General features: G+C 39.8%; 3 protein-coding genes and 1 pseudogene across 5 annotated transcripts; 2 read left to right on the top strand and 2 right to left on the bottom strand.

The window, feature by feature from the left end:
- Positions 1 to 19466: 19466 nt before the first annotated feature.
- LOC148353716 (alpha-2A adrenergic receptor-like) lies at positions 19467 to 21065 on the bottom strand. The gene has a single exon (XM_088351139.1). It carries the CDS (start codon positions 20894 to 20896, stop codon positions 19760 to 19762), a length of 1137 nt encoding a protein of 378 aa, XP_088207265.1. The 5' UTR covers positions 20897 to 21065; the 3' UTR covers positions 19467 to 19759.
- Positions 21066 to 27375: 6310 nt separating this feature from the next.
- Positions 27376 to 35182, top strand: smndc1 (survival motor neuron domain containing 1). 3 transcript variants are annotated; one of them, XM_088350698.1, is made up of 7 exons: positions 27608 to 27933; positions 28297 to 28416; positions 29347 to 29489; positions 30134 to 30298; positions 30384 to 30537; positions 32731 to 32882; positions 33028 to 35182. In XM_088350698.1, exons 2-6 carry the CDS (start codon positions 28297 to 28299, stop codon positions 32866 to 32868), a joined length of 720 nt encoding a protein of 239 aa, XP_088206824.1. In that variant the 5' UTR covers positions 27608 to 27933; the 3' UTR covers positions 32869 to 32882; positions 33028 to 35182. The 3 variants fall into 3 exon arrangements, with proteins under 3 accessions (XP_088206825.1, XP_088206824.1, XP_088206823.1); XM_088350699.1 differs by lacking the exon at positions 27608 to 27933 and adding an exon at positions 27376 to 27450 and having other exon boundaries at positions 32731 to 35182; XM_088350697.1 differs by having other exon boundaries at positions 27611 to 27933; positions 32731 to 35182.
- Positions 34059 to 49269, bottom strand: LOC148353714 (max-interacting protein 1-like). The gene is made up of 6 exons (XM_088350696.1): positions 48713 to 49269; positions 45978 to 46083; positions 44947 to 44976; positions 42797 to 42911; positions 38048 to 38210; positions 34059 to 36962 (listed from the first exon to the last, which is right to left on the bottom strand). The coding sequence occupies exons 1-6, from the start codon at positions 49254 to 49256 to the stop codon at positions 36799 to 36801; spliced, it is 1122 nt and encodes a 373-aa protein (XP_088206822.1). The 5' UTR covers positions 49257 to 49269; the 3' UTR covers positions 34059 to 36798.
- Positions 49270 to 53794: 4525 nt separating this feature from the next.
- Positions 53795 to 53916, top strand: LOC148353713 (U2 spliceosomal RNA; annotated as a pseudogene).
- The last annotated feature ends 257 nt before the right edge of the window (positions 53917 to 54173 follow it).

Raw genomic sequence — 54173 nt, 5'->3', positions numbered from 1 at the left:
GTAAATTGAATTACTTATGATGGGATGGGTCTGGCCTTGATGCGGCGAGGGGGCTTGCGTGTTCCAGTGACCCTGGAGAGCGATACCGTCGGGAGCTTGCTCCTGGTAGGGTCACCCATGGCGGGCCGGTCTCCGGGGTAGGTTCCAGACAAACAAAGACCCCAGCGTGTCGGTACGCTGTGAGGTGGCAGCCCCACCAACCGACTATCCTGCGGAGGGCTAACAACTCACCCAGGAGAAACACACTTTGTTACGAAACTGACCAGAGAAAGAAGCCGGACTGACCAACACGGTAACGGACCCCAGCCTGCCCCCGACCAACGAGTACGGATCGATCTTCGTCATAAGACCCGTGTCGCCACCTGGAATGTCCAGACACTCCTTCGCCCCGGAGCTGCCACCCTGCTGTCCCGAGAGCTCTGTCGCTATAACATCACCATGGCAGGGCTCTGTGAAGTACGATGGCAAGGCAATGGTGAAACAACAGCTGGCAACCATTGCTACATCTGGAGTGGCCCCGAGAGTCGGACCGGCCTTTACGGTGTGGCTCTTGCCATTCCAAAAGCCCTCTGGAGGTCCCGCATCAGCTGGACACCAATAAGTGACAGACTACTGTCTGCTCGATTCCTCCACCATCACGGCAAGATGACAGTGATCGTCGCCTACGCCCCCACCGATGTCGCTGATTAGGATGCGAAGGACGCGTTCTTTGACCAACTCCACCAGGCTGTCAACCAAGCCCCACCACACGACGTCACCATCATCCTCACTGATGCCAACGCCACTCTATCCAGCAATGATCGGTCCCCCGGCTCACCTGTCGGCACCACCTTCGTTGACAGCACAACAAACGACAATGGCAACCGCCTCCTCCTCCTCTGCCACCAAAACAACCTTTGTGTTGCTGACACCTGGTTTCCCCGGAAATGCATCCATCACTGGACGTGGTACAGCCCAGATGGCAGAACCAGGAAGGGATTGGACCACATCCTGATATCACGACGCTGGAAGTCGTTTGTAACCAACTGCCGGGTGTTCAGAGGAGCACAGCTTGGTAACACAGACCATCGTCTGCTGGTGGCCCAGCTCAAGCTAAAGCTCCGAGCCAACCAACACAAGACTCTGCCTCGCCCCGACTCCTCCCGACTCAGCGACCCCAACATCGCCAGAGACTTCAGTTGCTCCATCCGCCGCTCTCTTGATATCCTGGCTCCTGACAAGCTGACAGACTGGGCGGCCTTCAAGGAAAGTGTCCTCCAGTCTGCTCACAATGTCCTCGGACGCCCGCGATCCTCCCCGAGAAAGCCCTGGATATCAGAGAGGACACTAAACATCATAGACCAGCGGCGTGAGGCCCGACTCCGAGGCGACCTCACAGAGTATCGGAGACTGAATCGCCTGCGCAATGTGGCCATTGCTGAAGATAGGGAGAGGTTTTGGCAGGCAGAAGCCCAACAGCTTGAGTCCGCGGCCAACAACAACAACATGAGCCGCGTATTCAGTCTACTACGCCAAGCCCGTAGCGGCCCACACATAAAGACAGCCCTGGTAAAGGACTCAGACGGCAACCTCATCATGACAGAAGCCAACTGCCTCGAGCGCTGGAAGGAGCACTTTAGCCTCCTCTTGCAGCACAGCACCATCCCGGCTGATCCCACCCTCCTACGGGCTGCGAGCACAGCACCTCCTAACAACACCTGCTGCACAGACCCTGTAACACCCGAGGAAGTGAGAGCTGCTCTGAAGAAGCTGAACACCAAGAAAGCCCCCGGCATCTGTGCCATTACCGGCGAGATGCTCAAGGCCGGCGGTGATGGCATGGTGGAGTGGCTAACCCGCCTATTCAACCAGGTGTGGGAATCGGAGCAGCTGCCCACCGACTGGACCAGAGGAGTCATCTTGCCCTTCTGGAAATGCAAGGGCGACAGGCTTGTCTGTGGAAACCACAGAGGCATAACCTTACTCTCCATCCCGGGCAAGGTCTTTACCAGGATCTTGCTCAGCCGTGCCCTTCCAGCAATCAGAAGCTGCCGCCGTCCCCAGCAGGCTGGCTTTATGCCCAACCGCTCCACAACGGACCACATCTCTGCCGTCCGTTTGTTGATAGAAAAGACCCGTGAATTCCGTAAAGATCGCCATCTATATATCGGATTCATTGATCTGAAGGCCGCCTTTGACACCGTCTGCCACTCTTCACTGTGGAACATCCTCCAAGCTCTCAGAGCACCACCCAAGATCATAGCCCTGTTCAAGCTGCTCTACAGCAACACAGAGAGCTGTGTCCGTATCAACGGCATTGACTCCGACTGGTTTGCTATCTCCAGCGGCGTTCGCCAAGGCTGTGTGGCTGCTCCCGACCTTTTTAATTGCATCATCGACCATCTGATGTTCAGGGTTAGTGAGCGCATCCCCGGAGTGTCTTTCGGCAACTACCACCTGACTGACCTGGAGTATGCTGACGACACCATCATTCTCAGCACTTCCTACAGCCAGCTGAGAGACGCTCTGGGCATTTACAGCGAAGAGGCAGCGCGGCTTGGCCTGCAAGTGAGTTGGACGAAAACCAAGTTCATGTATGTCGGTGATGGACCAGATCCACCTCCCATCCAAATTGGTAGCGACATCGTAGAGCCTGTCAAGAGCTTTGTATATCTGGGGTCCATGGTGACAGACAATGGGGACCTAAAACCAGAGATTCTCCGCAGAAGAGCCCTGGCAGCATCTGCTCTGCAGTCTCTCTGGAAACCACTCTGGCGGCACCAGACCATCGCACGCAAGACGAAGCTCCGCATTTACAACCTCGCCGTACTCCCTATCCTGCTTTATGGCTCAGAAACATGGCCCCTGAACGACACCCTGGCCACAAGAATCGATGGTTTTGATAGCAGGGCTCTCAGACCCATCGAGAACATCAGGTGGCCCCAGCGAGTCTCCAATAAAGAGCTCAGAGCCCGCACGTGCCAGCCCCAAGCATCTTCCTTGGTCGCACAACGCCGCACCCGCTGGTTTGGCCATGTCCTTCGTCTACCACCAGACCATCCAACACGAGCCATTCTCCAGTTTGACCCAAAGGCCGCAGGCTGGAGACGACCACGAGGGAAACCCCGCGCTCGATGGCTCGACGTCGTTGCGGGCGACCTCCAACAACACGGAGTTGCCGTAGAGGATGCAGAACAGCTGGCACAAGACCGCCAGCATTGGAAAAACCTGGTTCATCTGGTCGGCTCAACGCACAGGGACGGGACCCCCCGACCTTCGCTGGAGCAATAAGTAAGTAAGTAAGTATGATGTAGAAATAAATTTTAAAAAGGTTATGGGACATGTGTACTTCATGTACATCTGTCGACACCATTCAAGTATGGCTAGGTTAAATACTGTAGGTGTTGCTTCTTGAGTAACATTTCCATACTTTGGTAATTTTGAAAATCCTTCAGTTCACAAAAGGGACTTGGGTGGAAAATAAGATAGTTAACAAGTTCGATGTAAGTCACACACGGCAATAAATCGGGATCAGACTTCCAGTCCTTGTTTTTAATTTTGTAGGGATCCAATTTTCCAATAAAATGCAACTTCGCAGCGTACCGCTCGCGTGCTTGCTTGTCTAAACTCTCCATGTAGTTTTCCATAGTGTTGATGGACAAAATCCGTACACAAACGAAGCTAGTTGAGTAAATAAATAGACAAACTGAGTAAATATTTGCTCCTCTCGCTATCACTGCTTGTAATCGACAGACTTCCAAGATGGCGGCACAAAGCCGTCTTACTATTTTTAGCACAAAGCGCGGAGCCCTCTATTCGGTCATAGGTAAGAACAAATAGTTTGGGGTACCGGTAAGGGCACATGTCGCTATATATATATATATATATATATATATATATATATATATATATATATATATATATATATATATATACAGTGGAACCTCAGTTCTCGACCATAATCTGTTCCAGAACCCTGTTCAAAAACTGATTTGTTCGAAAACTGATTTGTTCGATCACCGAAAATCGTTTTTCCCATTAAAAGTAATGTAAAATCGTTTTAATCCGTTCCAACACCCTGAATGTTTACCATGAACGTAAACATGGAGCTAACCCAGGCTAATCATACATTCGCGTGAGCGTAATCTTCCGTACAAAAGATTACGCAAACATGAACTTGTAAAAATAAAAAAATCAGGTCGCTTACACATAATTTAGCACCCGGGTCTCCACAAAAAGAGGTGAGCGGTTAAAGGATAAAGAAAAGAATTATGAATTGGATTTCTTACCTTTGTGGTGCTCAGCAGAAGCCATGCTGTATGTATAGCAAGATCGGAAACTCGCACACCTTCTTCATATTTTGCTATTATTTCTTTCTTAAATGCAATAGTTGTACACACTACTCTTCTTTTTTGACCTGTAGCAACTTTGCTGCTTGCACCGACCTTCTTCGGAGGCATAATTAGGGGCTAAAACACTCCGTTCACCGATATTAAAAGCAAAAGTGAAAAGAAGTGCGCACGCACGTGATAACAGTTCTTCACGAGGGGTGAGAGCAATCTACACGATCTACACCCGTACGCCGCTCAGCATCGCACCCTAGCGTACCAGCGTTCGAACTCCGATTTTTTAAACGAAAAGCGAAGCAAGAATTTCTCGATATTTTTGGTCGAGAACTGATTTGTTCTAACTGAGAGGCTTTCGAAATCCGAGGTTCCACTGTGTATATATATATATATATATATATATATATATATATATATATATATATATATATATATATATATATATATATATATATATATATATATATATATATATATATATATATATATATATATATATATATACTGGTATATATATATACTGGTATATATATATATATATATATATATATATATATATACCGTATATATATATATATATATATATATATATATACATATATATATATATATATATATATATATATCCATCCAGCCATCCATCCATTATCTGCTGCACCGCTTATCCTCACTAGGGTCGTGGGGGTGCTGGAGCCCATCTCAACTATCTCCTGGCAGTGGGAAGGGGACACCCTGAACTGGTTGCCAGCCTGTCGCAGGGCACACAGAGACAGACAACTCACTCGCTCATTCACACCCAGGGACAATTTGGACTGGCCAATTAACCTGACATGCATGTTTTTGGAATGTGGGAGGAAACCGGAGTGCCCGGAGGAAACCCACGCAAGCACGGGGAGAACATGCAAGCTCCACACAGGAAGTTTGATCTCACGACTTCAGAACTGAGCCGCAATATATGATACATAAAATATTTCGTTTTCTAGAAGTCTTCCTATTCCTTTTAATATTTCCAGCATGTATTTTGGAAAATCTTTCTTTGTTTTCTCCATCCTTTCTTACATTATATTTATAACTTGAGATTTTGATAAAATGGAGAATTATGTTACATTTGCTAACAGGAACTGGATATTTGGAACAAAAATATAGTTCCATAGAATCACATACTTCTGCAAAGTAATATGTAATGAATATTTGTTAAGTTGATGTTCAAAATGTAACATTCAAACATTTTTCAGATTTATGATTGCCATATTTCTTCATATATTATCGTCTCTAATTTGCCCTCATGTATACAGTTAACCCAAAATATCCCCCTTACTAGATAAACAGCCGGTGTATTATCATAAAGCCATTAACATGAGTGTTATCTCTCTAAGGCGACTCCAAAAATTGAAGCGGGCAAAGAAATTACATTTTCTTTGCGTGCTGATTAGCACGGACGATTACCCCTGGGAAACTCAATTATTTCTCCAATTTGGGGAAGCTATTATTTCGAAATGTGTCGTTCTACCTGACAGACATGAGCTAAGTTAATCACAAATACACACTTAGATACCAAAAATGTTGGACCTTTTTTTAGATCTTTAACAACAGCCTTTTGTCTGATTTAGGCAAGGAATATCGAAGCCATGTGATAAGTATACGAAAAGAAAATTAACATAAAAGCGCTGAAGAAGTCTAGTTGAAAATGTAATAAAAGAATGAATCATATATCACAAAAATTTATCGACTGCTTATGAAATGTTGATAGTGTCGATTCGATAAGCAACGCATACATTCGCTAAAACTTTGGTGAAGCTGTAATCTCAATGAAAGTAATCTCATATTTTGTTAGCGTAAATGGTTTAGATTTTCATAAGTTGCTTTTAATATGTGTTGCCGGTGACAATAATTGCAATAACTGTCATAGATATCTTGCTCATCTCAACAACCTGCCAATGTACGGCACTCAAAGCACAACCGGTGTCCTGTATTAAAGTGATATAAGCGACGCGAAACCTGAATGAAGCCAACAGACACAATTGTGTATGAAATGCTGATTAGGTGCAGCCTATAAATAGGTTTGGAGGAACTGGAGATGCGAAAGAGGGAAGACAGGAAGTTGTAGTGAGGCAGGAAAGCGTGCAGCATCTGTTCGAATCGTGATTAGTGGAGACAATTAACCTTAATGGGCCACATCCTGCTTTCGATCCGCCTTGCAAATTAATAATTGGAGAGATATGTTTGACAGGTTATCTAAATACCAAATAAACAGGGAATTTTTACTCTCAAATCTCTTCGAGTATAGCTTATGGCTACTAGCATTCAACTAGCATTAAATCCTGCCTGCAGTAAATCGAATTTTCATGACGGAACACAACACAACGGTATATTTTTTTTACCTACGGAGAGTGCTCAGGAAAAGTAATCCAGAACAGAAGCTGCGGAAAAGAGCATTCTGGCATAAGGCATCATGGAATGGTATGCCTGGATCACGTCAATAGATAGAGGAACCTTACAGAAAGTCACCAACAAAGCCCAGAATATCATTGGCGGTGCTCTCCTCAGTCTGAAGAACATTGTTGGATTGCAATGCCACAGGAGAGTCAATATTATGAATAAGTCCTCTTCCCCTGGCCACCACCTCTTTGACCTGTTGCCCTCTTGCAGACATTACATAGCCTTCAAAACAAGGACCAACAGCCTCAGGGACAGTGCATTCCCCAGGGTTCAGTGCTTGGCCCCCTTCTTTTCAGCATTTACATGCTTCCATTAGGTGATATTATTCGCAAGTACAATATCAGCTTCCACTGCTAAACAGACGACACTCAACTATATCTTCCGTTGGAGGAATCTCCCACACTAAACTGTGGAAATTTGGAGGCCTGCCTCATTGAGATAAAAGAGTGGATGTCACTCAATTTCTTGCGTCTTAACTCTGAAAAGACCCAAATGTTAGTCATTGGTCCATCTAAATGCCGTGACTTATTCTCAAAAACTGCTGTGAACATTGACAAATGTCACATCACACAGAGTGACTCTGTTAAAAATTTGGGTGTCATATTTGACCCTGATCTATCCTTTGAAATGCATGTAAAGAAAATTACTAGAACCGCTTTCTTCCATCTTCGTAACATTGCTAAAATCCGTTCAATACTGTCTCAGTCGGATGCGGAAATTATAATTCATGCGTTTGTTACCTCCCGTCTCGATTACTGTAATGCACTACTCTCTGGTCTCCCGAAGTCTAGAATCAAGTCTCTTCAGCTGGTACAAAATGCCGCAGCGAGGCTTTTAACTAGGACAAAAAAGTACGATCACATAACACCGATTTTGGCTAACCTGCTTTGGCTCCCAGTTAGCCTGAGATGTGGTTTCAAGGTTCTCTTAGTATTATACAAAATCATACATGGACTTGCTCCCTCTTATCTTTCAGATCTGATTTGCCCCTATGTCCCGGTCCGAAGCCTACAATCTGAGAGTGCCGGTCTTCTGGTGATCCCAAGAGCAAAGAATAAACTGCTGGTTCGAGAGCGTTCTCCATCCGGGCACCGGTGCTGTGGAATGCTCTTCCCCCTGAAGATCCGATCTGCAACCTCAGTGGAAATGTTTAAATTCAAGCTTAAAACTCACTTCTACTCCATAGCATATGAATAACCTACTCTTCTCGTCGGCTGAAAACAAGTCTGTGTAATATAGTGTAATAATCTGTGAAACCCTTTGAGACTCTTCGTGATTTAGGGCTATACAAATAAAAATGACTTGGCTTGACTTGACTTGACTATCACAACCCTAAGTAAGCACACAATACTGTAAAAAAATGTATATATTTATCCTAATCATGGAAAAGGTTTGTAAATATTTATTTGTTTATTCTCATTTATGCTCAATACTGCATCTAATGTGACGTTTCTATTTTCTTCGCACTGTCTTTTGAAGCGCTTACTACTGAAGCCAGTATGCACCCCCTACCGTGTCACTTTTTGCCTATTTATCATTACTTCTTTTTAAATTCCATTTCCAATATTTCAACATTTTGAGTTGCCAAACCCTGGACTATACTCTGCATGTAAATGTTGCCTGTGACACCCCAACAAAACCCCAGTAAACCTAGAAAACCAAAACAAATGAAAAACACATAACATTCTCTACTCTCGTAATAAGAGAAAAATCTCTATATAAATGTGCATGGCGTGACACGTGGTGTAAAAATTAGATTGGTTCCTCTAACGAGTAAGGACGGATACATCTTTATTTAAAATATTCGTTTTTTATCTTTTAATCAGGGCCAGCACAGCGGCGCAGTGGTTAGCCCGTGTGCAGCACAGTTCTGAGGTCATGAGATCAAACCTCCTGTGCGGAGTTTGCATGTTCTCCCCGTACTTGCGTGGGTTTCCTCCGGCGCTCCGGTTTCCTCCCACATTCCAAAAACATGCATGTCAGGTTAATTGGCCAGTCTGAGTTGTCCCTAGGTGTGAATGAGCGAGCGAATTATCTGTCCCTGTGTGCCCTGCAACTTCCTGGCAACCAGTTCAGGGTGTCCCCTGCCCACTGCCTGAAGATAGCTGGAATGGGCTCCAAAACCCCCGTGACCCTACTGAGGATAAGTGGTGCAGATAATGGCTGGCTGGATGGAGATTTTAATCAATGTACGAATACTGTGAATAGCTTTTATCATTAAAAGTAGTGGTCTTCCACCTACCACTCTTTGTTACACCCGCCTACATGCATCCTGCCCTTCCAAAAATACACACATTAGTTATGGATAATCATTAGGAACCGTCAAAGCTATATTTAATATTCATAAGCCATTAGGGGCCACTACAAGCCTTAAGTAGGAATTGCCTCATAAAGATTTCATTTTAATTTTGTAATATTTTTAAACATAACAAAGCTTGAGGTAAGATACAATAAATTACATTCATCTCATTCCCCTTGTGTTAATTCATTTTAATTGTTGTTTTTTATTTGAAGTCGGACCTTCTTTAAAAATGAACTAGCTTTGCCAAAAGGATTCTGCGATGAATAATTAAACAGCAACCTCTCTTTGCACATAAAGAAGGGATCTACTGTAATTAACAGAGGGAGTCAAAGAGAATGGACCAAGTGTCCCTTGAGGATTACCGGTACTTTTTTTAAACAGATATACAAACGCAAGAGTTATATTTGGTCAGTTCCACTTCTTGCGTGTGGCTGTTAATTCCACATGGGGATTCTCACTCCCTTGAGTCCTTAAGGGTTAGGTTTGTTTTGCAATAGATTGCTTTGTTCACACAAAAACCATCACCACCATTGGTCTTTTATGAGAAAGTGCAGCTGTTTACAAGCTAAAGTAGCATTTCAGAATTGGATCATGACACTTTTACAAAATTCAGCAACAATGTATAAATGTTGAATGATGTTTATTTACTCTTTCACAAAGAATATTTACTTAACTCTTGGCAGAAGACTGTTCATTTCTAGTATTCTATTTCTATAGACCAGTTTCTTGCTGGCAACCAATAGTGGTTTCATGGTATGGGTACCCAATGGTGAGACATAGAACCTCTAAACCCGTGCCTCACCTGCCATCATGGAAATATAAATTAAGAATTTATTCAATGGTTGTATTTATTTTGTGTTAAAATTGTTTCTCATTTGATTTTACTATTTTTCATTTTCTTGTTCAAAAACTTTGAATATTATTGACACAATTAATATGCATGCATTACTGTGCGGAGCATTAACAGATGCGGAGTGACAGATGAAATTATTTTGCTTAGTTGCTGAGGGCGATAGTGAGACCTAAGCTTCTGATTTAACACACCTCTCTACCCTAAAAAATAGAAGTAGTGGTACTATTGACAACAAATTAAGTCATCAAGTAATTTTGTTCGCATAGCATATACAATTATCTATCTGTTAATGTTTTTATTCAAAAGGAGTGTTATCTAACAAATTACTGTGCCGAACATCTTCAGATGCATAGTGGGGCATGCAATTTTCTTGCCTCATGGCAGAGGGCAATACTAAGACCAAGGATACTGATTTGGCGCACATTTCAGCCCCAAACCATACAAATAGCATTAGCAAGTTAACAGCAAGTCAAGCCATCTGCTTATTCAATATTCATTTGAAAAAGATAAGACAATTTCACTTAAATTTTCCTGTTTTACTGCAAAAATAAGTGAAAGATAGATGGGATCAATACCGGACAGGATACCCAAACAGGATACCGGACAGAGTCAAACCAGTTCAGGGTATCCCCTGCCCACGACCTGAAAATGACTGGGATGGGCTCCAGCACCCCCACGACCCTACTGAGGGTAAGCGGTGCAGATAATGGATGGGTGGATGGATGAATAATCCATAACCTGGTGCTGTAAGCGTTAAAAGTGCATCAAAAGTGGTGAAAATGATTTCAAAATGTCATGCCACATATATATTTAATCGATAAAACTTCCTTTAAATGAATGTTTGTTTTTGTCAAGTCAAGTCAATTCATTTTTATTTGTATAGCCCTAAATCACGAAGAGTCTCAAAGGGTTTCACAGATTATTACACTATATTATATCTCCCACCCTAACACTGAACACTGGCTCCCCCCAAGGTTGTGCACTGAGCCCCCTGCTTTTCACCCTCTACAGCTCCGACTGCTCACCGACCCACCCCACAAACACTATCATTAAGTTCACTGACGATACCACCTTGATCGGCCTCATCTCTGAAGGGGACGAGGCGGCATACAGGGATGAGGTTGAGTCACTTTCAACGTGGTGTTCGGAAAACCACCTCATATTGAACACCACAAAAACAAAAGAACTGATTCTGGATTTCAGAAGGAATGGCAGGAATCCAGCACCACTCATCATAAAAGGAGACTGTGTAGAGAGAGTCCACTCGTTCAAATTCCTGGGCGTGCACATCTCCGACCACCTCTCCTGGTCTGCAAACACCAGAGCGGTGGTAGGGAAGGCCCAGCAGCGACTGCACTTCCTGAGATTGCTCAGGAAAAATAACCTAAAACAGCAGCTGCAGGTGTCCTTCTACAAAGCCACAGTGGAGAGCATCCTAACATACTGCATCACGGTGTGGTATGCTGGGTGCACAGCAGCAGACAGGAAAAAGCTCCAGAGGATCATCAAAACAGCCCAGAGAATCGTCGGCTGCTCTCTGCCCAGTCTGGAGGACATTGCCTGCTCTCGCTACCTCAGCAGAGCAGAAAACATCATCAAGGACTTTTCTCACCCCGGCCACCATCTCTTCGACCTGCTGCCTTCCGGCAAGCGCTACAGGTAACACAAAGCAAAAACGAACAGACTCAGAGACAGTTTCTTCCCCACAGCCATTACCACCCTAAACAGACACCGCACAAAAAACTGAAAACTGTTGCAAAAAAACTACCTCACACGTATGTAAAATGGTACTCACGTACATGCTGTCTGCACTATGTTTGTTCACTGCTCAAACAGACACCGCACAAAAAAAAAAAAAAAACTTAAAACTCGTGCCAACACTACCTCATACGAATATGTTACTCATGTCTTGTTCTTGCACATGTCGACTGCACTACGTTTAATGCTCAAATTGCACAATGTCTGACCATTTCCTGTTTCATGCTGACTATTTTTGCACTATGATGACTTTGCACCAAATGCAATATTGCACAACCGTTACGATACCAACGTTATCACGACAACCCTGTATGTAACATCCCACATGCCGACATTTCTTGTGTAAATACCATGTAAATTATAACTATAGCCTTATCCCCCTTGTCTTATAACATTATCTTCTCTGTTCCTTTATCTTCTTGCTCATACCTCACTATGAATGTGTAAAACTGGAGTGTCATGCCCAATTTCGTTGTCACAATATGTTAGCCCATTTGTAACAATGACAATAAAGGTATATTCTATTCTATTCTACTATTTTTCAGCCTACGAGAAGAGTAGGTTATTCATATGCTATGGAGTAGAAGTGAGTTTTAAGCTTGAATTTAAACATTTCCACTGAGGTTGCAGATCGGATCTCAGGGGGAAGAGCATTCCACAGCACCGGTGCCCGGATGGAGAACGCTCTCGAACCAGCAGAACACTTCTTTGCTCTTGGGATCACCAGAAGACCGGCACTCTCAGATCGTAGGCTTCGGACCGGGACATATGGGGAAATCAGATCTGAAAGATAAGAGGGAGCAAGTCCATGTATGATTTTGTATAATACTAAGAGAACCTTGAAATCACATCTAAGGCTAACTAGGAGCCAATGCAGGCTAGCCAAAATCGGTGTTATGTGATCGTACTTTTTTGTCCTAGTTAAAAGCCTCGCTGCGGCATTTTGTACCAGCTGAAGAGACTTGATGGATGGATTTTCATTACCAGTATTTGTGATAAATATACTAAGTAGAATCAATAATATTAATGTATTTTCTTACATTTTATTGAAAATCCCCAAATATTTTATAAGGTAAAAATATAGAGCAATATTTTCCTTATCAAAAACACAGATTGTTTAAAACTCATTTTTATCTTGTTCCATCATTCTTATTACACCTTTTGATGGTAACTGATTATGATTTGTTTGTAAAGCTGAAATTTCTTGCACACTGAATTTGCCACGGAAGAACTCTCATTAAAATACCCTAACTTTAAAAAAACAAGTGATTCAAGTGCGTAAACAAGCAATCAGTGGTGAAAGAAAACACCAAAAGTGGAATCATCAAGAAAATAAAAAAAGCCGACCAAAAGAAAAAAGCCAAATCAGAGTCTTGCCCTGTGCTTGCATCCCGTAAAATGTAAGTTGATTATCCTGCAGCTTTATCAATCCTAGCAGGAGGAAATATCATGTAATCCAGTGCTCCATCTATAATGAATGAAGCAACATTCAATTAAAAGCCGACTATTCATCTCCAGCTATGATGTAAACTTATTAGCATGGTCTTGAGACCTCAGTCTGACACAGGGAGGCAGCTTTAATCATCCTGCATGTCTGGGATGCAGTCTAAAATCGGCGCTCTTTAATTGCTTCAAAGTTCAGCCGCCCTTTTCAGAGACATGATCAGAAAATTTAAAGAGAAGCGAGCAACGGGCAGAATGTAGAGACGGTTGATCGTGGGAACTAGCGCTAGGAGCAACTTTTTAAAGCCTCGTTTTCCTTATCAACTTTATACGAAGGCCTTAAACACTCTGAATAAATCATGCTGTCTCTGCGTACAGTGAAAAAAGACATGTGTGAATTTATGATGCAGGGACAATCAGCCCGTTTAGTTGGAGCATAAACTAGAAATACAAAAGTTTCGAGGGCATTTGCCGAAACCTCAATGATGAATTCTACCGCTAAATTGATTGGGTAATTACGAACAGTGCAACACATCCGAAGGATGATATTTTTTTTTTGTATTTTTACATGCATTCTTCTAAATCATTAACTTCCACATTATTTACAGGGAAACTATGTAATATTTTAGCACTAGATGTGACTGAATTGGGTTGTGCAACAGAAAACAAGGGCAGCAAAGCACCTGGAAGAATACAAACTACGGAATATCAAAGTGACCAAACTACACCATTTTTTTCTCTTTTTTTTTGCACAGCCTTTTGCAGGCTTTTGTTTTTTGGGTACCCTTAGCAGAAAGATGGTTTCTCACACAAGATTTTATTTTACGGGAAATGGGGCAGTCATGCATGTTAACCCAAACGCCAGTGAGTCATCATTGGGCGGAAGACGTAAGGAAGCAGTCTGGCGTGGAATGACAGAAAGCCAGAGGCTGACGAGATCGATACCAATTGGGCGAGCAGATATCGGACAAATGGGGTCGATACCGGACAGGACGGGACGGACAGGATTGATATCAAAACTGGATATCGAAATTAAACAGGACCAATTAGACGGGAACAAAACTGGAGATCGATATTAAACAGGACAAAATAGACGGGAACAATACCGGATAGAAAACACAAGCAGGAAATCGGACAGTCTAAACCCACGTATTGTGGGTGCAGAGGCTCGTTGACAGACTGACAAGGGGTAAGTGAGAGCACAGAGCTTAAATAGAAGGGAAGCCAATCCGTCAATGAGCCACGGCTGGCGCCACGCGGGCGGGGCCAATTGGGTGCCATGGCAACCGTGACACTAAGATCATTTATATATATATACAGTGGTTCTTATACAGTTCTTTATTTTCTGTAATGCAATTAAAAAAACAAAAATGTCATACATTCTGGATTCATTACACATCAACTGAACTATTTCAAGCCTTTTATTATTTGAATATTGCTGATTTTGGCTTACAGCTGAAAAAAACTCAAAAATCCTATCTCAAAATATTAGAATACTTCCTCAGACCAAGTAAAAAAAATAATTTTATAACAGCAAAACTAAATCAAACATTTGAAAATGTCCATTGATGCACTCAGTACTTGGTTGGGAATCCTTTTGCACGGATTACTGCATCAATCCGGCGTGGCATGGAAGCAATCAGCCTGTGGCATTGCTGAGGTGTTATTGATGCCCAGGATGCTTCGATAGCGGCCTTCAACTCATTTGCATTTGTAGGTCTGGTGTCTTTCATCTTCTTTTTAACTATACCCCACAAATTCTCGATGGGGTTCAGGTCAGGGGAATTAGCAGGCCAATCAAGGACAGTGATGCCATGGTCAGTGCACCAGTTACTGGTGGTTTTGGCACTGTGGGCAGGTGCCAGATCATGCTGGAAAATGAAATACTCATCTCCATAGAGTTTTTCAGCAGATGGAAGCATGTAGTGCTCTAAAATCTCTTGGTACACAGTTGCATTTACTCTGGACTTGATGAAACACAGTGGACCAACACCAGCAGCTGACATGGCTCCCCAAACCATTGCTGACTGTGGAAACTTCACACTGGATTTCAAGCAACTTGGATTTTGCTCTTCTCCAGCCTTTCTCCAGACTCTGGCGCCTTGACTTCCAAATGAAATGCAAAACTTGCTTTCGTCTGAAAAGAGGACTTTGGACCACTCTGCAACTGTCCAGTGCTTCTTCTCCATAGCCCAAGTCAGACGCTTCTTCCGTTGTCTTGAGTTCAGAAGTGGCTTGACCATGGGAATACGGCTATTGTAGCCCATTTCCCGGACACGTCTGTGAACTGTGGCTTTTGATACCTGGACTCCAGCTTCAGCCCACTGTCTTTGAAGCTCCCTCAAATTCTGGAAGCGGCTCTTCTTCACAATTTTGTTAAGGCTGCGGTCATCTCTCTTGGTTGTGCAGCGTTTCCGGCCACATTTTTCCCTTCCAACAGACTTTTTGTGGATATGCTTTGAAACTGCACTCTGTGAACAGCCTGCTCTTTGAGAAATTTATTTTTGTGTCTTACCCTCCTGATGGAGGGTATCAATGATGGTCCTCTGGACAGCAGTCAGATCATCAGTCTTCCCCATACTTGTGATTTAGTTTACTGAACCAAGCTGAGTGTTTTTAAGGCTCAGGAAACCCTCGCAAGGTGTTTCGAGTTAATTAGATGATTCAGGTGATTAGTTGAATAGCCTACTTGTATACTTTTTCATGATATTCTAATATTTTGAGATAGGATTTTTGAGTTTTCTTAAGCTGTAAGCCAAATTCAGCAATATTAAAATAATAAAAGGCTTGAAATAGTTCAGTTGATGTGTAATGAATCCAGAATGTATGACATTTTTGTTTTTTTAATTGCATTACAGAAAATAAAGAACTTTATCACAATATTCTAATTTTCTGAGACAGTCCAGTATATATATATTTATATATATATATATCTATATATATATATATATATATATATATATATATATATATATATATATATATATATATATATATATATATATATATATATATATATATATATGTATGTATGTATGATGTTTGTTATACATGAGATCAAACATGCACACCTGCAAAGCGCACTTACTTTGGGGAGTAAGTGTTGGCCCAAAGCTCAATTTATGTTTTATATCGAGCCGACAAATAAAAACCTGAAAAGTTTTATGCAAAATAGATACTAATTTCTTGACCAAACAAGATTTTTTTTTAAATGCGCGTTTATATTATAGTACATGAAATGAAATTAAATTATCTGCATTTATATAAGCGCTTTTCAAGTCAATGACTTCCCAAAGCGCTTTACAATGTGCTCCACATTTCCCAATAGCGGCCCTGCAGGCATGCAAGGCGCTAACCTGCTTATTGGGTTTATTAGGGGTTCAGTTTCTTACCCAAGGACACTTCGACATGTAACACGGACGAGCCAGGATTCGAACTGGGATCCCTTGATCACAAGACGAGCGCTCTACCTCCTGAGCTACTGCCGTCCATTTACATTTGCTTACGATTGTTATTCAAACCAATATTTAGTTTTTTCATGGTACGCCTGCAATCATGACTTAAAACTAGAAGATGGCAGCAGGGTAACACATGTTTTGCGTTTAGTTCTTAGACATGCTCGTATAAACTTCATTTTTTTATCTTTTTGAAGGTTTGTTCCGCCCCGAACAGGTCTGATAAATGTAAAATAAAAGCATATATGCACAATGGAAAATAAAGAATTAGGTATCTTTGAACTCAGTTGGGCATCCCTAACACATCCTTAATGGAGAAAATATTCAACCTTCAACTTTTTAAGGACACCCAGAACTTCACAACCCACCTTCAATTAACAAAGTTTATTTTGCCACTAAAATGATACATAAATAATACGCAATGCCCTTTAAATGGCTTTACTTCCTATGTATTGATGTAAGACATATAAAAGAGTTGAAATGCTTGATAGAAGAAGTAGGCAAAGTTGTAAGGATGAGCCTCATAGAAGGATACATTTTTTTCCCTCCGCATGTTTGTTTAACAACCGGGTTATGAAACAAGAATGGTGAAACTCATGCCGTAATTGATTAGTTCCGTTGAAGTTTTTATTACAATGACAATATCAATAAACAGAACATATTCTGTGCATGTGAGTGACAAACAAGGTTGTCTGGTTTTGCAAAAGCACAATCAAGAGGGCCAACATTAACTTTTATACCAAGAGGGCAGTCTATGGCTTGATGAAAGAATTGTAGAAAAACCCAACCAAACACCAGTACTTTGCATGTTGGTTGCAACATTCCAGAAAAAAATAACATGTGGAAAATACAAAAAAATACAAGATAGGTGTATAAGTTATACTTAATATGAATGGCGGAACACCATTTGAATATTTCCCATGATGCATGAGCCTCCTTCAGATACCATTATGAAGTACAAAACAACATATTTGACACAATCTTTCTCATGCGGTATTGTTCATGGGAACTACAGCATGAAGGCATTTATTTTGCACAGATGACCAATTGCGGTGACTGATAGCGGTCATATTTTAAACTTCGCAGATTGAGTTCAAACATGCGCACCACAGGAATCTCAAACAACATATTTCCACGCCGCAAGTCATGGGAATCGTCCAGTCTTTTCTGAGTGGTTTCCTTCAGATTCATGGGATTGAAAATGTCAATATGTTTCAATGTGTGATACACCCCAAAACAGTAAAAGATAATGTTAAGAACAAACTGATAAGCATTTGCATGGGTGCATATGAATGTAAATGTGTCATAGGCAGCAGCCACTCACATTTCCTTTGCTTTGTTGGCGTGCTGTTTGACTCCATGGGAGCATTTAATGACATCCTGATATGAAGGGCAATCCTTCATGATAAGCTGCCTTCAAATGATGCAGAGTCGCCCACACACTACCTAGCTTTAATTTTCCCTTCATATAAGTGTCTCCTGTTGGCGAAGCGACTATGGCATAATTGGAATTCAATTTGATTTCCAAGACATCAGCAGTTTTGCTTTTGTGTTGATTTGGTTGAATTGTCTGTCTTCGGATAGGAGTCACCAAGTTGAAACAAACCCCCTGACAAATCAGTGGCATGAAATTGTCAATGTTGTTTTATGCTAAACACCATTTCAGTTTTATGCAATGAATCTAAACATATACAAAATGCTTGAACTAATGCTTGCAAGGAAATGTGGAGAGAGACAACTGTATGTTAACGACTAAAACTGTGTCTAATTTTACCAGCTTTGATGAGACGAGGAAGTAGGAGTGAATTTAACCAGTTCGATACTAACCCCTCTAAAAACTTTATCAGATTGTATGATTTTATCCCAAATTTCCAATGTGTCTCAATGTTGGTACTTATACAAAAGCAGTCAATTCCAGATACCCTGTTTGCTCTTGTACCTAGCAGCATCTATTCTAGATCACAGGTCATCAACATTTTTTAACTTAAGAGCTACTTTTTCGTTAATACTTATCTCGAAGCGCTACCAATTTGAAATACATTTTTAGAATAGTATCCTATGTTACGCCCATGTTATGATTATTTTATTACCAGGTTACAATTTTTACAATTAAGCTTAAAATAAGCACAGTCAACAACTAAAACTCACTGATCACGTCAATGAGTTCTCATGCCACTTGGAAATCAAATTTCCAAGAAAAATATTTTTGACTCATCCCTGGTGATCTACTTTCAGAGCCAGTCCACGAGCTACTCAGGTGCTCTTAGGGGGCTGCCTGTTGTCTGCGAGCAACACTTTGGAGACCCCTGGTCTAGCAGTAGTACACAAAGACCACGTGATCATGATTAAAATTAAAGTTTTTACTATAGATAATTCAACCTGAAAAATATTTCAGTTTTCCAAAGTTGAAACTATGTTGTGCCCAATTTGGACCGAAAACAACACTACAAGTGCATGGATAATTGATGATAGCTAAGTGAAAAGGTAAAAAGTCACAACGTTTTGGGATTATTATTATTTGTTTTTTACATTTCAATAAATGAAGTTCTGGATTAGTTATGGCTCAACATAATTATAGTAAGGATATTGACTTGAAGGAATAGTATGTATTATTTGGTGCCTCCTTGTGGTAAATAAAGACTTGGTTTATTAGGAAAAAAAAATTGGGGGACTTAAAAAAGTAAGCAGAAAAACATCAACTCTCATATTCATGTGTATTTTTAAAAAATACTCTTGAGTCGAGAATTTTTCATTAGCACTAGTTTTCGGTTGCACTACACAATACAGTGCCATCTGGTAGTCAAATAATACCCTTGGTTCTTTAAGACCCAGAACACAACAAACAAATATTGAAAAAGAGCAATTAATTGGTGAAGATATCCTTTCTTTGTTTGCTTGGACATTTCACAACAGCGTGGTCAATGACTGTGGGTTTAAAGAAGCATGTTATGTATGCCTACTTAGTGTACTGTACATAATATACTGAATTATGATGAATATAATACAGATTTCAAAACTTTTTAAAATATTTTATCTTTCGTAATGTTTATCCTATGAAGAGACGGATACAAGAGCTACAGAACTAAATCTACACCAAACTGACGCATAAAACATTCAGTAAATACTGCTGATTTTAAAGTTCAATATACATTGCAAAAGTGGTGTTGAGTCGTAAAGTTTCCTTTTATAAAGTTATGCGAGTTTTCCTGCAGAGGATTTTTTTAAAGGACCTCCTAAAGTCGTTATTGAATATGGTGTATATGACCGGATTTAGGGAGCTGTTGCAATATCCCAACCAGAAGAACATCTTAAAGAGAGTCTCTGGCACGCAGCACGCACACACGGCCATAAGTGTGTAAGTGAAGAAGAATGGGAGCCAGCACAGGACAAAAACTCCCACTACCACAGCCAGGACCAATGTAAAACGTCGCTCTCGCCGCTGTCTCCCTTTCCAGTGCCCGGCGTTTTCTTGTGATTTTGGGGCAGCTTCGCTGGGCTTCTCATGGTTCCATTTAGCAAGCCGGGCAGCTCGCCTCCTTTTCAAGGAGCACAAAGTTATTTCGTGACCGTCAGATGACGATTCATCAGCTAAGTCCCCGTTGACCTGTCCCTCTTCACGGTCCAATCCGCAATTTCCGCCGCCCGGGGGTCCATTTTCTCGTGACCTTTCACCAGTGGTGCCTCTTGTCCTCTGCTTGGCCACTTGGTAGATCCTCACATAGACCAGGACCATGATTGCGCAGGGTGCAAAGAATGAAGCAGCGCTCGAGAAGAAAATGTACCACTTTTTGTCGTTGATTTTACACTCTGGTCTGTCCTCTTGACCCTCGTCCTTTTTCATGGTGATCAGTGGTGGGAAGGAGATAACGGCTGCCAATATCCAGACAATGAAGATGGTGCATTTGATTCGGTGCGGCGTCCTTCTTAGGTTGTACTCAATAGCTCGTGTGATGGACCAGTATCGGTCCAAGCTTATGGCGCACAGGTGAACGATGGATGAAGTGCAGAAAAACACATCTAACGCCAAGTAGATTTCACACCACACCTTGCCAAAGTACCAGTAACCCATCAGTTCATTGGCCAGAGAAAAGGGCATCACTGAGGTGGCAACAAGGATGTCAGCACACGCCAAAGAGAGCAGGAATAAGTTTTGGGGGGCTTTGAGGACACGGCTGGTCGTCACGGCAATGACCACCATCACATTTCCAAAGACGGTTAGTAGGATGAGGACTCCCACCAGGAGGGTCAGAGGAGCAGAGGTTTCAGCTGTATACGGGTGCCGTGCAGCTGCAGTCTCATCGGTCAAGTTCCGGCAGTCCATTGACGTTTTTATTGGATTGAAGTCAATTACCTGAGCTTGAAAGAGGAAGCAGTCTTCATTTTGTTGAAGTTCTTCCAGGGGGAACAAAAAAAAAGAGAATATACTGTGTTCAAAAGAGGAAGTGTTCCCATCCCTCTGTATCCATGCAGTTTAAAAATAGACTCTTGAAATAAATCATTCATACACCAACCTTTTAAAAGAATGCTCAGAGATAGAGATCAAGCAGATGTTTTAAGCAGGTGTGGTAGACTGGAGGGCTCTTTTATACGAGATGGATATGACGCTAGCGAGGGTGGGAGGGCTCCTCCAGCTTCTGAAGGCTGCTACCAGACTCTGTGCTTAGTAATGACATTGACAGTCATTTTGATATATCAGATTAATAAGCATACAGTATGTAGTCACTAGAATGAGATTTTTAAGAGCACCAATTCTTTGATAAAAAAATGCAGTAAAAATGTAAAACAGCATTGTGAGACAAGTACTCGTTTCACAGTTATTCTAAATTTTCCGAGAATTTATCCAGAGCTCCATCCCTTGATATTAATTCAACAATGTGCTTACTACTGTGAAGTAGAGAACCATTGTATAATACATAGTGCAGTTTTTATTATTTTAGTTATTATGCCGTGGTGACATCGTGGTAACATCAATCTCACAGTCCAGAAAACACCATCAGGGATTGGCCCAGCTTGTAAACGTCACTTGATCGAACCCAGAAAACAGGTGATGTGAGGATGGTTACCCAGGCCCTCAGGGCACAGTGAGTCATTCCCGGTGAACAGCAAATACAAGTTGCAGGGAAGAAGATCATGTTATGGCGTGCCTCAAGACTGGGAGGCCATGGGTTAAATCATTTGCTGAGGGAGACCTAAGACTTACAGTACTGGTACTGTTTGCCTTCTGTTCTGCACTCAGCATTCAGGGCTTATATTTCGGGTGTTTGGTCAGCTAATGGTCACGGTTCACAGTTCACAGCTTGAATCGTCAAGGCACCACTTCCTGTGTTGTCTCTTGGACAAGTGCAGCCCGGCGGCACCCATCCCTCTACAGGCCTTTTTTTTTGGGGGGGGGGGGGGGGGTGTTTGTTGGGGGGCAGGGGTTTGCTCCCCACTTGTAACCATGGAAAAAAGTACTATCTGTTTCCAGTAGCAAGAGAAGCTTCTTGAACTGACACAGATACAGCACATATTTTTGTATCTATTTATTCAAATTATTTATGTATTTAGATTAACAACTATCTAGATAGATTAAAAAATGATAGATTAAAGAACAATTTGTAAAATGGTTCAATTAAAATTGTCATAATTGCCCTTTTTGGAACACCTGTGGCAGCTTGATTGATTGGCGCACAGGTGAACGATGGATGAAGTGCAGAAAAACACATCTAACGCCAAGTAGATTTCACACCACACCTTGCCAAAGTACCAGTAACCCATCAGTTCATTGGCCAGAGAGAAGGGCATCACTGAGGTGGCAACAAGGATGTCAGCACACGCCAAAGAGAGCTGATTGGTGGCCACACCGTTCTTATGTCCCCGACTTCAGTTCGAACTTTGTCAGATCGTTGCGAGCTGGTGTGTTTCACACAGTGAGCGTTCTCGTCCGACTTTGTCCCTGTTAAAACCTGGTTCCTGCCTGATCCCCGTTTTTTGACCTGTTTCCGAACCTGACTACGTCTGTTTTGCCTGCTGCCTGCCTACGACCACTATTACAAACTTTACATCGTCTCTGATCTCCAGCCCTGGTCAAACGACTTGCCATTCCCGCCTGTCTTCTTCCGACACGGAAGTGTCACTCCCGCCTTGCTCATTCCCGCTCTCCGCCAGTCCTCGAATCAAGCACTCAAGCAAGCCTTACTCTCACTCTCTTTCAATAAAATCTGAGAAACGAATGCAATTGAGTCCTGTGTTCGTTCTGGTCTGTGACAGAAAAACAGAAATAAGCATTTCAATAAAATGGTTCAGTTGAAAATACGTGTAAAAAATATATATGAATATTGGAATAAATAGGTGTACAGTAAGACCTCGGTTATCGCGGTTAATGGGGACCAAAACCACCTGCGATAAGTGAAAATCCGCGAAGTAGCGGCGCACCTTCAAAAAAAAAGGAATTTTTTTTTTTTTTTTTTTTTTTTTATCATTATTTTTTAGATCCGGTTAATGGGGACCAAAACCACCCGCAAAAAGTGAAAATCTGCGAAGTAGCGACGCCCTTTCAAAAAAAAAAAAAAATCTCATCTCATCTCATTATCTGCACCGCTTATCCTAATTAGGGTCGCAAGCGAGCCCCTAACCCGCGGAGCGGGTACTTTCGGGCGCGATACGCACGACACCACGACAAGCCGAGCGGGTCGGGTGCTCGGCGCGGAGGCCGGCCTGTCGGAAGCACAGCAGAATGCGCGTTCACACGAGGGGGGGAGGATTTTGTACGGGAGTCGGATTTGGGCACAACACCGGCGCCCGGCGTCTCCCGCTTGGGCCGCGATGGCTCTACATGGCGCTACACGGCCCTCGATGGCTCCGGCCGACGGACGGGCGGCCGCGGGGGAAAGAGGTAGGGGGGACCTGTGGGGTTAGGGGGGCGGTGAAGCGGAAGCCGCACCAAAACCGCGCGCCGGGAAACGAGAACGGCGCGCCGTGCTAGGGTCGTCGGCCGAGGGGGATTCACGCAAAAAGTGAAAATCTGCAAAGTAGCGACGGCCCTTCAAAAGAAAGAAAAATCTCATCTCATCTCATTATCTGCACCGCTTATCCTAATTAACCAATACAGACCGCGAAGCTCTGAAGCCGCGAACGTCGAACCGCGAAATAGCGAGGTCCCACTGTAAAATGAAGGAGAGCGACTAGAGCCAAATTGCCTCCTGTGAGGATTGAGCTTGATGAAACTGTTAGCTCAACCTTTAACGAAAATACCATTCAGAATATGTTTTTCTATATGTATATATTCCACACTGGGCAGAGAGCAGCCCATGATTTCCTAGCCAGTGTTGATCAATCTTTGTAAGTATTGTGCTACAAATAACGTATAAAATGACTTGTTAAAAACTAAAAAAAAACTACCAGGGAGAACAATTTGTCCCCTTAGTTAGATAGAAAAAAATGCATAATTGTGCTTAATTTAAATTACATATAAACAATATTTTTCAAAATGTCCTTCTTTGATCCTGTTAGGTTGAATATGGGTGGTAAATAAATTGTTCTAACAAACAATTAATTGACCAATTGAATTAATGAGCCGAGTTTATTCTTTTCAAAACTCGTCTCGCTTTTTTGGAGTACCACATACGGTCTTAGATCATTATGTCAAGAAAACAGATGAAAAACCTTGTCTACTTATTCTGAAGGGTGGCTACTCACACATTAGGTGAATTCTTTTTACCGTTTTGTAGTTTAATATACTCTAATCAATCACACACTCTTGGATTTATGGACTTTTGTTTTACTGATCAGCGACTGAAGAAGCTTGAATAGAACACAAAACAATAAGAATAAATTAAACAAAACAAAACTAGAAGTTGAGAACTTAAACTAGCACCATTCGGATGGACAACAACATTGGCGTAATTATTACATTATTGTATTTTGATCTAGTTCCCCCTTTTACGTCACACCATTACCAATACCTAGCAACAATGAGATGTTCAACAAAGTTCTGTGTCGATGAAGATGAAGGCCCAGCCTTTATGTCCTCGGCTGCGATGAGGAATCCTGGTAGGCTCGAGAGCCGGTTGGAACGAGGACTACCGGATGCAGAGTGTTGAAGAAGAGGTTGATTGCTGGTGGCTTGAGGCTTCTCTAAGGTCGCTGGCTTTGTCCCCCTGGTTTGGCTGCTAGCTTGATCCAGCTTGGCTGCTGACTTGGCAAGGTTCTCTGGCTGCTTGTTGAGCTGAGACTTGGTCAGGACCGGCCAGGATTTAGATCCAACTTGTATTGTTGGAATATCCCCTCTTCCCTTGTTGCTGGCCAAATTCAGTCTGCCCTTGCGAGGTGAGACGTGTACCAGCTCTGGTTTCTGGTCTCCCGGGAGGGGCGGACCCACTGTGGTGGAGTTGTGACGGCAACCTTTGATGTGCAAATGAAGCCATAGCCCCCCACCCAACCTCACATTACAGCAGTATCAGTCAGATAATATATCTATGTGATTGACTTAAAACACAGTAGAGGTATTTACTTCACATGTTTTGACATTTTTTGATCATTTATGACATTGCAAAACGGAATTCTGACCAAACGTTGAATACTCTGCACCAGGGGTCTCAAACTTGGGGGCAAAACAGAGTTATGGTCTTGGTGTTTGGCTGGCAAGTGGTACAGTAACTATAACATAGTATACTCCAACTTGCGTACTAATATGGCAAGTACACTCCAGTGACTTGGACTTGAATGAGAAGATAGATCTGAGTGTTGAGTACAATACTTACAAATACTTACATCAATTTAAAATCCAATATTTTTACATAGATGGATGTACAAATATTCAATTAGTAATACCTTAATATATGATACATTTTTTGAGTTCTGAACCCTTATTTGAAAACATACAAAAATTGGGTGGTTGTGAAGTTTTTGTCATAATCAGACCTACATTTTGGTCCTTGGGTGAGAATCAACTCCCTTTTTGTGTGTTGCTAAGTTACGCGCAGTCAGGGAAGGCAAGTGAGGCAAATCCTCAATTGTCATCATGGAAATACAGGATTAGATATATTAAATGGTTATATTTATTCCGTGTTAAAATTATCTACATTTAATTTCACAAATTTTAGATTTTCTTTTTTTTTTTAATTGCTGAAGTTCCCCATTTATTATCAATATTATTGATACAATTTGGATATAACGTATTATTGTGCCGAGCGTCTGCCAGATCAGAGTGAGGCACGCAATTCTCTTTCCTCATGGCAGAAGGAGATAGTGAGACCAAGTAGTCAAGTCAAGTCATGTTTATTTGTATAGCCCTGAATCACAAAGAGTCTCAAAGGGCTGCAAAGAACACAGATTATTGCAAACCACAGACTAATATGACACCACCCCCTGATCTAAAACCTACATGAGGGCAAATAATACACAGATATTGTCAACATAAAATATAGGCTATTCATGTGCTATAGAATAGAAGCGCACTCCTCAGCCCCAAACAATGGAATTCGTGATCGTATCAGCAAGCTAACAGCGAGTCAAGCCATCTAGTATTGTTTTTTTCTTTTTGCATGGACTTTTTTCGTAATAGAGGAATGAGGATAACCTATGTATCTATTGATGCTTTTATTCAAAAGGAGTAGCATATTGCAGTGGTCACAGAAAGTAATTAAAGTTGCTTTATTTTGGAAAAAAGTTACCTTATTTTTTAAACTTGAACAATGATTGATCAGTCGAAAATATCGCTGATGCAACGGAAATCGAACCCAGACCGCAGCAACGAGGGCACCTAATCCTCACGACTAGATTACCCTACTCTGAGTTTATGACATAGGAAAAGGTATAAGATTTCAGCTCATAATCACACAATTTTTACTCACAGTACCATGTTGTTGAATAGATGGGGCTATGATCAAAATCATTTATTAACAACGTAAACTAGCATTTACCATGTACGTTTACAGATGTAAGTTTACATTGTCTATACATGATTTTAATCAAACAATTTTTATTGACACTTTTAACAGCAAATAAACAATGTGAGGTTTGAACAATTTTTATCGACACTTTTAACAGCAATTAAACATATTCACAATTTCATTATATCATTTTCTAACAATATGAGGTTTGAACATTTTTTGTCAACATTTTTAACAGCAATTAAACACATTCACAATTTCATTATATCATATTCTAACAATATGAGGTTTGAATTTTTATCGACACTTTTAACAGCATTTAACCAATGTGTAAAGGGCAATACTATTGTGCAGGGGCACAGCTCTGTCTTCTCAAGTTGGATTTCTTCCCACCCTCCCAAGCAGCATCCTCCAGTCCTCTGCCCGGGATGCTCAGATGGGTCCTCTCCCTTCTTGCTTCTACTTTCCACAACCACCCGAATAGCCAGGGTGTTGTGCCCTTTTCCGACTCCTATGCAAATTCATCCCCCCCTCCGATTTTAAATGAAAAAAAACCAACAATTTGTTTACACCGCGGGATCCAATGCAACCAGGGTTTCATTCACAATAAAAAAGACATTACATACGGATATTATAGTAAATCAAATAAACATTATTTGTGTACAATTAGTTGTGATTGCGGAAATCATAGCGTACAGTGACGTTGGTGACTTTTCCATCCGCGTTAACAAACGCATTTTGTAAAATACGATCGCGCTTTATTGTTTAAATAAATGCGTTATATAGACTAGGATCTCCCAATTATTATAATTAGCTCGCTTTATTGTTTTAATAAGAGTTTTATATAGAATACGATCAGGGGGGGAGGAATTTGCATAGGAGTCGGAAAAGGGCACAACACCGGGACCCCCAAAGTGGAGCTCCGGTTCCCTCCTCCGGGTGGGTGCATACGACTCTTCTTTATGGCTGCGTCCTGACCCCACATGTTCAACAGTGTGGTACTGTAAGTAAAAATGGTATGGCGGCGAAATCAAATCAAAGGCCTTTTCCTATGTCATCTTCATACCTAGTGATTACGTAATAGATTTATGCCTATTATTGTTGTTGTTACGACTAATGTTATTGTTGCGTTGGGCTGCGAGGATATTGTCAGACATTAAACTGGACCTTTAAAATTAAAATGAGAACATTAAAAACAAATTTAAATCAAAATGTTTTAGGGGTTTCGTTTTACCGGATAGCGTAATTTAAGATTCTTAAAAACAAAACCAATAGGTGTTTCCGTCAAAAATTGATGCTTTCGCCATCGTAGCCGCTAGAGAGCTCAATCGAGATTTGCTGGGTTAACGCGAGATTTCAATTGGCAGAAGACGTACGACCGACGTCCATTATTATTGTTCACCACAAAAGCGGTAGTATTTTGCCTTCGTTAAGCCGGGGACATTTAATGTTTATATAATTTAATAAAATCTACAGTCACACAGAGGTAAGTTTAGCTCGGGGCTTCCGTGTGTTTAGTTGTCTACAGTTTGCTTTTTTGATTCGTTTCCCCCCCTCTCGAGTCTCTACCTAGTTAGCATTAGCATGTAGCGCGATGGTTACACCTCGGCTAACAGGGGCCTAAACTAACCGATTCAAGTTATCTTTCTTTTGCACGATGACGTCTTAGCTAACACGTATTATTAATTTTGGCTTCTGATACGGTCTTTGTGTTCATAGCAGCTGAAATCACCATCCTTGTTCTATCATCAATGGCACAATTTCAATCCCCCCGTAATGTGTGCTAAAATGCGCTTGTGGTTGCGGCCCAGCGAGTGAAATTCTTGTTTTTTCTTGTGCTTTAATAAAGATGTCGGATGATTTGGCGAAACAGCTTGGTAGCTACAAAGCTCAGCTACAGCAGGTTGAAGTTGCCTTGTCCACTGACCAAGATAATGAAGATCTTCTTAAGCTGCAGAAAGATTTACAGGTTTGTATTCTCGCTCCTAATATGTCATACTACACTGTATGGTGAACACCAGCTTTAACAAGTAGACACAAGGGTTGTCGTCCTACTGGACTTTAGGTATTCTATGTGTAAATGATTCTTCATTATTAACAACATTATATTGTGAAAACTTAAACTGCTTTAATTATGAAGGAGAGAATTTAAACTTCCCCCCTTAAAACTTAAAAATGTTTGAAAAACAAACAGATCTCAATTTTATCTTTGCAAAAAAAAAAGCATGCCATTGCTCAGCATATTTGTTTCCCCACCAGTGATCACTCAGGTACCTGTAACATTAATCCGTAGCAAAAGGTTGGAGCAGATTAGTTTTTTCTTTTTGTTTTACATACTAATTATCAGCTCGGGACGTATAACAGGAAAATCAATATCTTAATTATTTTTTAAGAACCATTTTAATAATGCATTGCAAAAAATAGTAAAAAAAAAAATAAGAGAACATTTGGAGTAAATGTGCATAATTTTGATTTAAACTATTTACTTGATTTATAGAAAACACTAGAACAGTAGATACCTTTTGCAAATATTAAGTTTAATTTTTGTTATAGCTCTATAAAATGACAAAAGACAAAATATTGTAATATCCCAATTTACACCAAAAATGTAGACACGATTGAATGACCTTTATTAATTGCTGAGCCACGCTAGCCTAAAATGATAGGGAGCAACTTCAATGTAAGCAACATGATAATTTAACCTTTAACAAATAACAGAACTTATGTCGGGAGTTAGTTTTAACATTTTCGACAGGCGTGCTTTGTCTCAAAAAAAGTTGTGAAATGCAGTTTTAAACGATATAATCACTGAGAGAATGGCTTGAGTTCACCCTGTGTTATTTTCTCTGAAATCCAGAATAGTGTTTGACCTGACATTTCTTCGTATTTTCTCCTACAGGAAGTCATCGATTTGACCAAGGACCTCATCGCCTCACAGCCTGCAGATGCCGCCCCTATTGCCAATGGTTCTGCGCCGGCGCCTGTCAGGCACATTTGGAAAGTGGGAGACAAGTGTTTGTCCGTGTGGAGTCAGGACGGACAGTGAGTGTCCACTAATAACACGACTGTTGAGTTTTTGATTGTATGCTAGCTAACTGCGTGTTGGTACAGCATCATATATTATAATTAAGTAGAATTTCTGTCATTTCAGTTGTTGAATTCCAAGTGTCAAACGACCTTCGTAACTACGGAAATAGTTTTTGTCTTTTGTGTCCACTCTGCTTTTGGCTCGTCACTGTAGTTCACCATTCAGTGATTTTGGGAGCTTAATTTACTCATTTTGGGCTTATTCCCAAGCCTTGTATATAATAAAAAAAACTTTTAGGTATTGTCTTAAAGCGTTGTGTTGTCAAGGAACACATTTAAACGAACAGAATGTGTATCATTTTAGTCTGTCCACAGGCCTATGAGAAAAGTCTTGATTATCATTGTTAGGGAAATACAGCGCTTACAATGGTGTCTGTTAGCTGCCGGTATTCAGCAGTTATGGATAGTACTTAGAGCTGTATTCTTAAAAAGCTTCCTTCGTTTAATGTGTCTACGGTTCTTTATTCGAGGAAAGAAACTAATCCTGTAGAGTAACTCGAGGGATGCAAAAATAATTTGTTGATAAACTGCTTGACGCTTGTACTTGTAGCTCACTTGAGAACCATACTCACCTGCTTACAGCCGTGGCTCTTTTACAGGGTGTATGAGGCAGAAATCGAGGAGATAGACCATGAGAACAACACTGCTGCCGTCACATTCACCGGCTATGGCAATGCCGAAATCATCCCTCTTCAGAACCTCAAGGCAGTGGAGGACCGCAGACGCTTAGAAGATGACCTGGGCTTATCCAGGAACAAATCAAGGTATGGCTATACCTTTTGCCTGTGTAATGCTTCCCATGCGGCAGCTGGTGTTTTACTTTTTTTTTTTTTTTTTTTGCGAGTGTAGAAAGGAGCAAATCGCCGAGCAGCGAGAATACAAAAAGAAGAAAGCCCAGAAAAAGGTGTTGAGGATCAAGGAACTGGAGCAGGAGAGAGAGGACCAAAAGTCTAAGTGGCAACAGTTTAACAACAAAGCTTACTCAAAGAACAAGAAAGGACAGGTAAAGTTAATTTTTTTCCCCTTTTTCATCAGGTAAGCGTCTAGCTTAGTCAAAAGAAAAAAACACTATTTACAATCTACGGGATTTAAAATAGCATTGGGCCTGAAATGTTAGCCTAAAATGTCTTTATTGGCATATTTCCATGTTTTTAAACATAATTATTGTACATAAAACTGGCTAGTAATAAATGATGATTGGGAGTTAAAATTTCATATATAGTGTTGAGACACATTGAGCAAACTCCGTTGATACCTGGACAAGTCATGTGAGAAATCTAGCAGATGTTTTTAGTAGCTGTGAAGCTTTTATAATACACTACATTTGGTTTTATATTAATTTTCCAATCATTGGGTGCTTTAATTTTTTTCGGTAACATTTGATACGGTTGCTCGTATATTTGTATAATATCTGAAATGAATTAAAATTGATTCATTTGTAGATATTTGTCAAAACATAATCTTTTAAATGGTGCTTTAAAGGGTATTCTGTTGGGTGTGGGTCCGTAATATCAAAATAAATCACCATTTAAAAAAAAAAAATTAAATAGCCAACTTGATTTTATCAAGATTCTTTTAAACTTATTTTTGTTAATTAACATCTGACTATTTCCTCAGTGTTGAATCTTTAAAAATGCATACATATTAAGACAACTAAACCCCATGAACAGATTTGAATAATGCAAATATTCACGTTAGCCCCCAATTTTTCTATTCATTCCACAAGTTACCCACAGCCTTCAATCTACAGTAGGCATCCTATCATACCTAGCCCATCCCTCAAGGTATTGTGTTGATAATAACATTAACCATGTATTTGTTGATGCCTGTCTTGAATGCATTTAGTTGAGCATTTTTTTTACACTATTAGCTTTTCGCTGTACAGTACCACACTGCCTATTAATAATAGAAACTCATTCAATGCCAGCCAGACCTTTATCTCAAATGGGAAGAATCGGTGTCAGACAATTTTTGCCATTTTGACGCATTTTTTAAGGTCTACAGAAAATGTAGTTCCGTAGCAGTAGGGCATATCAAAAGAAAGCTTCAACCCACATCTTTCATTAAAAAGTGTGTTTCTAGCTTTGACCATTTTTTTAGTAAACAACAGTTGCAAAATGCTGAGCTTCTTGAGATATTTGTTTCCAAGAACTCTTGAGAAAAACAGCTTTTTGGAGCAGAATTTTCACTTGGGTGCATTTTTTCATTTGTGATATTCTATATCTTAACAATGCTTTCCTGAGACACAAAAGTAACTTTGTTTAAGAAATAACAATTTATTGTAAGAACACATATGCAAGAACGATGCATGAACATTGCAAGAACCCAATAGTGTTCCCGGTAACGCAATTACACGATTTCAGTCACCATGGTGATAGCAAATGTGCACAAAACGTCAAGAGCTTCTCCAAAGGTTTTTATAATAGTGTTTTTTAATTTTAAAAAACATATTTGAACATTTTGGCACTCGGGGGCAATGCTTCTGAAAACATGCTTATACATTATGGCACTGAATGAGTTAAGTCATGTTTAACACAAAACTTGCAAATACCTGACTCTTTTAACATTTGCGAAGAGACATTAAGCGGACTGTTGGCTATGCCCATATATGTTGTACAACCAACAATGACAAATTTAAGATGACTTACTATAATATATTGAAACTGGGCAAGAGTTGGTATTCTGTCTTGACTTGATTGTTGCAGAAATGACAGAATGAGTGTGCACTGTTTTTGCAAATGTGATCATTTGCCAGATATGGCCATTTTCTCACAGATTAAGTTCTAAAATGAAGTACAATTAACAGCACAATAGAACCAAAATAAAATTAAATTGGTGAATACATTAATCATTATTTCTTTGAAATACATTAGAATAGAATAGGTCTTCAAAAAGCTAATAAGAGATCTCACAATCTTGCAATGTTTTTAAGATCACAATCTCATCAAAGTCCATAACAATCTAATATCGTCCTGTCGCCCCTACAGTGGGGCATCTTATTCTTATTTAGGGGATAGTGTCTACTAGGTCAGAGCCAAGTATTTGAGGAAATATACGTGGTTAGGAGAAAGGCTAAATGGATGTTATCTTATTGCTAACAAAATAATCATAAAACTAAAAACGACTGGATTCTGCACCATTAGAAACTAAACAATGTTTGCATACACTTAACAATTAAGTTTTCTTGTTTCCTCAGGTGAAGCGAAGTATATTTGCATCTCCAGAAAGCGTCAACGGCAAAGTAGGAGTGGGCACGTGTGGCATCGCCGACAAGCCAATGACTCAGTACAACGACACATCCAAGTATAATGTCAGGCATCTAATGCCGCAGTGACCCCTGAGCCTCTTGTAAATATGCGCCCCTACATGTTGTATACTGAATATAAAAATGTTGCTCATTTTATGTTCTGTACACACGATTGAATTAGAAGTCTAGAGTTACTTGCACACCACTGAACTGCAATATTGTTTTGTTATTCTTGATATTGTGCAGGTAGAGGAAAAGCAGTCCAAATTAGACAGGAAGCCACCCTGCATTGTAATTGGGTCGCCTGTTAGTCGCAGACAGGATGTTAACTGCTTGTGCCCTCATTCCCTACACAAGCCAAATACACATCACGCTCGCTGTCTCAACTCTTCTAGGAATTGTTGTGTAAGTTTCAGGCTTTATTATTTTTTTTTCCTCGTTTTAACTAAGAACATAAACAGTGTTGATGACAAATTCCCTTTTTTTCTTTTGATTCAGTAATTTATTAGTCAAATAAACATCCATGTGTTAAGTTTTATAAATGACTGCCTTTTTATCTTTGGGAAAGCAACTGCGGAATTAACCCTGCATCATTGAGAACTCAAGACAGACCTCAGGTCAGTGAGCAAACTAGAATTTGATGATTTAAATGCCAACAGAGATATTAATACTTGTATTGATAACAGTAAAACTTAGAAAAGCTGTGCTTGACTACATCCATCCTTAAATGGTGAGTAGTTTCCCCTGTAACTAATTTAGATACATTTTTGTTAACATTATGTTTGAGTTCTGTTATAGTCAAAGTTGGCCTACTATGTATATACTTTGATGAAAACATAAAGGTTGTCAATGCGTCACTATTTCATATATAAATTAATTGAATAAATAAATGCTTGTCTGAATAAGTCTATTTTAATATCAATAATTATCATTTTTATTTAATGAAGGAAATTTGGGAATTGATACATGGGAGATGGTTGAACGAATGTTGTCTTTGTGAACACTTTTTAAAGGGACTGTGTTATTTATTGCTTCCTTTTGGTAAAAAGAAAACTTCATAAAAAAAGCAAAACTATAAATGCATTTTTTAAATATTCGTTAATCGATGAGGCTAACTTGGAGGCAGCTGAAATTAATATACCATACTCAATGCAACAATCATTCGTTTCAGCTTAAGAGTTCAGTTCATGGTGATGGATGCTTAGTGTTAACAAAACAGGACCCTCCCCTGAGATGAGCAGACTTTAAAGCTGCTAAACACACCATTGGTACACATGTTGGTGGAAGAGATTTATTCGGATTCCAGGGAGTGTCGGGACCCGTAACAAAGCATCAGCAGAATACCAGCAGCATGGTTTGCAAATGAAACAAGTCACATTAAATCCTACTCGAGCACAAAAAACGGGGCTGTTCTCCCCCCATCCCCTTCCCAAACACATTTTTAATAGTGCATTTCATACATTTTCCCCAAACACATTGGGTGAGTCAGGTGAGCAGGGACTTGTGCAAGAGTCAAACATCACATTAAGACACAGTTTGGTGCTGACAGATTTACTATTTGGGGATAAAAAGGAGCAAAATGAGGTTCCTTTGAAGTTGATAGTTTAATGGATTGCAACAGTCAAGTAATGCAGACAAAATTAAACGTTTTGTTTATTCCCCTTTAAACCCTTTTCAATCCAAAGCACGTTGGAGCATTCAACGTGCAAATAAATAACCAGTCTTGTATGCAGAACTTTAATATTAGCTTATGGACGGACAAAAGCAATGTTAAAAAACTAGATGCGTTATTGCTTTTTCAGCTTGTGCTCAGACAAGTACCTGTTAGCTTATTTCTAAATGGAGGTTAAAATGGATATCACATGTTGTGACATAATCTAAAGCAGAGGTTGAATCTGTTTACACAAGCGGCATCACAATAAAAAAAATAACAATAAATACTAATTAAATAAATTAAACAGCTAAAGTTTATAAAGTTTTGATGCTTGTGACTTCCGACGACTAAAAGCAAATTTTTTGTTTACTAACACATTTTGGAATGCAGACGTCGCAGCCCTTCAATCAAGAGAAAGAGGACGACATTTTTTAAAAGGCTAATAGAGGAAATATCCAGCTGATATTTGCAGCCTCTTTTTTTTTTTTTTTTTGCTGGTCCTTAGATTTGTATGTACCCCGCCATGCCTCTCCTTTTGATTGGGACTGGACTCAGGACAACAAACATTCAGGTTTAGGTTGAATTTGAGCTTAAGGCTGGTTCTTAGGTGAACATGTTGGGTTTGTGGAGCTGTAGGCTGGTGATTTTTGAAGTCACGGGTGGGGAACCTTCTTTTTTGTTTTGTCCGTAACTATTTGCGAGTCCACAGGATTGATTTTATGAACGCATGTAAAGTATATGCAAAACCCAATTGGGACAACCAGTACAGTTCCTTGGAATAAAAATACAAAGTAACACCTACTGTTTGATAAATAGTGTACATTTTAAAGCTAATTTATTGACAACTACCTGATTTGATCATCGATTTTGATTAAGTACATCGATAATCGATTGGTTGTTTAGCTATTTAAATGCCAAAGCCTCCTCAATCAATGACAATAAATGACTTAAAACCATAATTATCCAAATCTTCAATCATCAGCCTCCCAAGAGTAAGCATTCACTCATTACTGCAGTCCTTTAAGATAGCAGACTGCTAATCCTTTGTTTGCAGAAATGGCTAGCTGATGGCCTGATAAAACTGCTTAGTTACAGCAAACAGCAGGTGATATAGCGCTTGTATTTATTATGCTACCTTTGTTCAATAGAGCAATAAACAGTACGAATTATGCAGACCCACAGATTGAATATTGCTATTTGTTCTCATTAGCGATGGCAAGTCTTAAGGTCATAAATTCCGGACTACAGAGCTTCTTAACCTAAAAAAGTCCACTTTGTTTTTGTACAATTTGCATCAGATTTTTTTTCCATTTCTTACATTTTAAAAAAACTGCAGGGAAATCACTCGACATCAGCCAGACCTCGGCTTTGACGGGCAGCAACATGTAACAATTCTTATACTAGATACTAATTCACTGGGGAAAAACTTGAGTACATTATCATATCGTAGAATACGCATGGCATGACTTATCGCTTTCAAATTGTTCTGACTGAAATTCAAAAGCCCGTACAATCAAATAGGCGACTGATCTTATGCCCTCTCGTCCCTTGCGCCCATGTTAAAGTGATAGAGTGGATTAAGTATTGCTCCTACTACAAAAAAAAAATACAGTAAATGCATGAAATCTTTTTAACAAGTATTGTCAGATGATTGAATATTTTAGTGTGACATGAAGTGACTACTGGCTATGTTTTTCCTCTCGAGACGAAAACTGACGCCCCATTGAGCTGTTATTAGTCTGATAATTGTCAGCCCGATAATGATTGTGTACCCATTCTTGGTTGGTAAAACTTTATGTCGTAGTTGTAATACTTGGTAGCCTCTATATATTTGTCATGCGTGAAGGGATGGGAGAACTTATGTTCAGTCACATGGCTCAGCTTCTGAATTTTAGTCAGGACACTGAGTTTGCTTTTGAGAATGGTTTTGTCTCACTTATGCGTGTACGTTAACGCCAATCTAAATAATATTGACTGCTGTGCTACTTGATTAAGTGACAGCGGTGGACACAGTCAGCAAACGAGTGTCTTAATCGTGGCATGGAGTGTTACTTTGTGCTGCGCTGTCGGACAAAATGGGAAGCGCTGTGTCAACAAGGGACCCCAATGGGTACCACAACTTGGGAGATCCGCGGGAAGGGCCAAGAATAAAAAGTAGCGGCTTGTAGTCAGAATTTATGCTATATTAAATGACCCAGCAATGATTGTATACGTCCCCTTGTCAAGAGTTGAGGGATTTTCTTTCAATTTATAATAAATTGTAAACCAAATTCAATTCTGTCCTGGAAACTATTGGTTCCCCACCCTTGGTTAAAGCCATAAAACAGTGGTGTTTGAGGGGGAGGGGTACAGTGCATCCGACCTCAAGCCGAGAAGGCCACTTTGAGGCTGCAGGTGGAGTAGCCCTCGTCGCTGGCCGAGCTCTGCCGGCTGCTCTGGTCGTCCAAGTCGCTGGCTGCGCCGCTACTCACGCTGTCCATTTCTCCCAGCGAGAAGTCGGTGCACTCCACGTCCACTTCAATCTCTTCTACAAGAGCAAAGGGACAATAAAAACCTTTTGCAGGTACGATTGTTAAAGGTATTCCCAAACAGACACTTTACACAGATTGTGTATCGTTCCTCCCTGCAATTATGCCAAATATTCCATGTGGCGGTTGACTCAAGAATTTTAGTCTTAAAGTTGACCCATCTAGCTGGTTTCCTGTAAAGTTGTGATGCCATTGGAGGAACATAACACTTTCAAAATGGTGATCCCATTAACACAACATGGAAGGGCAGCTCAGGAACAGAGATTGTAGTGAACACTATTAAATAGCGCCAATTTTTGCTTAAAGTCAGGCGATTGTGGCTTATCATTTGTGTTTTTCCCCACGTGTGTTGCCTGTGTTTTTCCCCTCGTGTGTTGCCTGTGTTTTTCCCCACATGTGTTGCTGTTGGTATGTTTTGTCTGGCTAGCTCCCTGTTAGCATCTGGGCTGAAGAGGGCTTTCCTGTTTTGTCTACTCTTGGATGGCGCTTGTTGGCTGCCCACCATGTGTTTATTGCCCAGATCTTTTGGTTTATCTTTGCAGCCATTGCCGCTTTTCGTTGTTGGTTCCTGGTTGGCATGGTTCCACACTGTGTGTTTTTTGGTCGGCCAGCCTCGTGTTTTTCCGCTAAGGCTGTGGCCGCTTCGTTAATCAGGCCAGGCTCTGTTAGCGAATCTATTTATTTTAATTTTTTCATTTAGCCCCTTTTTGGCTGCTTATACTTTGTTGTACTTTTACTGCATCCACACAACATCTATGCATTCTCCACAAAAACTACCAAAACTTTGCTTAAAAGACTCGTAACGTCTTCGACTGATTAACACATTAAACAATATAGCGACTGGCTTGCTAGGGTGCTGGTGTTTCTCCAGTGGCATCATAGCTCAGGATGACAAAGACAAAACATGCTGTCATCAAAATGCTTTATTTGGGAAAATAATCGGCATATACCGATGGAATAGGTATACATTTTTTGCAAAAAAACATGTACTATTTCCTCAAATTTTCTAATGTTTAATAGTTTGGGATTACTTTTAAAAGAGGGCAATATCAACCCCTGAGAATTGAGTTAAATGTTTCCTTACCTCTGTCTGATTCGGAGTCTGTGGGCGAGCCCAGGCTATCCATGCGGACGCGGTCCCTCTCGCCGTGCGTCTGCAACTGGGCCAGCTGCCTTTGCAAGTATCTTTGCTCCCGCTCTAGGGTGTCAAGCTGGTACTGACTCTTTCGGTCAACCTCCTCTAGTTTCTTTGTGAGAAAATCAGAAGGTGCATTAGTGATTCTTTCCTGCGTCATTAGAGAAAAGCAGTTTGTCAGTTGTATTACTCAAACTATGTCCTGGCTTCACATACCAGAGAGCATTTTGATTTTTTTCTTCATATACTGTATTTATACGCATATGACACACTTTTTCTTAACCTAAAAAGTCTGGTTGAGCGTTTTTAATTGTAACTCTAGCCCATAGAGGACCAGTGATATAGATGAAAAATGAAAAGCTTTTATCTCATGATCACTTTTTCTCTAGTCACGGTATCTGAGAAGAAAATAATTAATTGACATTGTGACACTTGAATCGCACAACGAATTAACATTTTTCTCAGTTACCGCTACTAAACATTGTGTGCTAATGAGATAAAACCGACTACCTTTTCCCAAGTCCTCTATTCCACAGGTGGTCCGGTGCTCTGACACTAAACTGAACTTCTAAGGCTGTACACAGCACAAGAGAACCTGCAGTGTTACGATATTTGGTTATTATTTCATAATGTTATTTTCTGATTTTTGTGAAAAATCCAGAAGGGTTATTTGATTGTGGCATTTTGAAAAACAATAATTTGTACATTTAGGAATTCCGGCAGTTGTCACTCTTTTTCTGTTACAAACTGACCCGCGCCCCTCATCAGAGAAGGGAAGTTATATTTGGACTTTTTTGGTAAATATTCCATTCATGCAAAAAAATAAATGATGATAAATTGAGTTGAGTCTTTATAGAATATCAGTAATAGATGCAGACATCTACATGTACGTTTCATTTTCAGATACATATGAATAGACCATTAAATCCAATTGGTTTTGAAACACTTGGAAGTAAAGCAAAGTACTGTAATGCAATACAACTATCTCAAAACGTTTTTTTTTTTTATCATTAAATTAGATGAATTGTACTGCATTATGGCGTAGAACACAGGATGCCCTGCAGTGGACAGGAAAGACCTACAGAGTTTTATACACACCAGATCACCAGCTGCCCTCTGCCCAGCCTGGAGGTCGTTGCCAGCTCTTGCTACCTCAGTAGAGCTAAACACATCCTCAAAGACTAATTACACCCCAGCAACAGCCTTTTCAAATTGTTACTATCGGGCTGACAGGTTAAGCTCCCACAAGGCCCAAACAGACTGAGGGATATCCTTTTCCCCAGAATTATAATCACACTAAACCACAGTTTTGAAACACTGTTTGAAGTGCACTACCCCTGTTTGAAGTGCACTACCCCTGTTTGAAGTGCAATATCCCGGTTGTGTACAGATTTTATTTTAGATGTGAATACTTTATATGAGAGGGACAGTACATACTGTATATTTTTCCATTTATCATTTTTTATACTGTATACTTTGCCAACTGGAATGCTATCCTAAATTCGTTGTAGCAACACAATGATAATAAAAGTGGCTCTGATGAACATCTTTGTCTTCTACCTTATGATAATGATTTTTAAAAAGCAAAGAAAACTGTAGCCAGCTATTTTAGTGTTGCGTACAAGAGTGGCACCAAATCAACTAATTTTATTAGTTTTTTTCAAAGCTTTTATACATATCATATATTTAACATTTGGGGGAGTAGTTTAAAAAGCCTGTTGGGCCTGTATGGGCTGTAGTTTGCCCCGTCTGATCTAAACCATAACGAGAGAAAAAAACTACTAACACTGCAAAGCCTTTTCTTTGAAGATCTTAAAGTTCCGACTAAGTGCAAATCCAGCTCAGAATGGCAGTGGGTCCTTTGCTTGGAAAAGGAGTGGTTTTTGTGATCAAAGCGTCATATTCCTGGTGAGAATTGCCTCCACCAAAATAACTTGCATACATTTAAATACCGTTGTGTCAATTAAAATACATTTAAAAATCATAGGGTTCAATGGTTAGATGTAATTATTCATTACCTTTAGTTTGTTGGGAAATAGCCTAAAATTACAGGATATTTATTAAAGTGGCTTTGATGCGTGTGTGTGTGTGTGTATTCAAGCTTGTTTCCCACTGCTGAAGGAATATTGACAGTGTGTTTTATTGTTTTCCTGCACGCCTTTTGCGCCTGGACCAGTTTCTACCCAAAACCACATTCTAGGTGCACACCGAGACCAGGTTTTAAAATTAGTTATCTGTTGTCAAATGCTACACCACTCTGCATGTGTCCACAAAACAAAATAAAGCCAACCACAAAATAGCACCTCAATCCAATCCCCATTAAAGCAGACAATCGACATAAAAGCATCTGCTATCTTACACAACCAGTTTTGTGCATTGCCATTGCACAAACAAAAGCTTCAAACCCCCACAAAGCCAAAAAAAAAAAGCAAGAAAGCGACCACTAAAACATCACAAGCGCCCCATGATGATGCAATCGCTTACCACAAAAGAGTACAGCAGGAAGGTCATGAGAAGCATTTCGGTCCAGGCCATTATACAATTGTGTAAGCAATATACTTCTCAAATGGGGAAGTTGGAACATTGCAGGCTGTCAGACATTGTTTAAACGTACGTCGCCATTGTGACGCCGTGCCTGGCCATGCGTTTTCTGCACACACTTTCAGTTCTCAAATCCAACTCATACTAGCACCCTACACATTAAGGTCCAATAACTTATTATCACACACCACAGGAGAGTCAACTAATGGAAAAGGGTCAATGAGGCCATGACATATTACTTTGACAACATTGCTTGAAAACACAATTTTTTTCTTTTAAGATAAAAAAGCCTTTCGTTTTGACTCTACCTGGTAACGGTGTGAGTTGGTGAGCTTTCAGCCGCTCTGGCCCCCCAACTGTGGAGCTCATTACCACCTGACCTCTTGAATTAAGCCACCCTGTCCACCTTCAAATCCGGACTCAAAACCCACCTCTTCAGACTAGCCTATTCATAATCATCTCCTTTACATACACGCTCCCCTTTCAATTCTACTTTCTTCTTCTTTTGGTATTTTGTGTACTTCTTTTGTGTTTTGAGACCTTGGGTGTCTTGAAAGGCGCTTCGAAGTAGAATGTATTATTATTAATACCCCGCATTAAACATGTTTTGGTGATTTTTTTTCTCTTTCTCTTTGAAGTTTTAAAATGTTACTTTGATGCACTAACAAAACGTCTGTCAGTCAGTGAAACCTATTATAACATTGGAAACAAATTTAAGATTTATTTTTAACATTTGATGTTCCTGCCAATTTCATTTTGTTATTGTAACTTTTCTGTGTAAATTAATCAGTACTAAACATATTCATGGTTGTCCAAGTAGAATCACTCATATTAAAGACACTTTTTTAGTGAAAAGTAAGTTAGCAACTTAATAATTAAAACTGCTTTAACTTGTAATGCAGTTTTATTTAAAACTTTACAGTGGAACAAATAAACGGAGGAAGAATACTTGGAATAAATCAAATTCACCCTTTTCTCCCCCAGCTTAGAAACATGCAGTTACAGGTTAGGTGGGTAATGTACTGCCACATGTAAATATAAAATTAAAAGAGACATTTAGCGTGAACGTTTTTTTCTTATTTAACTTCACAATTTTGGGGTTCAGTCAAAACCGTTGAATTTTCACTTATGATTAATAATATATAATAAGCATGTGACATTACTGTGCTGAGTATCTGCAGGTGAGGCAGGCAATTCTATTGCCTCATGACAGAGGGCGATAATGAGACAAAGGATTCTGGTTTGAATGAATGGCCTATTTTGTAACTTTAAAGGTACAGTATACAGTAATAAAATTGGAGGGTGTCTTCTTTTAGTGCAAGTAAAGCAAAAAGGTTAAAATCATCAAAAGGATGAAAGCGTTAAAACAATATATTAATGATTTTTAATATGTGGATATTCACAGTGGCAGTTGCAGTACACTTTAGCATTAAACTATTGAATTAGTAATAACATTAGCGAGCTTACAAAAAGTCAACCCATTTAGTAATTATTCTCTCTTTACATGGACTTATTTTACAGTGCAGGATTATCTATTATTGCTTTAGTTAAAATAGAACAGCGTACAGTTTTAATTTATATGTTAAGGTAAAACAATAAAGCAATTTTTTTTCTATGCGACAGTTTATTGCTTTCCATATAGCATATATCTTGCGTGTCATTAAGGAAATTTTGTTGCCCCTAGATGTTATTGAACCAATTTTATTGCATTATTACAATGCGCTCTTTTTTATTATACTATTATTAGTTATGATTAACTACATAGTAAATATTTTTGCCCATTTATCCGGACAGTTTTTGAAATCTTGTTTTTCTCTTTAAAGCCTTTACTACGTGTTTACCCTAGAGTGCCATTTCTAATCTCATTGCATGAAGTTTTTAACTAAATTGTTATCTAAGGCAATTAAATTCTTGGTGTTGCAAACAAACAAAAAAGATGTAGGTTCTTTGCAAATCTTACTGTGCTCCACCCGACACGAACCTCACCGCACGTCACTGGAAACGTCTAAAGTCAATGTTGTTTTTTGGTTTTTTTTATTTTATTTGGTTTAGACAGCTTTGCCTTATATATTAGTGTCACTCATTTATTAGTCCCTCTGAAAACATAAGCTTAGACATGTGAACAATCCCTAAATATAACCTATTAGAGGACCACACCTTAATGTGCATTTTGGCTTTGTTGAGGAGTCCCAGCGTGGTGTGCCGACTGCAATCTGGTCCCAAAGGAATGAGCGACTTCAACCTTTCCAAGCACAGGCGGAGATGCGCTCGTCTGGGTGGAAAATACACAAAGTTCATTTCTCCGTCATAGAAAACGGGTGAATGAGGTCGCTATAATAGTAGCTAAAAGCACAACACCAGACAAAAAAATGGAGTAGGATGTTTACTTTTCTTTTGGCAAGACATATTCAAGTCCTATCAGTTTTCAGTCCTTCTATTAACCTGCATCTCGTGTAAAATTTAATCTCGTCAGTGTCCTGCTAAGAGTATTTATAGGTTCTATAAATGAGAAGTAAGGCAAATCTCCACAAAAAGCCCAAGTACTACAAAAGGTGGCAGACAAAGCATAACTTGTGTTTCCCAAACATAGGAAAATTCTGGCAGGGCACTGGGTTAAAATTCGTCCCGCCAGAGTCTCATAAACTTAAAAAAATATAATAACATATTTAAAAATGTGTAAATGTAAAGTTAATCAAAATTACTTTGGGATTTCTCATATAAATGATTGCAAAGGCCATGGTGTGTATTTGTGCCACGTATGTTGGTCAGTCAGCGCCACACTCGTGCTAAAGCGCGCACTGAATTTCAGTTTCTCACGCCTTTTATACGCTGTGAAAACGTTTGGGTAAAATGTGACAATGACCAATGTTGCGTTTTCCCCAAGTTGAACATTTTTCATATCTTGGTGATTACAAAAAAGGTTTTAGCGACAAGCATTGCGCGCAGAAAACCTGCCATTGTCGAAAAAACAGTGCTGCCATTGCAGCCAACTAGAAAAAATCGCTCAGAGCTGGAAAACACTTCGGTGGACGCGGGCCCTATCTGTCGCTCATATGTTCTGTTTTTCAATAACCTCCTTAGACCTTTGAAGAAGATCCGGAATCCTGTCAGAGTAGCCAATACAAATGCAGCAGTACTGATAGTTACATATCTGTCAACTTACACGGTTTCCCCATATTTGATTAAATGTCATATAAAGAATTTTTTACGGTAAACCAATCTCGTCTTGAATATTTCAGGCTCTCATCCCGATTGTCTCAATCACTGGCAGCAGACGACAACATAATCGCTAATATTGTCACGGTATTTTACATAGTCTGTCCTGCTGTGAGTGAATAGGTGCTGCGTTGTTTGTAAGGCTTATTATTGCTTAACAAGGGAACTGCAATCATTAATAAGGGGAGCAATATGCTGGGGTTGACGGGTACGTATTTAATACTGTTTTTTACAAAATCGCCTATATAAGTATTACATTTAAAACTCATATCGGTGATTTGCTCTGTTTATTCGCCGATACGATACCTATACAGTACAGAGTCAGGATCAGAACAATGTTAGTTCTTGTGTACTATACTTTGTGTGTTTGACTTCTGTGCTGTGTGATTGCCTTTCACAACTAGTGTCTTTATGATTCAATAGTTGACAAAGACAATCATTCATCATAGATCTAGCTTCCTGGATTTTGCTCTAAAATGGAACAGATCAATTTATTTGAATTTAAAATGTACAACATTTTCTTTCAGTCGATCATGCCCTAAAAACCTCTATACTGTCCACCCATCAAGGTCTCACTAAATTCTTTGGGAAACGCTGCTTACCTTATGAATAAATGCAGCATATAGGTCAAGCTTTGATGTAATGTCCCTTAAAGCAACATCCAGCAACATTTGATTTGTTTAGCAAACATTAACCGGCCATTTAATTTTGGACACAAACGCATCCTGACATTTGTCGTCCGCTCACAGCTACATTCGCCTCATCCCGCAAGATAATGGGGGAGGAGATTGTGCTTGAGGAAGGAGTCTTGTTGTCTGGAAACAGATGCTTCGTATTTGCTGACTGGGGAAATGTCTGAAAGTCCTCCAGGAACTATGTCACTAGCTTACCCGGCCAGCTAGAACACGTCGCTAAGGGCTACGCTTTATTAAAGGCAAAGTTGAAAGCCCTGGGTAATAATGACCATGTTGAGGAGGAAATTGCTGCAGTGATAATTAAGGTACATTTGAAAACAATGTAAACTTCTTTGAAATCCCACCCTAAAACAACTGAAATTTTGAAATAAAACAAATCGCGAATAAATCACTTACCTATTCTTTTCCAGTTCATTGTGAGCTGACCTGCAGTGATAGAATGTATATGTAAGAAATCTGTGTCATAAGTAGTTGAAATATTGAGAATAAAATTATCCAGGGACCAATAGAAAAATTTATTAATATAGTGACTTGCAGTCATGGAAATATCAAGATATAATATTTATGTTTCGCTTCACCTCACTATTTGGGAATTTTATGATTCAAACTCGCTGAATTCTCACAATATATTATGAATATCATTAATACAATTGGTATCTAACGTATTACTGCTCTGAGTGTCTGCAAGTACAGAGTGAAGCACGCATTTCTTTTACCTCATGGCAGAGGGCGATAGTGAGACCAAGGATTAAGATGCACAGCCACACACAGTAGAATTAGTGGTAGTATTAGCGAGATAATAGCAAGTCAAGCCAATGAGTCATTTTTGTTCTCGTTGCATGGATTTTTTAATAATGGAGGATTTCCATTCTATTGATGCTTTTATTTGAAAGGAGCCGTATGACGTGTATTACTGTCCTTAGTGCCGACAGATGCAGAGTGAGGCAGGCTATTCTGTTGCCTCATGGCAGAGGGCGGCAGTGAGGCCAAATACTCTGATTTGGAGCACATATCAGCCCTAATCAATAAAATGAGTGATAGAATTAGCAAGTTAGGAGGAAGTCAAGTCATCAAGTTTTTTTTTCTCGTTGCATGGACTTTTTATTCATCTTTTTTAGGTTTTTATTCAAAGGGAACAGCGCATAGAATACATCTAAAAGTTAATATAAGGTTTTTCAGTTCTTCTATTTATGTATTGCTTTCTTGCCTTGCCAATGAAATGATGAATACTATGTAGGTACATTTATTTTCAAACGTGACTGCCTCACTTGACACTCACCTCATCGCATGTTACCGATAGACACATTGATACAAAAAACAGAAATTGTCACATAACATGGTATATACAGAAACCATAACGGTAGCATTAATGAATACAAATTCCTTATTTACCTTCACTGTATTTAACATCGTTTTATTGAACACACCTATTGTGGATATTGTCGAGTTTCCTGTTCTTGTTGAATTTCCGGTGCTTCTGTGGGTTTGCCAACTCGTTGGCAGGGTACGTCGACGCATAACCATGTTCACATTCTGTAGAGTTCAAAAGGAAAATACATTTTAGGAAGACTTTTTCACTTCTTAGTCTGTTGCACTTCTGCAGTATGTGTGACCTTCATGCCAAGTTAAGTCAGATCGGCTCGCTACAACGGGTCAGGTGTATCGACATTTCGTTCTGTGTACATTGTTACAAAGAATGACAATACAAAGGAAATTATTATTATTATTATTTATTTTTATCGTCCTTAATCACAAAGTCTCAAAGAGATGCACACCCATCATTAATTTTCAGACAGTATAGATCAGGGGTCTTCAACCTTTTTCAAGTTGAGAGATATTTTTGTTACTAATTAGTACAAAGGGCACACAGTTTAATATGTATTTCTAAAATAACTTTTCGTGTTATTACTATGTTGTTAGTATTTTATTACAAAGCTATCAACTACTAAAAAAAAAAAATTCTAGAAAATTAAAATGACCCATCACTGTTGACATAAGGGCTGCGGGCACCTCGGCTGCTCTTAGGGGGCATCATGGTGCCCGTAGGCACCATGAGGCACTTCGGCTGCTCTTAGGGGGCACCACTTCCAAGACCCCTGGTATAGATCCTTTAAGACAAAGAATGCTGGGTATCACTATGGAAATATAAAATAGAAATATATTAAAAACAACAGATGAATAAACTACATTTTCATCTGCCATTTACTAGTTTATGCGGCGCAGTGTACAATCTTGGTGATGTGCCGTTAAAAAGCGTAACGGCTCTGTAGTGAACGAAAAAAAGGACCCGACTCCTGATTGGTGGGCAGCCGGCTTGTGTTTTTTTTTTTGGGCACGTTTTTTCCTCTATCTTGCTTTTTTTTCTATTGAAAGCGTACTTAATTGTTTGATATGCGAGAGGATATGGAGGACAAAATGAGTCCAAATCAAATTAGTCAAAGCAATGAAAGGAGCCAAATTTGAACTCAAATGATAGTTACATGTTTTCATTGATATTGTTTGCACGTTCAGGGATTCTGTGAAGCTTTAGACTCCATTTTTAAAAGTTGAATTGCAATAGTTAAAGGTGCCGCCCGGAATTTGAAAGTTTTCAACTTGCTTATGCCATCATCTGGCTTAAATTATAATTGCAGCCTCTGTTAAGCTGTTTGTGTGGTGCGTGAATAAACTCTCTTTTTGTTAACATTTTGGGGGATTTAGGTTGGTCTTTGGACTGTATTAGAAACAGTTCTTTTCTTACTGTTTATCATTTTCATGCTACACTAACAGAAAACCACGAGCACAAGCATGAAATCACTGCCAACCACTCCTTCACCCCTCCCCCTTTCCTGCTTTCTAAAATGTTGTGAGTCTCCAATAGCTCTGAAAAAATAAGACAAAAGCAGATGGGTGTGGTGACTTCAGTGTTATGTATTTATCTAAAAAGTCTTTGAAATCAGTTTGGCATTGTTAACAAATACTTAAAGGTGGAGTGCAAAGTTTTGGGTGGCCTTAAAAAGTTGAATATTTTCTTTATGAGGATGTGTTAACAATGCCAAACTGAGTTCAAAGAGCCCTTATTCTTATTTTCCCATTGCGCCTATCTGCTTTTATTTTACCTTTATCAGGCCTATTCAGGTCAGAAGCAACCCCCCAAAAGATGAAAAAGAAGAGTTTTTTTTAAGAAAATCAACGCAAAATATTTATTACTCTCGTGCCATCCATTGGCTTAAAGTAATGAATGCAGGCTTGAGTTTCAAATTACTTTCACCACCTTTAATAGAGAAAATATTCTACTCTTAACTTTTTAAGGACACCTCAAACCATGTACACCACCTTTAAAAACGCCTATTATAACACTAGAGCTCATTTTTCAAATCATACATTAATTTTTTCCATAATGTTACAGTATAATTGGAAATATACCAATGAAAGCAACAAAACTTGGGGAGCCCAAGAAGGCGGCTTCTGTAAAAAGCCGGAATTCTCATCACTACTACAAATCCCACAACGCTTTTCTTCAGGTAGCACGTCAACATCGAGTTTGAACTCGCGTCTGATTGGCTTAACGGCGACGGGAGCAAAAGTGCGAGTCCAATAAGGAGGCTGCAATATGTTCCATGCGCAAACCATGTGAATAACACATACAAGGAAGCTCGGCCATGAAAGTGATAAATTGTAATTTATCATTTTCTGCGACCAATAACTGCGAAGTTTTTAGCGACTCTGCATATACTTGTGTACAGTTTTTTTTTTTAAACTAATATTTGCTGCTGCTGGATAACCATACTTAATTCATTAGACGAACCGTTTGGTGTCATATTTCACATGCAAAATAATACGTGTTTTGTTTCTAACCTGCTTTGGTTAACTACATACAATGGACAGATTCGTTGCATTTTAGCTTTCACGTCCTAGGAAGCAGATCAAAATAAAACCATAAACGCAGCAAATTGGATCGAGAAGTGCAGCATTCAGCAACATTCCTGATCTGGTTCATGTATGGTGTGTGAGTGCATCGCAAATAAAAATGCAGGTGTCGTGAAGAGAAAAATAGGTTATTTGTGGCCTTGCGTTGCGTTAGAGTGCGCATCCATCGTCTATTGTTGTCTGCCCTGAGATCCGACCGAGAGGCGTTTACGGCCCGGTGGCGTCCCTTCGTTCCTTGCCTTTTCCCACTTACTTCCGCTGTTCTTGTCAACGCTTTCGATGTAGTTCGCAGCGTCCAGTAACACTTGCACGTTCTTCATGAACGTGTCCATGGCGGAACACTTGGCGTCCGACGCGTCGCCCAGCGAGCAGTCGGACGCGTCTCCCGAATCCCGCGGGTCCCTGAACGCATCGTGCCCCGATTTGAGCTTTTGCCACTGGCTGTCCCGTAGTCTCTGCTGTCCGGCGTACTTTAGCATTTCTACCGGGGCAAAGTGGAGGCTCCTAGATCCTTTTCGTCCTTTTAAGGCTTTTCCGTGCGTGCACTGAGCGGATGAGTGAGTGTGGCTGGAATTGTGGTCCTTAGCCTCAGCCACTTGCCCTACTTGCTGGCTAATCCCTCCCACTAAACGCGTGCGCGGCGCATCCATTGTCAACCGGGCCGAAGAATACATCCTCATGATCAATGCTGCGCAAAGGGAGGGGAGCCCACGGATGAATTTATTACAAAGCGTCAATTGCATTTGCATGTATACCCAAATGCATGTAGGGTTGGCGATGGAAGGCTTTTGGAGCATTTGTTAGTGTCCTTGATATCCAAAATGACATGTTTCTGACGAGTAAAGCAAGTCAAAACTCTTTGTCCTTTGCCTGGATGCACTTCGTCATCTCCCTTAGTGGAGCAATTAAAGTGGATCAATGGCATAGTTTTGGCATGGGCAGAATGGACATAAATGGCGCCTCCATAAATGTTTTCTATGGGTGGCCATGAAATTGTGAATATGCTTGACTGCTATTAAGTTTTTCGAGAAGGGTTGTTCAAACCTCACATTGTGTTTGCTGTTAAAAACGTCATATTGGAATATAATATTGTGAATGTGCTTAATTGCTGTTGAGATTGTGATGATTGTTTTCTGTTATTAGTGTCAATAAATTTGTTCAAACAAAAAAAAACAAAAAATGGGTTCACCCCAAAATCAAAAGCCATAAAGTACGAAAACTATCAGAAAGTATAACTTTAGTATATTGGTAATATTTTAAGTCACTGATGGTTTAATGTGCCTAGTCCGTAACTGTCCAGTCCACATGCAAACACGCATGTCATGTCCAAATTTTCCCCATGTATGAATGAGCGAGTGAGTTGTCTGTCTCTGTGTGCCCTATGGCTGTCTGGCAACCAGTTTAGGGTGTACCCTGCCCACTGACCGAAGATGGCTGTGCTCCAGCAACCCTACTGAGGATAAGCTGTGCAGATAATGAATGGATGGATAGGCATAAGAGTACATTTAACAAAACAAAACAGTACCTGGGTGGTGGCGTTTCATTTCATTTCATTAACGTGACACAAAACTAATTATTAGTGAATGAACAAAATTTTAGAAAAAGGACTTTCCAACAACTATCAACAGATAACCAAATACAGTGGAACCTCGGTTCTCGACCATAATCCGTTCCAGAACCCTGTTCGAAAACCGATTTGTTCGATCACCGAAATCATTTTTCCCATTAAAAATAATGTAAATCGTTTTAATCCAACAAGTGGTGAGCGGTTCATTGGAAAGGGGGCTCCGGTCCAACACCCTCAATGTTGGGCACCGTTCCAACACCCTGAATGTTTAACGTAAACTTAAAGCTAACCCAGGCTAATCTTACGTTCGCGTTATCGTAATCTTATGAATAGGATTTCTTACCTTTGTGGTGGTCAGCACAAGGCGCTCACAAACCTCCTTCATATTTGGCTATTATTTCTTTCTTAAATGCAATAGTTGTACGCACTACTTTTCTTTTTTCACCTGTAGCAACTTTGCTGCTTGCACTGACTTTCTTTGGAGGCATAATAAGGGGCTAAAACACCCGTACAGCGCTCAGCATCGCACCCTAGCGTACGCACTCACGCATGAGTCATACCTAAGACTTATAACATTGGTAAAAATGGCGGCGCTCTCTGTTGGCTGCGGCTGCATCGGCTCGCTACAACGGGTCAGGTGTATCGACATTTCGTTCTGTGGACATTGTTACAAAGAATGACAATACAAAGGAAATTATTATTATTATTATTATTATTATTACCGGTGTTCGAACTCCGATTTTATGACCAAACAGCAAAGCAAGAATTTCTCGAAATTTTTGGTCGGACACCGATTTGTTCAAACTGAGAGGCGTTCGAAAACCGAGGTTCACTGTAATACCATATGTGCAACATGCACTCATATCATTGTTTAATGTAATGCAAAAATAATTCCTAAATTGAACAACATTTTTAGAAAAAGAGCTTGCCAAAAGGATCAATATTCTCTGATCATGATGACCAGATTATAAGTATGTTTCAGAACAGTTTTACTCACCTGTTTTCTTTTATTTGTTTTTTTGGCAAACACATCCAAAATGTCATCAACATTTATGGCCCTAGCCCTTTGTGATTAAACACTTAGCACCCCTATATTGCTTAAACGCTCATCAGTCATAGTACTTTTTCAAGGCAGTTTGGATTAATTTAAAATTAGAAGAACTGCTTGCCTGCCAGTGCAGTTTGGCAGGAAATGCATAAGCGAGTGCCAGTTGGGTTTCCAAAACATTTATAAGGGGGTCTGTTTTGTTTTGTGTTACTTTTTAATTTTTATCTAGCATTTTTCATCATATCTAAACATATCCTGTCTTTTATTAAGAAAAAGAGAGTTTTAATATTGCTATAATTTTGGGGGTGCTTGGGTTGAATTTGGGGGTGCTAAGGCACTGCCCAAAACGGTCTGGTTACACTTATGGTACCCACCATTGCCAAGATCAAATCTACATCCATAAACTGGATGTAACATATCTTCACAATCCGGTTCAAATGTTGTTGTTTTTTGTGTGTGATGATCCAAATGGGTGTTTTTGTAAACGCTCTTCTTTGCACAAGTGATTTTACAAACAAAAAACTTTTAACCGTCGTAGGCGTGCATGTGATCATTTGGAGGAAATGCAATAGTAATAAACTTAACAAGAGAGAAGTAAGGAACAATGAAAAATAAAATAGTTATAAAAAGATGAGGCATAATATGTTTACGATAAATAGGAGAGTGTCAATGTTTTCCTGTAACAGCAGATTGTTAAATCTGAATATAAAAATATGCATGCCAGCCTTTTGACATTACACACAGTAGATTTTATTGCACTCTATTCTTACAAATGAACACAATCCTTGTCAAGAATATTGAAAAACAAGCAAACAACATGCTTGATCAAAACCAGAAATGGAACTCTAATAAGATGGCGCGGTTATTGACTCACGTAGACATAGACTCGCTCCAAAATAAGGTATTCCTAGACTAAAACACTACACTTGTGTCAAGATTTTTCGTTGTTGTTTTAAGCAGCAGTCTAAGGCATTAAGCGGTAGTGTTGGCAAGGTATGCATCTGTTACATGGAGGACCAATCCTGCCATGAGTACAAATCACATAATACCTAAATATCCATCCATCCATTATTTACACCGCTTATCCTCAGTTGGGTTGCGGGGTTGCTGGAGCCCATCCCCGCTGTTTTTGGACAGTGGGCAGGGGACACCCTGAAATGTTTGCCAGGCAGTCGCAGGGCACACAGAGACAGACAACTCACTCATTTACTCCTAGGGACAATTTGAACCGGCCAATTACTTGACATGCAATGTGGGAGGAAACCGGAGTGCCCAGAGGAAACCCACGCAAATACGGGAAGAACATGCATACTCCACACAGGAAGGTTTGATTGCATGACCTCAGAACTGTGCCACACAGGCGCTAACTACTGCACTGCTGTACTGCTAATACTTAAATATATGACATAAAAGCAATTTCTATTTATATTTATGCATTTTGTCTTTTTTTTGTTTTGTTTATTTCATTGCTCTTTTGTCATTTAATTTTTTGTGTATTTTGTCACAACTAAATGTTATTCATATGAGGTGGCCCAGTTTCTGAGGTTTTCACCTATTGGTTGATGAGTGAGCAAGACAGGTGTCATATTTTATATGCAAATCTGTCGATCAACCAATAGGTAAAAAGCTTGGCCTGTTTGACCCACCCCCTCATTTAAATACCATTTTTGTAGTGACAAAATACACAACGAAATATACACTAAAATACGTGACAAGTGACACAACAGAATGCACAAGGAAATACACGACAGCATATACATTAAAATACACAACAAAATAAACAACAAGATACATGAAAAACTAAATGACAACATGCCTGAATAAAGTAATTGCATTTATGCCATATATTTGGGTATTGCATTATCTATTTGTGTTCAATTGTTTCTCTGGCATATAATTGTTACATATAATTATGTTGTTTATCAAATATATTAGTTATTTCATATATATATATATATATATATATATATATATATATATATATATATATATATATATATATATATATATATATATATATATATATTTATTAGACATTCATATTTACGTATACATTTTTGTTTTGGCATGAGCGGTCTCCATACTGGAATGATGCATGTGATATGAATGATATGAAATCGAAATAAACTTTGCAAGAGAGGAGTAAAGAAAATGCAATGGAAACTTACATTAATTTAGTTTTACAAAGATGTGAAATCATATGTATACTGAAAATACAAGTATGCTGAAGTTGTGCTGTAACAGGGGATCATTCAATAGCAATTTACTAAGGTGTGCAACATTGTGAAAACATACACTTTAAAAAATATATTTTATTTGGACAAGTATTGTCTTGAGGCAAAATAGGGTTACATCGCGGTCATTGGGTTCTTCAAAATTGGGTCTACTCTGACAACATTGTAACATTTGATGTCAAGTTCCAGTCACAACAAAGTATTGTGGGATGAAAGCAATAATATTTGTGATACAACAAGGAAGTTATGTATCAATAACTTTAATACTGAAAAATTCAAACCGTTAACGCTATTTTTATTTTCATATTTACATGATGACAGGTGAGGCACAGCTTGTCTTGCCTACCCTGACTTCACATCACTGCATGTGAATTATAGCACAATTCTGTTGTGCTTTTTGGACATTGTATTGTTTTTATATCATCCAAATCACATGACACAGAATCTGTGGTACCGGAGTTGTGTACTATCTATGAAGTTGCAATAATTGCTCTGTGTAGTAGCCATGATCTTTGATTTTTGCAATCCGGAGATGGAATAGGAGCTTGCTCTGTCCACTCCACGCATCGGCCCGGTATTGCAGTACCTCCGGGAACGGTGCATTCGCAATGATCGCAGCAAGGCTTTAGGGCTAGGACCTTAGCTTGGCCTTTTGGCTGAGAGTAAGTGTCCCGGCTGCTAGGCTTTGTAGCGTATTATGAACTGACCGATAACGGATAATGGATAATGAATAACGAATAACGAAGATAGAACAATAACCCTTAAAAACCCCAAAACCCCAGAATCCTTTCATTTAAGCATCCGCTGCTGACTCATTGATATTTAATTTCACTTTTTGTTTCCCGTGCTGTCATTTTGAGGCACT

Source organism: Urocampus carinirostris, chromosome 13, assembly GCF_059441175.1.
Source record: "Urocampus carinirostris isolate Australia breed hairy pipefish chromosome 13, RoL_Ucar_1.0, whole genome shotgun sequence".
NCBI classification, from domain to species: Eukaryota; Metazoa; Chordata; class Actinopteri; order Syngnathiformes; family Syngnathidae; genus Urocampus; species Urocampus carinirostris.
The sequence above is the reverse complement of the archived record's forward strand: the minus strand, read 5'-3'. Positions and strand labels throughout refer to the sequence as shown.

What these genes read in the sequence shown, in the direction of transcription:
- LOC148353716 (XM_088351139.1), bottom strand. Translation starts at nt 20,896, where the DNA reads ATGGACTGCCGGAACTTGACCGATGAGACTGCAGCTGCACGGCACCCG.
- smndc1 (XM_088350699.1), top strand. Translation starts at nt 28,297, where the DNA reads ATGTCGGATGATTTGGCGAAACAGCTTGGTAGCTACAAAGCTCAGCTA. An exon ending in AGCTGCAGAAAGATTTACAG is followed by an intron (nt 28,417 to 29,346) that starts GTTTGTATTCTC and finishes TTTCTCCTACAG; the next exon opens with GAAGTCATCGATTTGACCAA. An exon ending in GTGTGGAGTCAGGACGGACA is followed by an intron (nt 29,490 to 30,133) that starts GTGAGTGTCCAC and finishes GCTCTTTTACAG; the next exon opens with GGTGTATGAGGCAGAAATCG.
- LOC148353714 (XM_088350696.1), bottom strand. Translation starts at nt 49,256, where the DNA reads ATGCTCCAAAAGCCTTCCATCGCCAACCCTACATGCATTTGGGTATAC. An exon ending in AAGCCAAAATGCACATTAAG is followed by an intron (nt 38,211 to 42,796) that starts GTGTGGTCCTCT and finishes TTTCTCACAAAG; the next exon opens with AAACTAGAGGAGGTTGACCG. An exon ending in AGACTCCGAATCAGACAGAG is followed by an intron (nt 36,963 to 38,047) that starts GTAAGGAAACAT and finishes TTGCTCTTGTAG; the next exon opens with AAGAGATTGAAGTGGACGTG.